The sequence below is a fragment of the Microtus pennsylvanicus genome, chromosome 9 (genome assembly GCF_037038515.1).
Source record: "Microtus pennsylvanicus isolate mMicPen1 chromosome 9, mMicPen1.hap1, whole genome shotgun sequence".
Classification (NCBI taxonomy): Eukaryota; Metazoa; Chordata; class Mammalia; order Rodentia; family Cricetidae; genus Microtus; species Microtus pennsylvanicus.
Window position 1 is genome coordinate 76785103 of NC_134587.1, and position 72089 is coordinate 76857191.

Here is a 72089-nt window from a genome sequence, read left to right on the forward strand (position 1 = left end):
AATGACTTGCATAAATGGAGAGGGTTTTAATGAATACCGACTGATATGCCAGAATATGAAATGAAAGATTAACAGCTATGTAAGCCTGTGACAGATGTTGCACCCAGTATAACACAGCCCTGGGATGCCATCCACATTCATCCCAACAGAATTAAAATAGAACTGCTCATGAATACAGAAAGCATCTCCTGCTTTTCTTCTGTTTGAAAAGAGCACCCTGTTTCTTCAAGCCCAGACCAATTGTTTTAAATATTTCTTATAACTTATACTCTGAGCCTTAATTTCTGCTGGGAAGCTTTATTGTGAATATGAACATTTCCTTTTGGATTGATTTATTTTATATGTATGAATGCTCTGTTTGCAAGGACAAATATTCTGCCTGGTACCCATGGAGACCAGAATAGGGATTCAGATCCCCTGAACTGAAGTTATGGGTGTTTGTGATGGGAACCAAAACCAGATTCTTTGTAAGAACAACATGTGTTATTAACTACTAGGCCATCTCCCCAGCCCCACAAATATTATTGTAAAAATTAATCTGCAGTAAAAAACAAAAATAGAAGACAGTACTAACATACACAAACAATTTTAACTTCTGTTCTGAGATGCAGGAAGTGATGCAGACATTGAAGTTGGGCATGAAGTTGGGCACAGGTAATGTCCACTGAAGCCTCTCTTCTAGGAATACAGGGAGTCACCTTTTTCCTGAATGGCCCACAAGTAGAAAGAGTAAGAAAAAGAAAAAGAAAGAAAAGTTAACTGTCTGGTATGTCTTCTCATCTGATCACCAGAACCCTTCTCTCTTCGCCTCATCTTAAAAGCTTTACCTCCCAATACACCAACATTAGGGATTAGGACGTGCACACGGGCTTTGAGCAAGGTGTCATGTAGGCACAGCAGCTGCCCTGTGTGTTAGGTGGCCTCCTTTGTTATCAGCACAGGCAGAACAATGTAGACACGACTAGATGATAAGCTGAAAACTATAAACTAGGAGCATGCTGCCCAGCCAAGTAGGGAGTACACTCATTCATTCTCCAATCCTCTGTGTAGACAGTCTGCTGACATTGCCTCTAAACTTTGCTTTAACTGTGACAAGATCCATACCAATCCTTGAGCGTTGTAAGTCTGCTTACAATGTTCAGTCGTATCAGGTGCTCTCACAAGGACGTACACCTGACTCCGAAACTCCTCTTTCAACACCGAAGCTATGCTGTGAACGAGCACCTTCCCCTCCCTCCTCTAATAATTTTAATAGAAAGAAACAAGTAAAGACTCAAGAACTTCAGTTGCTATTTGAATAACTGTTAAGGATCAGGTTTTTAATAATAAGCTAAATTCTAGATTCTTCTAAAGAGTAGACATGATTGTTTCACAAATAGAAGTTTGCGAAAGAATAAGAATGAAATGGGATATAGGATGGTTGATATGATAAAACTCCCCTTAAAAAAAATCACAAGGGCTCTCCGTTGCCAAACGGATGTCATTACAAAGGTTGTATTCATGCTGTATGAATATTTTGCCAGAAAAGGAAGCCAGGAAAGAAAGCATACAATAAAGCAGTGTTTCCTAGACTTCCCCCCTTACAACAATCACCCAAGACACTTGTTAAAACTATAAGTTCCTGGACCACATCCCAGGCCCACCGCATCACGACCTGCAGATTGGATCCCAGATAAGAAGCCGGCAAGCAACATTCATCTGGAGGGTAAGGCATCTGTGTCCAAGTACACGTCCACCTTTCCGAAAGGCTTCCTAGTAACAAAGATGAGTGATGGACTATAGTGGCTCCAATCTGAAAGGCGAACTGATTGTGTGCTGCCAACACGGCGGCACAATTGGCCACAAAGGAGGCTAATAGCTAGGAGAAGGGCTGCAGTGCTTCCAGCAGAGTCAACATGGCACTTCCAGGACATGGGTGGAGATGAGCTAAGAGCGAAGCCCAGGCCTCACATGGGGAACGGTGTGTTTCTTTCTACACACTATATCATAGTGCCCGTTCTATAGCATTGGCTTATAGCTTTGCTACTTCACAATTGTCACTGGCTTTATACCAAGATGGAAACAGAGAAAAAGCAAACTACCACCCACTAAGAGACTTGACCTATATGATGGGTGTGGGGGTGGGGGGTTTGGGCCTAGGCTGCAGAACCCATTGCAAGGAACTGAGATGAGAAAGAAAAGGATTCCATACAGGAAGCAGTGGGAACAGAGCACCAGGAGCAAGTAAAACAGATGCCAAGGGTAAGCCAGGCTGCGTTCTGAGTCGAGGGTCCTATAACTGCGTGTTAACAAAGCCCCCAGCCTTGTATCCCTTCCATGGTACCCACAGCTTCTGACATGATGGCTTTCTACAGCTACAAGATGGGTTTTTAGTGTCGCTATCCTTAGACATGATTCTTCTTAAGCTATTATTTATCTATCTTAGTATCCCTGACATTCGTGAAGGAGAAAAGTATAAAAGATACCTTCCTTCGCGATGGCCAACACACTCAAGTTGCTGCAAAGTGAGTTTTTCCTTTCTGCACATCTTGTATTTCGATCGTGAAACGCCCACTCCCGAATTCATGTGGCAGCTTTTTCCATTGCTCTCCTTTCTCATGGAAGGATTAATAAAGTGTTCTTAACCAGTCATTCAGGAGGCTGTGTGGTAGGGGGAGGAGAAAGTACAGATCTGTATTAAAACCGTGTGTCCTGGAGCTACGGAGATGGCTCAGTCGGCAAGGTACTTACCATGCAAGTACAGAAACCTGAGCTTGGATCCCTGGCAGTCAGACAAAAGCCCCAGGTGGTGGCCTATTTCTGAAACCCCAGCACTGGGGGAAGAGGGGCTGGCAGGTCCTTGAAGCTTGTTAACTAGACAGTCTAGCTGAATCAATGAGCTCCCGGCTAAGTGAGAGACCCCATCTCAAAAAGTGAGGTGCAGAACCATCGAGCAAGATACCCAATGTCAACCCCTGTCCTCTACAAGTAAGTGCACATGCCTACAAGCACACACACTTTCACTGTATGTAGTTATGTAACGTCCCCTACCCCCATCCCACAAACCACAAAACCTCCAGGTGTCCCACGTTTAACGAATTTCCACATGTGTCTCAAACCTAGAGTAACCCACATGACCTGGTTAAGTTTTCCTCTCGGTTCCTACCTTCCCCTTCCTTCGGCTGTGTGTTTTTATAACGCAGCCCGTCGTTCTGAACTAAAGCTGTTCAACTCACTGTCGACCAGCACAAACAGTTCTAAATCCTGCTCATGATCACAGCATCCCAAATGCCTGCAGCCGCTGGCTTCTGGCTCACTAGTGAAGTCAGACTCCTTCAAGGTCAGGTGTGGTGGGTAAGGCAGAGAGGAGGGAGAGAGGGGGAATAAAAGGGTTTATATTTTTGAGAGTTCTTACATTTTAAATACGATTCTGTCAAAACCTCCAAAGCTTGGCAATACGTTTACAATTCTCTGTAATATATGTATTCCTCTAAAAGATGCTCCAATCAGTAAGTGGATAGAAAATGTCAGAAAAGAACAAACTAGAATCTTAGGGTATTGCCACATGGCCTTTTCCCATAAGATGATTTGAAAAGGAATTTACAATGTAACTAATAAATTTTAATAGAAGACCACATTTAATAATGAATTAACCTTTCCCAAGTCATAGAGGATGTCATCACTTTGCCCTTAATGTCAAAGAGAAACATGATAGCCAAAATATTTTATTTTTTCTTTCTTTCTTCCCTTTTTTTCCTCTTTGTTTTGTTATAGACGGTGTCTCCGTCCTTGCTTCAGGCTGGTCAAGAACTCACAGTGTATTCCAAATCTGAGTCACCTCACCTGGTTTCAAACACTTTTCTTTAAACAACAGAAAGCATGTTGCTGTTTTCAAGGCTTCCCCGTCATCCTGATTGTTCACTGGATGTTTTGTCAAAATAGCAGAATATAAAGCTATGTTGCCACTACAGCCAGAACCACACATGTGCACATTTTCTCTTTCTTCCACATAGAAAATGTGGGGGTGTGATGATAAAGAAGAAAGCACTGAGGAGAAACGAACCCACTAGCACCGCCCCCCCACCCCCTGCAAACCGGAAAGAGAACTGAACCACAGGAAGTGACCACCCTCAGGTCAACCCCATGGCCATTTCCTAGAAAGTTCAGTTCATGGGGACCTTCAGCTCTCTAAACTGAGCCTTTTATCGGGGGAAGGTGTGTCCTGTCTCACAGTAGCCCTGAAACACAGAAGGTACTGGATTAAGAATGATGCAGTTGTTGGGGTTTATTAATACTCAGGGTTACTGTGTCGTGGGCCCAGAGCTAAAGGGTTCAGAATCTGTGATCTCATCTAATCCACACTGCCGGTGTATGAACAGAGCACATTCCGTTTTTCTCTCTTTTTCTTATTGCTTTTCAAGTCCTTTTTGCTTATTATGATATTCTTTATTATTTCCAATTCTCTCTCTCTTCTGTTTATGTGTGTGAGAGAGTGTGGTTGGGATGTAGACACATAGTGCCACAGTGTGAACAGGGAAGTCAGATGACAACCTCATGTGTCAGTCTCTGCCTTCACTTTGATTGAGACACAATTTCTTGTTGTGAAGGGTTTGGGGGGGGGCAGAATTCGCTTTGGTTGCTTGCTTGCTTCTGGGTTTTTGTTGTTTACTTTGTTTATTTGTTTTTTATTATTTCTGCAAATACCAGGCTAACTGGCCCCGTGCACCCAGGCTTTCATCTCTCTGTACCTCTCATCTCCCCGTGGGAACACTGGGCTCACAGATGTGTGTCCTCCCATGTCCGGTTTTACATGGGTGCTGGGGATTCGAACTCTGGTCCTCATGCTTGCTTGGTAAGCACCTTACCCACTGAGCTGTGTGTTCCCCCAGCCTCTATCTTCCCATTTTAACAATTAAGAAGATAGGTTTTATTCAAGGTGACAGAGCAAGTCACAAGCGTGACTGCTCACCCCAGAACTTGCTGGATCTTGACGAGAGTATGTCAGCTATCATTGTGATCCTTATGTTTCATTCAAACCAGAGTCTCTGCTCCTACCCTGTTGGGCAGAACCTTGCTCATTTTACCAAGCCAATACACTCTTTTCCCATCTCAAACGATGGCTTTCTCCTGGGGCGGGGCAGGGGGGCTCCTTGCTATTGCCAAGACTCTGACACTTCATCCCCCAGAACCGAACACAGTGGGTACGCGGTGACTTACAAACATCCCAGAGACACTTCTGTTGTGGAATACTTGTTTAGACTGTGTGAAGATGTGTCACTGTGATTGGTTTAATGAAGAGCAGAATGGCCAGTAGCTAGGAGAGAATAGGTGGGACTTCCGGGCAGAGAGAGGAACTGGGAATAAATCTATGCATGCAGGAGATGTCAGGGAGACACTGAAGAAATCAGACATATGGTACAGCGGAGAGGTAACCAAGCCACACAGCAGCAAAGAGATGAACAGAGAGAGGTTTCCCGAAGGGAAGCCCAATTTCCCTCTTCCTTCTTTATAAGTATGTAGATCTCCTCTACCCTACTAACCACTGTGTACACAGCACAGAGGTCCAGGGCAGAGAAAGTCAAAATATTTCTCGAATGAGTGGGCTGTGTAGGTCTTCCTTTACTGCTAGGGAAATGAGAGTGGAGGAAGGTATGAAGCTACTAATGTCACCCAGAAAGCTTAGCAGAGAACAAAAATTCTGTGTTTGAACCCCTGGGTAGGGCTTCCCCAACTTTGCTCTCATGACTCTCTTGCTTAAAATGTCCCAATCCCCCTTCTCCTTCACTCACCATCTGCATCTTTTCATTCTCTGGGTTCCATCCTGACACTGACCTCCATGGGCAAATGTCCCAATTGTCCCCTTCACTCCCCATCTTCACCTCCTCATTCTCTGTGCCCCCTCCTGACACTGACCTCCGTGGACACTTTCATGATCCTTATAAGGCATTCATCGGGCGACTAACCGATCACAGGGGCTGCAAAGCATTCACCGTTGCTTCCAGTTGCCTTTCAAATCACCTCTACTTCCCTCCCATGCTGAGGTGTCCACCTCAATGTGTGCGCTTTACTCTGGAGTCTACAGCGGGGACTCTGGTTGATGTTCGCTTGATTTTGGAGCACTGTGCAGTACAGACTATCCTTTACAGAGTATCACAATCAAACAGTAAACCATTAGTTCCCTCAGGGAAAGGCAAAATGGATTCCCTTCCTCATCCTTGCCACAGTTGTAAGAACACCAGTACATCACGTCAAGAAGTCCTAATCCTGGGGGCTCATGGTTCCTAGTATATCATTCTTGGTGTGTATTGACCTAATTAAGACACCCAACCATCTCTACTGTCCATACCAATCGCTTTCTGGGCCGATGATCTCCTTTCCAAATCGAGCTCTCTAAGCAATGCATTAGATTACCTCTAGAAACACCAAATAGTTGCCAAGGGAGGGGGAGAAGTGACAATAAGGTTTCCAACCATAGCTGACTGGTTGGAGGAAGGACCGAACAGAAAAGATTAAGGGGAGGGGCCACCAGAAAGCGATAGAAATGCCCTGAGAAATAAAGTGAGAGTGGAAGTTTCCTGTTCCTCTCACAAATCCCACGGTGGGGAGGCAGAACTACTTCTGTGTGCCTGGCAGGCCTAAGCAGAGGAACAGAGTCCCGCCATTCCCTTCAAGGGCACTTCCAACAATGACCTAAAGACCTGATGCCTGCTTCCTGAAGGTTCTACCACCTCCCAGCTGTGTCACTCTGGGAACCAAGTTGTTACCACCTAGGCTTTTGGAGGAGCGCAGAGATGACAACCCTCAGACAAGAAGAAGAGCAGAGACTGAGTACCCGGGTTATGTGACTCAGTACCCCAATGTTACTCTGATCCTAAGTCAAGAGAAATAAAAGGAAGGCACAGTTCACATGCACACACACACACACACACACACACTCATACCCCACAAGGGAAAAACACAAAAGCATACTCTTGAGGTCTTTAAAAAACTTTGTTTCAGGAAAAACAAACCTTGGTCCATTTTTACTTCTCAGCTCCATGGTAAATACATTCATTCATCACTTAGCTTTCCTTTCTCTTTGAAATTCTCTAAAATGCTGCCTACTTCATCTTGAAAAATCTATGCCTGCAGAAGAATGTGCAGTTTAAGCACAAAAGGCTTCAAAATGCCACAGGAGTGATATCAAAAATCAGCTTAGGAACTTAACAACAAAACAAAGCAGCAATAAATCTTTAGTGAGAGCAAGTGCGCATTTTAATAAGAGAATTCCTGAGCTAAGAACTACAGAACAGACTGCCAAATATAAGGTACTTTCCAGTATCCTATGCTCACAATCATAATAAAAAGCCTTATTGTAAATGCTACTGCTGGGTACAGGGGCCATCTGGGCTTAAAGGTTTTATTACAAGGGGGGAAGGGCACAGTTCCTGGGAACACTGACTATTAATTTTCCAGATTCGGTCTTAGCTGGAAGTTGGGCTGTTGATTCACCTTCTCTACACGATTTTTCTAACAGCCTTCGGTCCTTAAAAATGATGATGACAGGGGCTGGAGGGATGGCTCAGTGGTTAAGAGCACTGGCTGCTCTTCCAGAGGTTCTGAGTCCATTTCTAGTAACCACATGGTAGCTCATAACCATCCATAATGGGATCCGATTCCCTCTTCTGGCGTGCAGGCAGATAGAGCATTCATACATATAGAATAAATAAATAAATTTTTTAAAAACGATGGTGACATAGGAAGACTCAACCACCTTTTATCACTCTGACTTCTTTAAAGACACATTTACACTCACATTCGCTCGTGTTGCTTTGCACACTCTAGAAGAGCCTCAGGCACACTTTTGATATAGTGGGGAAAAAAATCATGTTTTCTTCCAAACCCTTACTTCAAAAGTGCAAGTTTTCCTTCTAGACTGAGCAAGTGACAAGGAAAGATTGTGACCTTTTGATCATGGCGGCTCCCGAGAAGACAGAACTCATGTGACTACAAAGTGAGGCGCTGGACTGGGTGGCTCCATTCATGTGCATCACCACGCCTCCACACACACACACACACACACCCGCACACACATCACAGCCCCACCTAGCCGCTACCCAGCGGATGGGACAAAGCTTGAGAGAAAGCTATTTGCATAGCAACACCAGTGCAATGGCCATTGACCGCCTTGGCATCAGACAAGCAAAATAAACAGAAGATTCTGCGCTGTTCCTGAAATCTTAGTAAAGGACCTTCAATTTAAACCAAATCTAGGTGAGTACTTAGTCTTCTTTTTTTCTGTGACTGAAAACGCACAGTGTCATAACCTGTTTTCTGTAGCTATAACACAGTATTAGAGTCTGGGTACTTTCGAAGGAATAAAGCTGTAAGGTTGATAGTGCTGGAAGATGGGAAGTCTGAGCATAGAGTTCCTGACTTGTGAGGATCTCGTGGTACACCACAACATGGCAGAGGCATCTTTCAGTGAAAAAGAACAGAAATGTTTGTTCACTTTTTCTCCCCTCCATCTCATTTCTCCCCCTTTTCTTCCTCCTCATCCCCCTTCTCTTCTTCCTGTTTTGCTTTGGTTTTAGCTTCGTGACACAGATTCTTATTCTGTAGCCCAGCCTGTAGCCCACTTCTACTTTCTGTGTGCTGGGATCACAGACATCACCACGATACCTGGTTCTTCTTCTCTCAAAGCTACTAGCGCCCTCACGGGGCTCCGCCCTCATGGCCATATCTAATATGATTCCCTCCGAAAGGCCCCATCACCAAATAGAGTCAAACCTCCAGCTTGGTGGTTAAATTTCCAACATATGAATTTATATAGCATATAAGTCCACTCACCTTCCCTTACCTCTTAAAACAATGTGCCTGCCATCTCTAAGAAGACTAGGTGTGGTGGAATATTTGTTTAACTATGCAAAGATGTGCTGCATTTGTTTATGTTGTGGAATAATTGTTTAATGTGTAAAGATGTGTTATCTTTGTTTAATTATGTAAAGACCTGCTGCTGTTTTACCTTGCCTGCCTAAGACACCTGATTTGTCTAATAAGAAACTGAATGACCAATAGCGAGGGAGGAGGTATATGTGGAGCCTCTGGGCAGGGAGAGTAGAGCAGGAGGAGGAATTTAAGATTAAGGAAGAAAGAAAGGAGACGACAGGGAGACTCCAGAGGCCAGACAGACAGACAGGGAGGAAGCAGGAAAGTAGGACATACAGAATTAAAAAAAGTTTAAAAAGTCTAGAGGTAAAGTATAGATGAATAGAAACAGGTTAAATTAAATTAAAAGAGCTCACAGGACAAGCTTAAGCTAAGGCAGAGCATTCATAATTCATAAAGTTTAATTATGCAATTACAAACATGTGCAGGTGCATGTGTGCATGCATGTGTGTGTATGTGCGTGTGCCTATGTGTGTGTATCTGGCACACAAGCTCATGTAGGCTGAAATAAACGATCGTTCAATTACCTCTGGGCCCATAAGCAAGTGTATTTACAGGAAAAGAAAGAGTGGTTTCCCTTGGCTCCTAATATTGATGAAATGAGCCCTCCAAAATACACCATTGATCAGCTTCCTGGCAGCTCCAAATCCCGAGGTCAGAGGCACAGAGGGGAGGAAACACGTTGGAGGGGGCGGGGGGGGGGGAAGCCCAGCTGAAACTGGTCTTCAATAGAGCATATCCTCTTTGGATTCCCCAAGGTGAGGAAGTGGAATCGCATTGGTCAGCTGTTTGTACATATCCCCAAGGTCCTCAAAGGAACCTGCACAGGTCCTCCTGGTCATTCTATTCCTGAGAACACTGTGCTCCAGGTAAGCCTGGGTTTCCATGGAACTAAACAGAACTCAGGCTTTCTGGATGAGTCGTGGATAAGGCACAGCACAGTGAGGACCAAGAGCCGAGAGTCAAGAAGTGACGGCCAGACTGCCCTGCCATGGCTGTGGGACAAATGCCCTGTTCTTATGTTACGATTAATGACCAACCTGCTCTTGAGTTGAAAGCCACTAGCAAGGTTATAACGCTCTCACCTTTCGGTCCTGCTAAGCCTGCACCCATAATCACAGCTGTGGAAACTGAGGCACCAAGAGTTAAAATGACAGACCAAAGGCACCTCACTCAGACGTGACTTAAACCTCACTCCATTGTTCCCTCTTCTGCTGAGCTCATGATTCCAAAACTGTGCTCAAAGCCCTGGCTCACTGGCCTCAGAGACACACCAAACTCATAGAGATTTAAAAAGACAAAACAGAGACCAACAGAATGTCCCGTGCATCTGAAAAGGTGTAGGTTCCTTCTCAGCAAGGATAGGTACACCCTCACAAAGCCGCGCTTGCCCAGCCCACCACACACTCATCCCCACTTCCCTAGAAAACAGCTTGAGAGAATGAACGCCCTGTCTTAACAGCAACTCTCACTGCGAAACCAGCGCTGATTCCTAGGGTAAGTCTTAGATTGAAATAGCTTTGTTCTGGTTTTGCTTTGGGGTGTGCATGTGTGTGTGTTATGTACATGTGTATGTGTGTGTTACATGTACGTGCATGCCATACACATAGATGTGTGCATTGCATGTGTGTATATGTGTTATATGCATGTGTATGTGCTTTATTAACATGTGTTATGTGTATATGTGCATGTGTTATGTGCATGTGTGTATTATATGCATGTGTGTGCTGTATGTATATGTGTACTAGATGCAGATATGTATGTGTGTTATATGCACACACGTGCTATATGCATACGTATGTGTTACGTGTATATGTGTGTTATATGTATATGCACATGTATGTATTATATGCATATGTGTATTGTGTTATGGGCATATGTATTTGTGCAGAATTGTCCACCTGTGTTTGCACTTGCAGGGAGTCCAGAGGAGGACACTGAGCCTCCTACTCTATCGCTCTTTGCCTTATTCCCTTAAACCAGTCTCTCATCAAACCTAGAGCTAAGCCAGTGGCCCGCAATCCCCCAGGGGATTGAGGGGCTTTGAAGCACTCTCTGAATTCCACCTGTATCACAGACGACTAATATCGGTGTTCTGCCCCTCAGTGGGGGAGGCAGACACTATCACTACCCCAGCCCACCCCGAAGTGTTTGCATTTTTTAGCCTTTCTTTAAAGTTACAGTTCATCTCAGCTTCCCTGGTAGCCCCTGGTTAAAAAGTAAAAGTCTAGCCCTGGGCAAGCAAGGAGCACCAGCACGTATATCTGCAGTCTCCCTGCACCAAGCTGGAGGTTCACGACTCTCAGCGGCAGCCCCGCGGAGGCTTCTCTGGATACAAGGGAAGCCAGTCAGTTCAACGACGGAAACTCCAAACCCGGGGCACCTGATCTCCCAGCTGTGCACAGAACAGATTTATATCATGTAAATGGTTATTCTAATGAGGCAGTCAGTACACCACCTGAAACTCAGGGGCATGCAAAATGTATCATGTACTTCACAGTCCTACGAATTTCCAGTGGCGAAGGCAGCAACAGAAATATTTCCAAAATGGATGCCATTTTAATTATCAATCTAAAAGGAATCATTGCAGGTGCCCCCAGTTTTCTCCTTTATAATCCTGCATTCCCATCCTCAAGAGAGGACGCTACGCTACAGCACTGTGATGATCTACTGTCCCAGCCGGCACTGGCTCTGACTTGAGTGTGGTATCTGCTCAATGTTACAGTCATATCTCTCAGATGTTCAAAACTCACACCGTCCTCTGGAATCACATAAGCCTATGACCCAGATTATGTGTATGCTCCTTTGGTACACGTTGAGCCGATAGTAATCACCATGGTGACAGATGATCTTTAGCTGTGTGCATGCTCAAGCACATGTTAAATATCTGTTGACCACATCACGTAGACAAAAGCAGAAAGAAGCAAAATATAGTAATATGATTCCAAACAGGCAGTACTGCTATTAAAAAGCTCAATTGGATTAACAGTGATGATATCAGTTAGAGTAATACAAACCATCTATTTTACCCAGCCAAGCTGAAAGATGTACCGACCGAAATGGAGCTCTGTGAAACAGCCTGGGGCTAGAAGCTCAGCTCTGAGGTGGTGAGCATGTTCAAGTCTCAGAACTGAAAAAATAAAATAAAATAAACCAGGAGGTCAGCAACAGTGGTGAAGAAGAAACAGCACCATCTTGGGTATCACTGAAGGAGAACCCTGAAGAGCAGAAAGAATGAACACAGGATGGCATGGCCGACCATCTTGTCCAGAAGCTGCAAGGCCATCTTGAGACTCTGTAAACGTGGGGTTGCAGTAGTGGTGAGCTGTTCAGGTCATTACCTGTCACCCTCTGGATGACACCGCTGTGCCTGTGTGTCTTAGCGGATACAATAGGCTGGCAGACATCTTACTATAACAAACACAAGCTCAGCCTACAATTCCTCCGCCTCCATCTCTCTACCTCTGCTTCTGCCTCTGCAACACTCCCAGGAGCCTCTAGCAGTGTCTTTAACCTCTTAGCTGCTTGCACAAACATGGAAGCTTATTCAGAAAAAGTAAGGCAAAAATTCGTATTTTTAGTATGATACTATAATTGCGCTTGTTGTGTGCTCCAAGAAGAAGATTCTTACAAATACTAACAGGTTCCAATTATACAAATGCTTGCAGAAGTTGTATTAGAATTGTGTGGGTTTTTATTTTTTCACCTCCAAGTAGTCTTCAGTGTGGAGATACTGGTTTGTTTGCTTGCTTGCTTGCTTGCCTGCTTGCTTTCAGTGCTGAGATCAAAGCCAGGGAGGGTCTCATACACTGTAAGCTCCTGCTCTGCCTGAGTTGCCCCCAACCCCATGTATTGCATCATAAGACAAAAGGGCCATCACACACTGGACTGGCATTTGATTAGCAGTGTCCTCTCCAGCACGGCCTGCTGGAAAGCAGCCTGAACTGAATAATCCATAAGCCAGAGTGAGACGACAGGGCTTCCCGCCAGCAGTAGTGGAACCAGACGCTGGAGGTCTGCTCCATGGCAGGCAGGTGTCCGTATAGCTTGCTATCATTCCTCTGTGCCACAACGCCTTCCCTGCCTGTCGGCATGAGTTCGGGCCAAAGATTAAAATCTGGAGACAAGCCACAAGGCAATTTAAAATGGAAATTTGCTCCTAAAAATGAATATTAATTTGCCTAAAATTAATTTTAAACTTAATTTAGTTTAACTTTAATATTCAAAAGGGAATTCATTTTGCCCCTACTACCCCCAGGGGATGAAACCACTGAGATCTATATGCAAAGTGGATTTTTTAATTCTTTCAGCATTTTTTTGGTTGCTATTATTAGGCTGCTATACAACAGGAGAAATGCATCTTTGATTTCAACCAGATGGGGCAATATCAACTTAGGACAAAGCAATAACATAAAAATTGTGATTTAATTGTGACCTCCCTGGAGTTCTTTGCCTGGGGTGGGAAGCTATGGCCTGGTAAGCCTGAGTTAAATACTGTTGTCTGTAAAAGAGCAAGCATCTGTTCTGGGGTGCATGGCGGGGTCACATGCTGACAGGCTTATTAAATCTGCCTTACTTTGCTCAGGAGACCCCATGCTGGATGGACAGGACCACAACAGGACTCAGCGAGCTCTTGGTCAGTTCATCTCTCTCTGTCTGACCCCTGCCTGCTTTCTCTCTCCTCACCTCTTCTTCCTTTGCTTTGGGGCCAAGGCGGAAGATGGCAGCAATGGGACTCTTCCAGAGACAGCTGCAAGCAATACCAGTTAAGAGCTGGGCGTGGTGTCACGCGCGCCTTTAATTCCAGCACATGGGAGGCACGGGCAGGTGGATCTCTGGGAGTTAGAGGCCAGTCTAATCTACATAGTGAAAACAAAACTAGACAATAAAAAAAAAGCCAGTTAATAGCCACACAGTTCACAATAGCTCTCTCTCTTGTAATTCCTTCGGCATGGTGGAATCTTGCCTGAAGCACAATGCACAAATTAGCCCTGCCGTAAGAGAGTGTCTTGGTTCCTAGGTAGAACCTGCAGTCCACAGGTTGCCAAGGCCACAGAGCTATTTATGGCAGCTTTGACACGGAGCTCGAAAGTGTTCCTTCTATTCTCAGTAGCCAGTAACCCGATATTAACACTGGAGAAGTCAGGAAAACCGCCGACCTTCTGTATTTGCTCAGTGTATGCTCAGGCATCGCGCAGTGACTCTAGATGGCCTTCCCCAGCCTCTGGGGAATCAATCTGCCCAAGATGGGCAGGAGTCTCTTGGTTTGTTGTGTGTTCATGAAGCATGCTGATAACCAAGATCTCGCTGCAGGTTCCCGACGAAGGATGTAGCAGATATTTTCCAAAATGCTCGTGGTATTTCCAGAGTCTGGTGCTATTGTGACACTCACCACCAAAAGGTAGGGTGTGTCATCTCTCTTTACCTGGGCTGGTTTCTGTGACAACCGGGTCTGGTGGAGTGCAGCAGAACTAACGGGACATGGCTGTGGGGTGTGGGCAGAGGGGAAATAGGCTTCCTCTCTCTCCCTCTTCCTATTCCCCCTTATTGTCTTTCTCCCCCCTCTCCCTGTCTCCTTCTGTTTCTTATTTTCTCTCTCTCTGGCTCTCTGAGCTACCATATAAGAAGCCGGATGTTTCCAGTACTCCGATGATGTGGAGACAGGGATAAAACAGACACGGAGATGCGTCTTCTACCAGACCAGTCAAGTGCTCGTTCCTAGTCGAGGTGCCAGATTTCTGAGTGGGTCAGCCTTCAGATAATTCCAGCCCTAGCCACTGACTGGGAGTTCATAAGGTGACTTGCAGGAAACCTCGTAAGGGAGTCTTGAAAGTGGGAGCGAGACCCACTCTGGCTTTGGGAGAAGGATGTGCTTCAGGGCTAAAGAAGTCTTCCCAGAAGAGCCATGGAGGGGGATAGGTCCTCAAAGGGAAACAACTGACCGCCAGATAAAAAGCCTGTCTGGGCCCAGTGTCAATATAGAAGGTGACAGGAGCGCTGTAGTTGCTTGGGCAGGAAATGAAAGACTTTATTTCACAAAGAAGGACACAGGCAAAGGAGACAGGGTCTGGCTGTCTTTTGAGAAGAAGCTCATCATAACGGTAGTAGAAACAGCGGAGTGGAGGTAGCAAGATCAGCAACAAGGTGGAAAGAATGGAGTGGAAAACCAATTCAAATTAAGGCAGCAGGAGCCGAGAGGAAAGGAAGGTGGGCCTGGGAGGGAAACGGCCTGACAATGACAATGCCTGTTATGGTGAGAGAGAGGTGTGAGGCTGTAGCAGTAGAGGAGACGATGGAGACGTGAACTCCCGAGGGACCCGGCAAGGCATATCGGGTGGGAGAAAGCAGGCTCCTATTTCCTCAGCCTATATGCTGCTCCCATAGGGTAGTAGGGCTTCAGGGGGATGTAGAGGTCTTATCAGCAGCAAAGGATTGGTTTTTTGGTCCAAGAGATGGATGAGCCTTGAAAGAGTGAAGGGAAGAGAGATAGAGGTGCTAAGCTGGGCAATGAGAGCAGAGAGAACTGAGCAAAAGGCAAGTCAGGGAGTCAAGAGCTAATCACGCTGCCACTCAGAGCTAGGGAACCGGTGCCGAAGGATGCTTGTATACGGGTGGCATCCAGACAGGTCCCCTCGACTTAATGCCTGTCCTCCCACAGTTGTCCAGAGCATGGCATCTTCGGAAATGCACAGCCCAAGTCCAAACACCGATCTCTGCTTGAGCACTGAGGAGCACTAATAACTGTTATAGTTTTCAAATATGCTGGTCGACTTCAACAATTGGGGGCAAAAGTTCAGTCCGTTCTTTAGGCATTTATCAGAGTTTTCAGTCAGAGCACACTTAAGATGCAGGAAGAGAGTGCTGCGGCCCTTGGATATGGTCCAATTGACACAGTAACTAAACCTGCAGGTATATCCAAATTCCTTTGGGGCACCCAGCACGGAGGAGAGCTCGAAGTTTTTAGAATACTAAAGAATCTCGACAGCTGCAGAATGTAATGAATATTGATGGTCCCTTCCTAGGAATTGTGGGCTTTGAAAACACAGATGTCATCAACTCTGACCTCCAAGCCTTGAGACTTCAGATGGCGTCATTAAAAGGCAGCGATGAGCGGGATTATTTCTGCAGGAGCCAGAGCAAGTAAAGAAATTTTTGATGAAGAACCAGCCTGCAGGGGCATATAAATTATTGATTCAGCCAAATAAATATGGGGATAAAGGTGGATTGGTTATAGATGAATCACAGGCTTTCTCTCAGCTAGAGTTCCTGTGGCCAGGATTCTCCTTTTTCAGTTAAGAAAACAAAGGACCATAATGGTTGGACAACTGGCTCAGGGTCAAAGTCAGAATTGGGATGCCTCCTGGGAACTCTTGAACGTTAGTGACCTTAGTGACGTAAGTGAGGTCTGTCCAACTACCTCCGGGCCATCACTAACTTTATCTCCTGTGTCTTAAGTCAACTGCCATAAATATTGAAGGCAGAGCATTTTGTTCTATGTTGACAAATGATTTTCCAACCTGTGCAGCCACTTAAATGTAGGGATTGTTTTTCTAGTGTTTACCAAATAGACTTGGCTATGCAAACACAACTTAGGCTGCAGGGCCTAGAGAGAAGACTCCATGGACAGTAAGGATCTGAAGTCAATTTCCAGACTCCACTAACAGCCAGGCATGGACAAGTATGACTATCCCCAGTGCTGGGGAAACGGGAGACAGGTTGCTCCCACAAGTTTGCTGGCTTGTCAGTTCATCTGAACGTGAGCTTCTGGCTTAGTGCAAGACACTGTCTCCAAAAATAAAGTGGAGAAGTGACCCCGGAAAGAGATCTGATGTTTGCCTCTGGCCCCCACATGCACATGCGTGGACTAGCACTCTCCCACACACATAAATATACCACATGCAAAAAAAAAATAGAAAAGGAAAAAAATCATACTAGAAATGGGTCATTCTGATGTGCCTTGGCAATCAGGTGCCTGTTATAATCCTTAGTGAGATGAGGAAAATGAACTGAAATTTTATCCACAGAGAGAATGTAACGTGAACCACTTTATTGAAATTGAAAAAAAATTAATTCTTAAGGTGCCGGTTATTGTATCACTATGTGCTATTAGGAACTCGGCAGTGCCTTCCTGAGGCCCCCAGCTGGCACAGTGCCCACTTGAGCAGGCAGCAGAGGGTCAGTATTTACTTGCAAGCCTGTGTTCTTTTTGTTGTTCTTTGATTTTTTTTTCCTTTTGAGACAGTCTCAGTATGTAGCCCAGGCTCACCTTAAACTTGAAATCTTGCTGAGTCCAGCCTCCCTTGTACTGGGATGGCAGACTTGCATCTTTGATCACTTCTTGAAACTCTCCATAATTTTCTGGTCTATATAATTAGTCTCTTAACGCAAAACCCTCTGCTCTATTGTCCCAAAGCAATGGAGACAACTGACCATGGCCTGAAACCTCCAAACTGTGAGAAAAGACACACACACCCTTTCTCTTTGTAAGCGGGTTATCTCAGGTGTTGTGTGATAGTAACAGAAAGCTGGCTGCCACAACTGTCTCAGTTGAAGTGGGTTCCCATCACTTGGACTCTGGACTGTTTTGGGGGAGCAGGAGTTTTTACAATTGTGTGGCATTCTGTCTCCTGCTACCCGACCTTCATTTCTCACAGACTCCCTAGCTCTTGCCTGATTGCCTCACAGCTGGGCTTTTTAAACTCTGCGCCATCCTGCTTGCTGATCTCTGTTAGTACCCAGTTTGTGGTGACAAGGAAGAAAATGCCATTTAGGATGAGTGTACCCATCTGGCTGGGTTTAACACTCAAAACCTTGGTGGGTGTCTCTGCGGATGATTGCCCCAATATTTTGGTAGGGTTAGCCAGAAGTTAGTGACCTAACATTGGACTGACAGGAGAGGATACAAACTGGTGAGATTCTAGGAACAAAGCTGGTAGGTAAACTTTTTCCCTCTTCCCAAACGGTCCTCGATGTCGTTCTTACGATGACTTTTTTTATTTAAGGTGTTAGCAGGTACAGTCACCGTTGGCATTGTAGGAGGATTGGTTCTTGTACTAGCATCTGCAGATACTGAAATTCTTTACACAGAATGGCATAGGACTCACACACAACTTGTGCACAGCTTCCAGTAAATGTCTGTGTATGTTGTACACATGTGTTGGAACTCAGTCCAAGAACGGAGTCCTGTGAGAATTCTGGGGGCTTGTGAGAAAACGCCAGGAAAACAAGGCAAAAATCCTGAGATCTCTCCAAAACACGGGATTGTTCCTGGAATGTGCTTTCATGCCCCTCCCAGGTATAGCAGACGGAAGGAAGCTTTGTCTCAGCTGTCGTTATTCGTGCTCCTCTGTGGAAAATCACGCTTTTTGCCACGTGTGGCTAGTCTTTGTGATCGTACACTTTACTCAGGCGACTCTTCTTGACCGTCAGAGTATAAACTGCCTGACTCTCTGAAAAAGGTTGGCTACTGCAGGAGGCCTTCGCCTGCCTCATTTTTAGGGCCTACTCTGCCATGTTCATGCTGCCAACTATAGCAGTAGACATGTGTGTGCATTCCTATACACGTGTGTGGAGGCTAGAGGTCAGCACTGGGGCACTGTCCTCCATTGCTCAGACCTTATGTTTGAAAACTGCATCCCTCACTAAACCTTAAAACAGCCTTTCTGCTAGATTGGCTGGCCGGCAACAGATTACAGGAGCTTGCCACCGTACGGGGCTTGCTACATGGTGCTGCAGATCTGAATGGAGGCCTTCGTGCTTGTGTGGCAAGCACTTTCCCCATGAAACCATCTCCCGGTTAACCACCCTGAATGCTAAACCTCTCTTATACTTCTGAGCTAGGCATAATACCTCATATAGTGAGTATATAGTTCAATGGTAAGGTCAGTCACAGACCGTATGCCGGATATCAGGAACAAGAAGGGGTGGCGTTTTCCACAAGATTCCCCATTCCCAGAAGACTCCCTGAGTAAATGCCTGCTACCAAACTTGCCTGTCTGAGATCCACATGGTAGGAAGAGCTCTCACAAGTTGTCTGCTGATAGGCTCTTTCTCACTCAAATACATAAATAAATAAATGTAATTTTTCTAAAAAAAAATTAAGGAATTTTTCAGAAAGGCAAGGCATGGTGATACACACCTGTAATCCCAACACTCAGGAAGGCATGAGGGTTGAGGGTTCAAGGCCAACCTTCACTACATTTCAAGATTCTGAGATTCTGTCTTAGCATTCTTCCCTGATCCCTTTAAAAAAAATAAATAAAAAAAACAGCTGGGCGTGGTGGCTTACACATTTAATCCCAGCACTCTGGAGACAAGAGCAGATGGATCTTTGTGAGTTCTAGCCTTTGTGATACTAGCCTAGTCTACAAAGCAAGGTTCAGGACAGCCAGGATTACACAGAGAAATCCTGTCTCCCAAAACCACACACACACAAAACAAACAAACAAACAAAACCAATTTCTTCCCAGATCCCTCTCTGCCCACACCTGTTACTCTCTGGTAAATTTGGGAGCCTTGAATATTATATTACTTGTTTCTGGAACAACCTCTTCTTCACAAAACTGCCAGATGGTTTGCTCGATTCAGATTCAAATTGGGATGAAATGAGCGCTAATGCTTGATTTGGTGGGAATCTGCGCATGGCGCGGATGCTGGAAGAAATGCGCTCTGTGCTCAAATTTGCTCCCATTCTCAAGGTGTGAAGGTCAGAGGGACACACATTCACCTGAGAGGACTCAGTGGCCAAAGGTGCTTGCTGCCAAGCCTGACAGACTGGTAGCCACACTGTGGGAGGGATTCCCATAAGCTGTCTTCTGACTGGCTGTCAGGCCATCTCTGTCACCATGCAGTGGTCACACCATGAGATAAATGCCAGCTTTGACTGGGTGTTGTGGAAAGAGGCTCTGAGGTGATAAACTGGGATGCAGTTATCCAAGGGTCTCTCCTCCCCAGCCACACCCTACACCGCCAGTGTGATACATTCTCAGCCTTCACTTTCCCACAGAGCCAGACACCAGCAACCCATGGACCTCGAGGCTATCCTGTACCCTGGACAACTGTCCCAAGGCAGCTTGGAACCAATTCCCTACGGACTGCATGTAGGGCAAGGTGTTTTGTTTTGTTTTTAAACAGTCAGGATGCCTGAGATATTTGCGAATTGTTTGGGGTAGGAAAACGTGTTTCCAAGCCCGGCTTCCTCCTAAAAATCAGTGTTGTTTGGCATCTGCCCACCTATTGTGAGGTCTTTTCCTTTGGCCTAGCCCAGACCTCCAGGCCCTGCCCCCTTACCAGCTGCATTTTTCTCCTGTCTTTAGCCCTAGGGTTTCTCCTCCACCTGCCCACACTTCCTTCCCGGTGCTTTTGCGCCAGCCACCCCCAGAGGCTGCTTGACCCCTCTTTGTGCCAAAGCCAGCAGCCCTATAACTTAATCTCCCTGCACGGCCGCCCACCTGTGAATGAGGCGGTTGTCCTGGCAGTCAAATCCAATTAAGACCTGTGTTTGCAAAACCCAGCGTTTATTCTGCTGGAGGCCTCCAAAAGGCCCTCAAATTCAATTCAGCAGCCCACAGAGGCAAGATAAAGAGTCCTCAAGATGAGGCTATCAGTCTTTCGCATCTGGTTGCCTTGAGCTTCTGACTACATCTGGTGGACAGAGCCTAGGCTTACCGGTCAGACAGATTTGATTTTAACTCAGAGCCCAGCCATTTGCTGATTGCTGTGTGATCTTAGATAAAGTTCTAATTTCTCTGAGAGTTCCTCAGCAGTACCAGTTGGACGATGATGGGACCAATTTCTAATCAGGAGAGTGTCATACAACACAAGGCTAATTCAAGCAGGAGGCCAACATCTTGGGGACTTGAGCTTAGCGTTAAGTAAATATGCACTGTCTTTTCCCACCTTTCTATGGAAGAGACCACAATACAGGAGGAGATGGACACCCTCCACCAAGGACAGTGGGCATACGGTTACCCTTCAGGCTCCCGAGTGTGAGTTCTGTGTGGTAGGTAGCAAGAACCATACCTCTTGCAGAAGTGGCCTTGGTGATGACCAAGGTCGGAGGCCAAGTAGCTATATTGTTCATTTCTTCCCTCCTTCCTGGAAACACGCGGTTGCAGAAGGCAAAAAGCAAAGTGCATGCTAACCGAAACCCCATATGGAGAATTGAACAGTGTTTGCTTATATCGGCCGTTGCCACTTCTGATGGAAGTCCAACACAGGTAAGCATGGAGCCAACTCCAGTCACTCCCATGGCCACAGCTACAACAGATAGGAATTGCCCGTGTTTGTTTCTACTCTAAGTGAAGTTGGCGTTGGCCTCCAGAAGTGAGCTGGCCACCATTGCCTTCTTAGGTCTTCGTTATTTTTGTTTGATGGAGGTAGTTAGAATGGGGCTTCTCTCTTTTCCAAACTTAAGAGTTCTTGACGCACTTGGTATCATACAGAAACACTACAGGACACCAAGTGGAGGGAAGGGGCTCATACCCTTGAATTTGAACCAGTTTCTACTGGAAATGTCAAGAATCCACAGCCAAGCTGGCTTGCTTAGAAGAGAATATTTTGTTACCTAAGATCCCAGAATGCCACACTCTAAAGAGCTCTAACTAGAACAAGTCTTACTGTATTTTTCCTATAATGCATATCCATAATAAAGTTTAATTTATAAATTAGGTACAGTAACAAATTAACAACAATAAAAAAATTATAGTGATACGCTTTGATAAAGTCCATGTAAATGTGTCCTCTGTACATATATACTTTTACACTTATATGCATTATATATAAATATATTAGCATATATTAGCATATAGATGTATATGTGTACAATACACACACATATATACCTGTGTATGTGTGAATGTACTGAATTCTCCCTTCTTCTGGTTGAGCATGAGTAACAGAAATGCTGGAAAATGAAACCAAGGATTGAGCTGGGCAGACCCTCTAAATCTATGACTACGAACAAGTGATATCTTTGTTGGCCTCAGTTTCCTTCCTGGTAAGTAGAGAATGACCCACAAAAAGACAGAATCCTTTTAAACACTAACCACTCTGATTCTCCAATATACTTTATAAACTACAGACTTGGCACATGGTTTGAAGTCAAACGCAAAGACTTGGCGTCTTGAGTTTCTCCACCTGAGCAAACACTGCTCCCACAAAGTAGACATTCCCCTTGGTAAGGTAAACAGGAGGACCACCCTAGGAGTGGGAGAGATGAGGCTAAAGGAGCCATAGGGAGGGAGGCCTCTCTTCTCAGCAGCAAACAACCTTCCCGCTGCCAGATTAGAGGATTGTTAAAAGGCAAAGTGCACAACCCAGAGAAATGAGGGGGTCCAAGATAGGCTTGGGCATGCAACTTTAGAACCTCATAGAGGGAGGAAATCACCACATGGATAAGATAGAATCACATTTTTCAATCTTGTATTTCATAACACAGGGGAGATGTGCTAAGAACACTGGGGAATGTCAGGAAAGCAAGATCATGTAAACAAGAAAATCAACTCAGCTGAATATAGTTCGGATGCTTGGGACTCTCCGACACAGGTCAGAAGTCAGTCTGCCGTTTGCTCTTCTATCAGTGACTTGTGTGGGGTGGGGGTACTTCGCAGCACTTTGTGTCTGTATGTGTGTTTGTAACACAAATGAATGTTACTAGTATGTGTCTAGATTTGGGTGTTTTTAAGCCAGGGGTCCTCAACCTACCTGATGCTGCACCTGTTCCTCATGTCGTGTTGATCCCCCCAACTATAGAATTGTTTTCATTGCTACTTCCTAACTGTAATTTTTCTACTGTTATGAGTCATAATGTAAATATCTGATATGCAGGGTATCTGCTATATAAATATCTGATATACGTGAAAGGGCTGTTGGAACCCCAAGGTTGAGAACCACTGCTTTCAGTGATTATACCTAAAAGATAGGAACCTGCCAATCACCAGTCTCTCTCTCTCTCTCTCTCTTTTTTTTTTTTTTTTTTTTTTTTTTTTTTTTTTTTTTTTTTTGGTTTTTCCGAGACAGGGTTTCTCTGTGGTTTTGGAGCCTGTCCTGGAACTAGCTCTTGTAGACCAGGCTGGTCTCGAACTCACAGAGATCCGCCTGCCTCTGCCTCCCGAGTGCTGGGATTAAAGGTGTGCGCTACCACCGCCCGGCTCCAGTCTCTCTTTTAAGCAGCTGAGACATACTTGATTCTCTAAAGTTATCATCAGTTATTTCTGTTTCTTAGCAATGCTCCAACTCCCATGTATGACTCCCACTCTCTTTATCCATTGGCGTCTCTCTGTTTTCTCAATGACCGCTCTCCCTTTCCAGTTCTCACGGCATGTTCTTTATTGTATTTCTCGAGAAATATCCTCCAGATCAGCGATGCCACATTCTACGCTGTCAGTTCTCCGTGTTTCCACCTCCAAAGTGGGTTTTGATTCTTCAATTGCATTTCTGGCCATATATTTTCCCCCATTGTTGAAGGTTGTGTTTTTCAGCTAATTTTGAGACCAGGTCTCCTCACGTGTGTAGCCCAAGCTGGTATTGCACTCCCAATCTTCCTGCCTCAGCTTCTTGAGTGCTGGGATAATAGGCATGTGCCATGGTGTCAAGACTTTTGCCATCCATAATTTTGATTTAAAGGTGTATTTATTTTTATTTTATGGGTATGGGTGTTTTCCCTGCATATAGAGCCTGTGCATTGCATGTGTGCATTGCCCATGGAAGTCAGAAGAGGGTGTCAGATCCCCTGGAACTGGAGTTCCAGAATTGCTAGAAGCCATGTGGGTGCTGGGAATCAAACTTGGGTCCTTGGAAAGAACAGCCAAGGCCCTTAACTGCTGAGACATCTCACCAGCCCCCGTCACTCATCTCATCTCATCTCATCTCATCTCATCTCATCTCATCTCATCTCATCTCATCTCATCTCTGTCATACCCTTCTAACTTTTCATCCGAGCCCTTTCTCTATATACAAAGGTAATCAAGATATTTCAAAGTTTTTCTTTTGTTTCTTCTAGCAAGCCTCCTTCAGAAGGCTGTTCCTTTCCAATCTTGAGAAAGCACCATTCTCCTTTTTAAATAAGCTACATCTTAGGTGCTTCTGTCCCCTGATCCTCAATTGAAGGAGTGTTTGGTTAACTAGTGAGGCCTGGGATAGTCATCATGAGCATGGCAGCGCAGACGTGTTGGCATAGAAACTTGTGCTTGGTTCTCATGCATTTCCATACCTCATTCTGATAGGATAGGTAGCTCTTTGTTTCCTAAAATCTTGGCTCTTTGAGGTGCTAACAACTTCTTCATGTTTGAGCAGCCTCTGAAGAATTTGCTCCCCTCTCAGCCTTTGTCTGGAGACCCTGAACCTTCCCAGGGAAGGATCCAGAACTTCACATAAATGAAAGATCAAGACTGGTGGCTTCTGTGGGTTTTCAGAGAGGCCCATCCTAAAAAGAAGTGAAGTCCGGAAAGTCTATGATGTTTGGATTAAGCTTTTCTCAGGAAAAAGATGGATAATGACAGTGCCTGAGTACAGCATTTTAGAAGGGGCTTGGACCTGAGGCCATGGAAGTTTTATATTACGCCTACTAAGTAGACATCATTAGAGCCTACTTTGAGTAGTAGCCCTGAAGATGGCAAGGACCTCACAGAGGACGAGCATAGCAGAGGCCCCAAAGCGTAAGGCCAAAGGCCCCTTCTTAGTTTTCATAAGCCTAAGCCAATTGCTATCAGTTTCTTGTTCACTTTGTCACACGAGGGTTCACTTCTAAGATTTACTGTATTTAGAATAATAAAGAAATGTGAATGCTGTTGCATTTGGGTTTTTTCAAAGTTTGAACTGGTTGTAAATAAACCAATCTTGAAAAATCCTCAGAATAATCCTTGCGAGGCCAGCACAGGAAACGAACACCAAAGATGTTAACATCACTTTCCCGAAGTCTAGAGACAGTCACGGCAGAGTCACCATTCAAGGTGTTCCGACCAAGCCCTTACCTCTACACCTTATTGTTTAGACTACAGGAGTTCTGTGAGTCTTCACCTCTTTTTAATTATGGGAATTAAAAGTTAAACCAAAAACTTCCTCATATATTTTTATGATAGGTTTCTCCTCATCAGTGTGTCTAGAGGTTGAGCCTAAGTTTTCCTGGATGATTTAATAAGGGAGAACGTGACAGAAAATTATTTACTTTCTAATTTCAGGAGAGAGTAATTTCTGTTTTGTAAACCAAAGATCAGTGCAAAGAAAAGGAGGAAGAAAAGAAAGGAAGGAAGGAGAGAGGGAGGGAGGGAGGAAGAGAGGAGAGGAGAGGAGAGGAGAGGAGAGGAGAGGAGAGGAGAGAAGAGAAGAGAAGAGAAGAGAAGAGAAGAGAAGAGAAGAGAAGAGAAGAGAAGAGAAGAGAAGAGAAGAGAAGAAAGGAAAAAGTCAAAGGCAGGCTAGAAAAGAAAAATGACTTGCATGAGAGCAGCAGAGCCTGAGAAAATCAACAGGACACAAAAGGCCATGCGTTTGAAATTGACCAAGGAGTTGTTAACAGAAGGAAAGTGGGATTGAAGCCAAGTGCCTTTGTTAAAGCTTAATATACTGTTGTAGCAATCTCCAAGGTTTAGATGGAAACGAAGTCGGTGAAGTTTGGTTTTCCGTAGTTTATAGTCCTGGCTGCTCACCAAGGAAGACTCACGCTAATCCTTACCGGGTTGTTCTTTGGTGAATCGCAATTTTATAAGAAACTTGAGTGGCTTCTATAACAAATGCACTATTGTCCTCAGTTTTATTATACAGTAGGGAAAATAAACTCATTAGATGACGGCCCCCTGAGTGTGCGTGGTGGGCAGTGGGTAGGTGGGGGGTGCAACATTGTGCAAGACTAGTTTCAACTATTTCATCTCTAGCTCTAGAATAGCCTGTGTACATTGTGGAGAAATCTTTAACATGAGATTCTGTTGTCGGGGTTTTCTGTCCTGCCTGGTTTCTGTCCACCTACCAGGTCCCACAGCCGTTTAGCCCCAAAGAAATCACACAGAGGTCTACATAAACTGATTGGCCCATTAGCTCAGGCTTCTTATTGACTCATACCTTATATTAGCCCACTATTCTTGAATATGTTAGCCACCTGGATGGGTACCTTTTTCAGCGGGGCAGGTCACATCTTCCTTCATCTGTGTCTGGACAGGACTGGGGAGGAATGGGCTTCCTCCTTTCCAGAATTCTCCTTGCCCCACCTATACTTCCTGTCTGGTTGTCCCGCTTATACTTCCTGCCTGGCTACTGGCCAATCAGCATTTATTTAAAACATAATTGACAGAATATAGTCCTGCACCAAGATCCAAGCAGGAAAAATGTAGCTTTTAAGTCAGAATTCTCTAGCGGCTGTCACCTGATCATGAAGACAGCCAGGAAGTCAACGCACCTCTGACTCTTATGCCGCAGAACAAAGGAGTAAGAAGTCACAAAGCCTTTTGGGAAATAGAGAAGACACACTTAGGAATCACTGTACATTAGTACTTATTTCTTTCCCCTCATTCCTCAAGTGAGTCTTTACTTTCCTAAACTGAGTATATCTTACTGTGTGTTGCTAAGAGCGAGGTCCAGGAAGACTCACATCAGCTGAAGCACAGTCACTTAAACACAGTAGGACGTGCTTGCCCACACCCCAGTCATTTGAATACAGATGGCATGCATGAGGAACACACACACACACCACCTGACAATAGCCAAACGGCCTGCCGCAATCCTAAAAGCATCTTAATAGACAATTCTCACAAAAACTCATGCCACGTGCCACGAAGTTCTGATTGGAAGTTCTTTATACGCTGTGTTGTATGTATACTGAGTTACATGTTCGAATATAATTTATGATCACACCAGTCATGAGCTTGATGAATGAGCAGAGAGTATGAATACATACTGGGCTCTGCCCAGCGCTTTGTAAACTTGGCAAAGTGCAAGTCCCTACTTTAGTTCCCATCCTCTCCACCTTCTCTCTAGCCAGCCACCACTTACTCCCATTTCAGCCAATAATACGGGCTGTGAAGTCTCCATTCATAGCACAAGCTGGCTGTGGACTCCGAGCATCCAGGCTGAGGCAAAGGATGAGGTGTGTGGCTATTTTCAGTCCGGCACAGAGTACAGAATTCATTCGTAAAAAAATCCCATACGACCTTTTTGCAAAATGAGTGCAATTTGCCCAAAGTCTACAAACCAAGACCTTATTACAATCATTTAACTTACTTTCTCCCCAAGGGCGGAATGAAGAAAAAAATCAATACTAACATCTCTAAAAAATAAAAAATGGCAGTATGAAGCAGGTCAGAAGAATGTCTTGTCTCTGGAAATCAGGCTGTATAAAATCGACAGGAATATGGGCAAAGACTTAAATATGAAGATTCTTGTCGAATATGAAAACACTTTATCAAATGTAATATTTACAACAGAGAAAACATAAAGAAGAAAAATAAACTTGTTTTCTCACAAGAAGGGTCTAGGAATACAGCTCAGTGAAGGAACACTTGCCTGGCATACACAAAGCCATGTTCTATCCTCAACACTACAAAAATTTAAATAGAATAAGCTGGCATAGGAAGAAAGGAGTTAAGGTGTGGTCTCTGTGTAAGAAAGAACACCATAGAGGCATTAAGAAACATTTGTCAGAGCCAGTATGGTGGCACATTCCTTTAATCCCAGCACTTGAGAGGCAGAGGAAAGTGGATCTCTGAGTTCAAGGTCAGCCTGGTCTACAAAGTGAGTTCCAAGTCCGTCAGAACTACATTGTGAGACCCTGCTTCAGAGAGAGAGACAGAAAGAGAGAGAGAGAAAGAAAGAGAGAGAGAAACATTTGTCAGAAAAATTTCAATAGTAATACAGTCAAAATGAGAGTCATGAATGAATACTATGAAAGTATATCTTTGCATGGATTATGTTTGTAGTTATTACTGAATGATGACAATTCTGCTTTTGGTTGACATTTCTCTGTACTTTCCACAGTGTTTACAATAACCTTGTGCTAGATTTATAATCACAAAAATAATAAATAATACAAACTAAAGAAATCGTCTACTTTTACAAAGCAGTAGCCCGTGGTGTGAGTCAAGTCGATTTTTATCTATGTTTATTGGTTTATTTTACCCAAGCCTTCGTGTACACAAGACAACTTGCTACCTTTAAGCTGGTTTTAGCCCATTCCTGAAGCTTTCTAAAGAGTGAATTCCCAACCAGCTTTCCCCCAGGAACTCAAAAACCCTCAGCAGTGAGGGAAATGGTCAGACTGCCTCTGGGACCTTTGATCTGTCTGTTACTCAAGGTCTGAACAAGTCATCGGCTTGTAGGTTGCTCTATTTGTCCTCATCCTTCTGTCCCTGTAAAGCACACCCTTGCAAGTCCATGTCAGTGGAATGTGAGTGAGGAAAGGGCCCCCAGATAACACAGGGCACCCAGAACACACCTGCAGCTCTGACAGGTGCAAGCCACACCACTGACGAGCTATAAATCAACTTGGGGGCTGGGAAACAGCTCTTCTTACTTTCCATTCTGACCAAACAGAATGACATTCCCTTTATTCTTATTTAGATTAATTTCTTCAATAACCTTCATTTGGAGAGGAATAATATTAGAATATTTTTAAAGGTTTCTCTTCCAGTTCTTAGATGGGATTATTTTTTTAAAAAAAAAAAGTTGTAAAGCATCCAAGTGATAAAACACTAACATTATCTCTTCAAATTTTCTGAATGAGCAGAAAGTCAATTCTAACACATGAATAAAAAGATGGTTTTACATGGAAACCAGAAAATGACTTGCTCTTAAAATTTTTGATTTTACTTCTCTGTTCTTAGAAAATGTCATACATAGACGAAACATATTTTGATCATATCTATCTCCATTCCCCAAAACTGTTTTTCAGATATTTTAGTCCCCCCTTCCAGTTTCATAACCTCCATTTTTTCTAATAACCCACTGAGTCCAATAAGCGCTGCCCACACATCAGTATAGAGCCGTCTGCTGGGGGAGCTGCCACACCCTTGAGGTGAACTACGGATGCTGTGATATTGTGAGTGCAAGAGCTCCTTCCTATCAAGAGGACACAATTTCACCCAGGTGTGGTGATGTACACCTTAAATCCTAGCACTCAGGAGACAAGGCAGTCAGATATCAGTTTGAGCTTGGCCTGGTCTACAGGGTGACTTCCAGAACAGCCAGAGTTACACAGAGAAAACCTGCCTTTAAAATCAAAGGAGGAGGAGGTGGAAGAGAACGGAGGAGGAAGAAGAGGAGAAGAGGAAACTATTTTACAGCCATCTTCCCTGACTTTCGACTCTTACATCTTTCTGTCTCCTCTTCTGGCATTGCCCTGTCCCCTGAGGGAGGTGGTGATATAGTTAGTTGTCCTGTTTGGGCTGAGAATTCCAGAGACCTTTTCTGTGCATTTTGACTAGTTGTAAGTCTCTGCACCGAACACCCTTCACTGGAATAAAAAGCATCTCCAATGAGAGGTAAGAGCTACAGGACCTAATCTTAACTGACAGAAAGGCAATTCTACAACAGATTCTAGGATTCTTTATCTTTGCCAAGTCCTGCCTTGCATTCTTCAATCATAATTTAATCTGCTAAGTGGCCAATGCTCAGGAAAAAGTCACCTTCCAATTTGCTATTCATCATCACCCTTGTTGACACACATATCCCGAGGAGACCTCTTGTCTCTCATGTTAGGGAATGGCTGTTCCCTCTGGTCATGGCACCACCATCTCCAGCTCCATCCTGCAGAGAGACTGCCCTGCCAATCCACAGAATAGCCATGGCCCTAAGTCACAGCATAAGCAGAACATACAGAGATAGCCAGGTCTTCGCTAATGATAATGGGACTGTTGATACTTCCTAGTAGAAAGAGGCTGGGAGTCGAGGAGAGTCTAACCATTACTCTCTCATGATGCCTTCCCCTCCTCCCAGCTGCATATGGTCTTGAGGGAATATTATAGCATTAAAGAAGTGGAAGGATAGCTATAGGAAGGAGGCCATTAGTTAGTTCCTGGCGGCTTAGCCCCAAAATAAACTCACAGAAACAATATTAATTAAATCACTGCTTGGCCTATTAGCTCTAGCTTCTTATTGGCTAACTCTTATATATTAATTTAACCCATCTCCATTAATCTGTGCATTGCCACAAGGCTGTGGCTTACTGGGTAAAGTTCACAGTATCTATCTCCAGCAGCTCCATGGCTCCTCTCAGACTCCACCTCCTTTCTCCCAGCATTCAGTTTAGTTTTCCCCACCTAGCTCTGTTCTTCTAGAGCTCTGCTATAGGCCCAAAGCAGTTTCTTTATTAACCAATGGTATTCACAGCATACAGAGGGGAATCTCACATCAGCTAGTCAAGGGTGGGATTTTATCTACATGCCTTCTAGAAGGTCTACCATGTTGGGTAGAGTGTAGCTGTTTTTATCATCCATGTTCCTGGGAGTAAGCAACAAACTCCTTGGTTCACTAAGCTGAACTAAGACAGCATCCTTTCTTTTGTCTGGCACTGGCACTCTCTTTGGAGTGACTCCACATTTGTTCCTATCTCTCCAGGAAAAGTAAAACAATATCACAAACACAGAGACTCACCATACATGCATTTGCTGGGCAATGCCATTTAGTAGCTTACGCACTTCTTGAGAATAAAATTGTGTTAAAAATATTTGTAATTGGCCTATATTCACTGTGCATAGTACTGTTTCTCCAGGCCACGTTCCTGTAAATATTTAGAGTACTTTGAGCACATCCTCCTCTTACCCCTTCCCCTTCTTCCTCCCCCTCCCATCTCTTGCAGTCCTATTTGTTTCCATAGACAACTTCAATTTTCACTTTCACACCAAGTATAGACACTTGATTTATGGCTCTCTATAAAGTCTAAGATCTATAAATAAGAAAAGAACAGCATTTGTCTTTCCCTCCTCAGGTTGCTTTCGCTCTCTGGGATCTGTGCTTCCAAATGAATTTTAGGATTTTGTTCATTCGTTTCAGTTTCTGTAAAGATGACATTGGCATTTTGATGGGAATTACACTGAATATATAGAAGACTTTTGGCTGGATAACTATGTCCATATTTATGCTTCCAATCCATGAGTATGAGAGGTTTTCCTCTTGTATTTTCTTCAGTTCTTTTCTTAAGCAATTTAAGGTTTTTATTGTAAAGCCTTTGCTTCCTTAAGTAGGTTTATTATGAGGCACTTTTATTTCTTTTCTTTTGACGTAACTATGAGCAGGATTATTTGTTTGATTTATTTTTTAACGTGTCGGTTGTTGGTATAGAGAAATGCTACTGGTTTTCTTAAGTTTTAACTTTGTGCCCTACTACTTTGCTGGCTGTGTTTATCTTTGTAGGAGTTTTCAGGTGGAGCCTTTATGGATTCGCTTAATGGGGATAGTTAGACTGTTTCCTTTCTTGTATGCACTGTTATTTCCTTCTCTTGTCCTACTGCTCTGACTGGGATCTTAAGTGCTGCACTGAATAGGCATGGAGTGAATAGGAAAGGGGAAAGTGGACACACCTGCCTCGTTTCTGATTTCTGTGAAAACAATTGGAATTTTTCTCCATTTGGTTGGCGACAGGCCTGCCATCCACAGCCTCTGTCATATCCCTTCTATTTCTAGTTTCTGCAAGACTTTTAGCATCAGGTATGTTTGGACTTGGTCAAAAGCTTTTTCTTTGTCTCTTGAGATGGTCGGTTGGATACTGGCCCTTGAGTCTATTCGGTAATGAATTGCATTTATTGATTTGCAAATGTCTAATCATCCCGGAATCTTTGAATGGGGTGAATTTGATCATGGCGAATGATCTTTTTGACATGTGCTTGAATTCAGTTTGCAAGCATATCATAGAGAAGGTTTGCATGGCAGCTACTCCGTGTTCTGTTGGATGAATAAGAACTGAAGCTGCCCAGGGCATTGACAAGAAGACAGTACTTCAGCTGACACCCTTGAGGAAAAGCTGCAGAGACAGTCAGTTCTATGCTTAGCCACTGCTATGTCCTTTGGTTTATTTTTCTGGGAGGGGGTGGCTTTTAATAAGTGAAACTCAGGCCAATTCAATGCCAGATTTTATAAGAAGGAACTCGGTGTGCCTTGAGTAAGGGGTTGAAATTTTTCATGTTCATTTCCTTTCTTCATTGTTATACGATGAAAGAAAGTGCACGATCCTTCCTAAGGGCCAGGCCCACTCTCAGGCTCTGGGCCGCTGTCTGCCCAAAGGTCCTCTAGGTTCTGCCTCCCAGTGAGCTCTAGTCTAGCTGTAGAAAAGGACTGCTCTTTTCCAACCCACAGACGCCACACTCTTACCTACCAAGCCTGTGGTGCCCCACAACTAAGTTTAGCCCGCGTTCCTGATTTTTAAATAGTCATCTGAACCACAGGGGAAATTATTACCCACGGTTTCCTAGATCTGTGCAGGAAAGATGCTTCCCAACCTGGGTGTTATAAAATGATATTTGCTTGTCCTGGCTCCTTCCCAGCTAGGGTCCGATCACCCTTTGCCGGCGTGCATTTTGCAATACTTCTGGGCTTTCCTCACTCCGTCAGCATGTCAGCATGCTCGCTACATTTGGAATCATAGCCAGCACTTGGCTTAACTCACCTTCGACTTCCAGCTAATGAAAAGGGATTTAGAATTGGCAATAGCAGATTCATAGGTGGTCTTGTATCACATTTGCCCATCAGAAAAGAAGGAAGTGGGCCCCGAGACTTGGGCTGGGGAGGCTCCCCATTACAGTCTTAGTCTTGTATCAGATTATTGTAATCCATGAGTGTTTTAGTCTTGGATACCTACTTATATTGAAAGATGTTCCTATTTCCCTAAGTGTAAAGCCCCCCAACCATATTAAACTATGAATTTCCACACGTCTAAATGCACCCAATGTGAGTTAATGGACATAATGACCTTGCATCCTGTTGTTCTCCTGGTTAGAACACTTTTAAAAACTCGTGGAATCTGGGAGTGGCGGCACACGCCTTTACTTCCAGAACTCAAGAGGCAGAGGCAGGCAGGTCTCTGAGTGTAAGGTCTCAAACCCAGGATAAATGCCAACCTAAGATACCTATTTAACATATCAAAACTGACCTGGTCACCAGGTTCTCCCAGCATTGTTCAGTCCCTACCTGTTAAGGGTATATAGCTGGCATACCCTGCCCCCTACCCTAAACTTCTCCAGCCCAAGGACTAGGCTCCTCTTTCCTATATAATCCAGACTTTTTGTTTACCAGCCCCTTTCGGTCTACCCTTTGCCCTCCTGGTCCGTCTCTTGGTCAGTGGCTCCTCTCCCCTTCTCTCTCCTCTTTCTCCTCACGTGGCCTGGCTCAGGTTCCCGTTCACTCTCGCCTCTCCCAGATGTCTTTGCCTATGGCTATGCTCTCCCTCCAAACCTAGGGGTGGTTGTGTCCATCCCTGTCAGCACCACACACCCACTTCTCCTTTCACTGAGCTCAAGGCCAGCCTGGTCTACAGGGTGAGTTCTAGGACAGCCACGGCTACACTAGAGAACAAAAACAAAAAGGAAAGAAAAGTTGGTAATGGTGCCACAAGCCTATAATCCCAGAAGAACCATGAGTTTATTGGCTAGAGTTAAGTTGGAGACCAGTCTGAGCTATATAGTAAAAGCTGTTTCAAAACAGAAAGGGGGGGGATGTCTTAAAAAATGGTAGGATTTGTTTGTTTAAATGTGTTGATTTAGTACTTTTTAAAGTTGGCAACCCTGTATCAATTAGCAACTTCCCAAATTATACGAGTCATTAAAGGTAGAGAACCATGAGGAGCCTCCCTCTAGCAGCAAGCAGCTCAGGTCCATAGATTTCTCAGGGGAGGTTTCTCAGGGGAGGAGTCATTGGTCCCTAAAGTCACCTCCTGAAGTGTCCTTAAAGTCACAGAGCCCCAAGGGCATCAGAAACTATACAGAGGCTATGAATCGGCAGACAGTTGCTAAAGCAAATCCAAACCAGGCATTCTTCTAAATATGTCCACCTTACTAATCCCAACCACGTCTGCAGAACTGTGAGTTTGCAAGCCAATACCACAGCTACTGGAAAGCTTAGGCTGGAGCGATGGCCGCAAAGCAAGATTCAGAGAGTGCTTAGGGACGACGCTATTGCAAAAGATGCCAATAAAATCGGATATGGGTTGTGGAGGGAATGTAGAACTCTGTCCGCCCCACGCTCTGAGAAGGTCACAGTCCTCTGTGAACCCTGGGGCTATTGTCCTTCTAGGGCGAAGGCGGGGCCAATGGAAGGACAACAGTGCCTTCTACACCTGGGACACGACCGGTTAGAACTTGGGTAGCAAGGGGGAACTTTACACGCAGCCCATGCTTCTCAGTCAGTTTCTACAGCTGGACGTTCCAGTGTAGGAAATCGCTTCCTCCCCTTGGCTTGGGTCCCCCGGCTCCTGATGAAACCGTGACCCGCCGTCCCCTTCCCAGATCCTGGAATCCAGCCCTGTCACTCACCGCACGGCTGCAGATCACGTGGCGGAGTGTCCCAAGTGTGGCTATTGGTCCGTCCTGGGAGTGCTCATTGGCTGCGTCCGGTATTCACGGTTGAGGAGGGGGGAAGGGCTAGGATGGCACCCCTCGTAGGAAAAGGTGGCTAGAAAGTTAAAGTGTGCCTCCGCCTGTGGGAGCCGGAGTCCAGAGTGCTGCAATCCAGGGAGCAGGTGAGCGGGCTGCTGTCGCACGGACCAAGCCGAGTCCCTGCCCCACTTTTGCCGTCGTGGTCGCTGTCACTGTCACCCGGGCAGATGGTGGGGTGGGCTGGAGGGTCTGCCCTCGATTCTCAAGAGCTGTACTAGGTACGTATCTCCCCAAGCCTCGAGCTCAAGGTGCAGGGCCAGGAAATCTGCGGTGAGGGGCGCTCGGGGGAGCCCTTCCTCTGCTCCCTGCCATTTGTCGTCCCACTTACAGTGACACGCAGGTGGTAGGACACCCTAACTGAGCTCGGGTAGCTTGTGGCTTCCACGTGGTGAAACATCTCGGGGACCCGAGCTGGGATGGAGTCTAGAGGGGTTCCCCGAGATCCCCGCACGGGATTAGCCCCGCGGAACGTGGCCAGGGAAATTGTCCTCAACAAAAAAATGTGGCAAGTCCCAACATGGCACATTCCCAACCTGAGATTTGATACTTCTGGAGAGTAATTCCAGGTTTTTGCGGCGGAATCTGGAGTCCAAATACAAGTCGGCGGGGCCTCAGTTTCCCGTTACGAGATAGGTATGAGAAAACTGTGTCCAAGCCCTGACTCCAAGTTGAGTGGACTTGTCCCTACTTTGGTTCAGGTCAACCTTTGCTGCACACGAACAAGGTAGTCTTGTGTCTTTTAGGGCGACAGAGTAAGGGTGAGCTCTACCCGGGAACGCGCGGGGGTGCTCGCGAGGCGTTGCTCCAGCCTGGGCCGTCCCGTCTCCAGGTCCCGCCCTGGGGTGATAACTTGGGCTCCTCCTCCTTGGTCGTCTCCGGGAACTAAGCCCAGGCCCTACCTCCGGGACACTCCGAGGCTCACGTAGTTCAGGGGCAACAGTCACCCCTGCCACTTCTCTCAGGCTCTCCCATGAGGCCAGCGAGCAGGGGCCCGGGCTGCGGCGCCGCGGGAGAGGTAGGTGCAGACCGAGGCGACGCGGGGAGATTTGGGGGCGGGGTGCAGGCACATCACAGTCGGAGAGTGACTGGTGGGAGAGTGACTCGCTGACCTGCACCCAGGTACCTGTTCGCAGACACCTTTTTAAACTCGGAGAAAAGACTGTGAACCGAACCGTAGTTTCAGAACAGTGGATGGTAGGCCCAGAGCGAAACAGAGAAGAGAAAACTTTTAAAAAAAAAAAAAAGACGACGTGAGTGGGCCCTGTCGCTGCGCAAGGGTCCAGGAGAAAAAAGGGTTTCTTCAGCCTAGGCAGGAAAGGAAATGGTTCATTCAGCAAAGACGTCCAGGAGCCAGGGAGAAAGTGGAAACAGCTGAAGACCACAGAAGTAGATGGGGGCCATTTAGGGGAAAGTTAGTGGAAAGAGAACCATCAGAGCCCTGTTAGCTACCCAGGAGGTCAGAGCTGGGAGGGATCTCAGAGGAGAAACCTCAAGGCCAGGGAGATTATTAAAGCTCGGCTGGACAGGGGCTTTCTTAGGCCCGCGCCTCACGGTGCCTTTGGACGTCTCGAATTATCTGAATCCTCCTTACTCAGTTCTATTCACAAATATCTCCAAGGATTTGCGACGTACACAGTAAGGCTGTAATAATTAGGGTCTTTGCACAAAAGGGAGGCAATGTCAACTTTTTATATGTAAAATTACCAGCTAAACGTTTGCAGAGAGAACAGAGGATTGCTGGAGTGGGGAGGAGTAGATGGTAGTGTCCACGTACAACCTGGCTGCGGATTTTTATGTAAAAATGGGTGGGTTATTGTTAGTCTGGTTTTCACGTCGGAGAGGAAGGAGTGCTGAAAGAAAGGCACAACCCAAAATGCAGTAGCTCAAATGCCTGCAACTAGGAAGGTCATGGGGTTATTTTCTGTTCAGGCTCGTCAAAGATAATAAAAAGAACTATCGCTGGACTTCTAAGACTGCCCAGTATCTTGAGAGACCCCATTATTTTCCGAGAACAGGGAAGGTATTTCTACAAGGATTCCAAACATGGCCCAGTCCCTCGTCAGAGGTCAACCTCTGAGGCATCCACGTTAAAATGTTTGACTGTCCTTGGGAAACAGCTCCTACTCCCAGGATCCTGTCCTGCAACTACTGTCCCAGATCCTATGTCACACTCTACCAGCTTAAATGAACATCCATGTTCTCTGTTTCTGCTTGTTTCCTCAGTAGAGGAAAAGACTGGAGTAGTGGGGGGGGGGGTTGAAAAGTAGAATGGGGGTGGGGGGATAGAAGGCTGAGGTACTTCCAAGCTTGTGTGGGTGTGGATGTGTTTCCTGAAGCACCTGTCCAGCTGCCTGCCTTCAGGGACTTACCTACTGCCCGACTGTCTCAGCGGCTGGGAGTACTTCTAAGTGTCCATTATCCCTGACACAGTCTGCCGTGACATCCTGGGCAGAACGTCAGGAAAGCTAAATTCAAACAAGCACTTTGGTATACCGATTCTTGGACGAGAGTCAGGTTAATAAAAGCTGGAATGTTCTGTGAGGACGACCGTCACATCATACCCTTGATAGGGGCCACAAGGGTAAATGTCCTTAAGTTGTAGTGATGGCGACACCCAGAAAAAAAATGAAGGATTTCTGAGCCAGGCCTGCTTATGCAATTTCACAGGGCAGGAGTCCCAGTGGCAACTCCTGGCCCATTAGAACCTCACGTTCGCCTTTCATGGAAGAGTCTTGCGAAGAAAGCATATTTTATACTTGAAAATACTACTCGGATAGTCTTCTTAGCCTTGGCTCTGGTTAGAAACGTCTCTCCACCCTCAGTTCTTCCTGCTCTTACAGTTTGGTACACATTTACATCCTGGGGTCCAACACTACAACCTCACCAACAGCGTCAGCTCCACTCGGGACTAGAACCCGGAGAGTCCTTCCGGGTTGCCAGGGAGGGGAGTCTTCAGCGCTCTCTGTGCTTTAGTGTCCGCCTCCACAGTAGCAGGACCATTTCGCGCCATTTTCCAACAGGGTGCTTCAAAGACTTCAGGACAGCGTGGCTGAGGCTGCTCCTAGAGTTTGCAGGAACTGAAGAGGGGGACACTTGGCCTTGTGCTGCTGACTCAGACCAGGAGGAAGTGCCTGGCAGAGAAGGAACTCCGACTCCCCCACTCCACCCACTCCCAGCTTCTCAAGGGTGGGCTGTGGGGAGGCACTGGAATGTGGAGCCCTGCTGTTATGTGCCTGGTGTTCAGTTTTCATGCATATTTAAATGGTAGGAAAAAAATACCTACGCTAAAGTTGAACCAGAAGGACTGTCTCTAACAAATTTTCGTAGTGGGCCAGGGAGAAATTATACCCAATTTGTTAAGTAGTGAGTCTTGTAAAATAAAGTTAGTCAGCTCTCTGATCATTTGTAAAGACCGTTTAGTCACAATTTCGCTTTCCAGGAACAACAGTCTTGTGCAGGGACGTGAGAACAGACCCAGCAAATTCACTCTGAAACTTTTCCCTGGAGGACTTCCCTCACAAGATGAGAAGTAGTGAGGCCTTGGTTTGTGGGTGCAAGAAGCCCTTAGCCGTGGCCACTTGGGAAAGTGCCCAGATTCAGAGGCAAAACAGGGTAACCAGGCTTCTTGTACCACAAAACCAATGTAACTATTAAAAAAAAAAAAGTACAGAGAGAAACTGATATGTCTTTGTTCTCTCTCTCCCTCTCCCTTTCTCCCTCTCCCTTTCTCCCTCCCTGCACCCCTTTCTTTCTCTCTCTGTAGCCCTGGCTGTCCTGGAACTAGCTCTGTAGACCAGGCTGGCTCCAAACTCAGCGATATGCCTGCCTCTGCCTTCCAAGTGCTGGAACCAAAAGCATAGGCCAGCACCTACTTTTTTTTTCTCACTACATTGGGTTAGCCAGCTTCAGAAGTTAATAGGAAGAGTATTTATTGAGTTAAATGCACCGGTCCTCCAGCACTTGCCAAAAGATGAGCAGCTTGTCAAAAGATGCCATTTTTTCAGGCAGCCATGGTAGCCTATGCACAAGGCCCCTCCCTGCCATAACACCTTTACCCGTCTGATCCCTTCACTTTAGCCAGAACAAGGCAGATGTTTGGAACCTGCTGTCTCAGATTTGAGGTTTCAGCCCAGGTTTCCTTACTCGCTTCTTCAGCTCAGACCATTGTTATAAACCTGCCATTATAAGAACAGTAAAAGGGTGAACGGCTCTAGTGAGGTGTCAGGGTAGCTTTGAATGTCTTAAAGCTCTCTCTCTCTCTTTTTTTTCTTCTGATTATAGACGCAGTATTGTTTGAGATGATATAAGGAAACACAAAGCAGGAAACAACTTTAAGGAAATATGTCACATACCTAGTCTGACATTTTTAACCATAAAATGGTCCCTGCTATCTACAGGCGGTGCGAAACAGGGTTCCCAGGCAGCCCTGGGGGTCTGCATTTTCTACACTCCCTGCAACCACACCCCTGCTCGACAGTCCCATGGGTCGTCTGTCTTTCCATGTTATGTGTCCAAGGACCTCATTTACATCGCCACTCTTCTACTTTGAGGTCATTATGAAGGAAAATAAAGGTTCCTTGAACAACAACATTGTAATCCTGCAACTGTCTGATACCCGAGATGGCTCTAAGTCCCTAATGGGCTGGTGGCAAATGTATCATGGATCTATCGACCAGGAGACAATTGGCTTCCTGGAAGAAGCAGGTCTCCTCCAGATGGGATGGTCTCCAATAGCTTAGAATAAATGGTGCACAATTTAAATAATTACTTATGGAATTTTTATTTTAATATTTTTGAAACACAATGGACTGCAAAGAGCTGAAACCATAAGAAACAACCAATGGGTATATACTATATCTCTGTATACATAATATTTTCTCTCTTATCTATTTGTGTACAGTTTTGTCTCCTTTTCACATTAACAATACATGATAACATTTTAGCTAGGCACAGTGGCCCATGCCTTTAATCCCAGCACTCGGGAGGTAGAGGCAGGTGGCTCTCCGAGTTCAAGGCCAACCTGGTCTACAGAGTGCATTCCAGGACAGGCTCCAAAGCTACACAAGAGAAACCCTGTCTTGACCACCCCCCCCCCGAAAAAATATAGTCTTTTCTAGTTCTTTCCTAATCCAACAGGTAAAACAAACATTTCCGATATAAAATGTCTGTATTTTTGAATTTAGCTAACTAATTATAGACTGAGAGAGAGAGAGAGAGAGAGAGAGAGAGAGAGAGAGAGAGAGAGAGAGAGATTCTTTGCATATCCCTGGCTATTCTGGAACTCTGTAGCCTAGGCTGTCCTCAAACTCAGAGATCCACCTGCCTCTGCCTCCCAAGTCTGGAACTCAAAGGCATGTGCCACCACACCACCACCTTCCAGCTGGTTCTAATTTTTATGGCAACTGTTGTCACCTGTCTGCAAAGCAAATACCTCCTTGTATGTCCAAGTATAAAGAAATAAACTACTCAGTCTTTTTCTAAAGAAAGATAACCAGACCATAAAAACCTCCCCATAAGTGCAGTGAAAATAAGTCTGTGTCCATTCTCATCATTGAATCCCAGTGTATAACAGCATAATACCTGACGCATGGCAAACACCAAGTCAATATTTGTCTTAAAAATATGATGCTTTTGTATTATTAAGCCAGGATTTGCTATTAAAGCCATAAGGAGCTCATACTTTATACCTGCTAAAATGGTTATCTTTCAAAAAGATGAAAGTTGTAGAAAGGCAAATTAATACAACTACTACAAAAATACTGTTTTCTCAAAAAAATTAAAAATTAAATGACTATGTGACCCAGTGATTCTGCTACAGGGTGGTTATTCAAAGGGCAGGAAATCAGTGCATTGAGGTGACATCCATAGTTCCATATTCATGTAACACCACACAACGCCAAGATATGAAATCTAGCTAAGTGTCTCTCAGTGGGTGAACGGACAAAGAACATGCCGTATGTATGCCCAGTGGAGTGCTGTTCATAGAGACAAAAATGGGATGGCGTCATTGTAGAACCATGGAGATTGAGCCTAGAGGGCACTGTGTTAAGTGCAATAAGCCAATCACAGAAAGGCAAATGCACATAGTCAAGTAGACTCTAAAAATTAGGCAAGACATTGAATATGTAATAGAACGGTGGCTACAATAGTCAATGAGAATGTAGATTTGAAAACTGCTTAGAGTAGATTTTAAATATACTCACCTCACCTCCCAAATACGAGGAAATGTGTGTTAAGTGTGTCAGCCGTTCCACAAGGTGTGCATACGGTTTCTGTGGCATTTATTTATTTAATGTGTGCCTGTCGCATGTGTAAAAGTCAAAGGACAATTGTGGGGATGGTTCCCTCCATCCTCTGTAGGTCCCAGGGATTGAAGTGATGCTGTGAGGCCTGGTGGCAAACACCTCTGCTTGCTGGGTCATTTCTTCAACTTTGAAACAGAAACAATTTGTGTTTGTCAAATAATAAATAGACTTCCGTGTTTACCAAACACAATCATCAGATCAGCTCCTTGTGGGGTATATACTCCACATAAGGGGGGGGGAGGGATTCTTTCAGTCAAATAAATGAGTAATTCTACAAACAATAGAAAACCATAATTCTTAATGCCCTTTTTATTTCCTTCTGTGGTATATTAGCATACAGGAGGGCCCAAGATATCCTAGCAGAAAAACTCATGAATTAGCCTTGAAACTATTGAGTTCCGCGCTCTTCTCTTTGTTGGTTTTAATCTTAGCTTCTCTTTCTAGCTGCCTGCTCCCCTCCCCACCTTCTCTGAAACCTGTGTCCTGTTGAGACCACAGGGGAGTGCGTGCTACTCCAGCAGAAAGGCGGCATTGTTTGTCAGTCTCCGCCAGAGTGACGGTTTAAACACCTCTCTGACCTCTTTACTGTTTTCTCTCATCTCCCTTTGGCCAGATTTCTAGCCCGCTCGTCTAGTCCCGTGATGGCTGTGGACATAGAATACGGCTACAGCAACATGGCCCCTTCTCTGCGCCGGGAACGCTTTACCTTCAAGATCTCCCCAAAGCTGAGCAAGCCCCTGAGACCCTGTATTCAGCTGGGCAGCAAGGACGAAGGCAGCGGCATGGTGGCCCCCACGGTGCAGGAGAAGAAGGTGAAGAAGCGGGTGTCCTTTGCTGACAATCAGGGGCTGGCCCTGACAATGGTCAAAGTGTTCTCGGAATTCGATGACCCGCTAGATATTCCGTTTAACATCACCGAGCTCCTCGACAACATCGTGAGTCTGACGACAGCGGAGAGCGAGAGCTTTGTCTTGGATTTCCCGCAGCCTTCCGCAGACTACTTAGACTTCAGAAATCGGCTTCAGACCAACCATGTCTGCCTGGAGAACTGCGTGCTGAAGGAGAAAGCCATTGCCGGCACCGTGAAGGTCCAGAACCTGGCATTCGAGAAGGTTGTGAAGATCAGAATGACATTTGACACCTGGAAAAGCTTCACAGACTTCCCTTGTCGGTATGTGAAGGACACTTACGCTGGGTCAGACAGGGACACGTTCTCCTTTGACATCAGCTTACCTGAGAAAATTCAGTCTTACGAAAGGATGGAGTTTGCCGTGTGCTATGAGTGTAATGGCCAGGCCTACTGGGACAGCAACAAAGGCAAAAACTACAGGATCATCCGGGCTGAACTCCGATCCCCTCAGGGAGTGATTGAGCCATACAATGGACCAGATTTTGGAATATCCTTTGACCAGTTCGGAAGCCCCCGGTGTTCCTATGGCCTGTTTCCAGAGTGGCCTAGCTACCTGGGCTATGAAAAGTTGGGACCCTACTACTAGTGAGTGCCCTGGACAGTCTGACTCTGATCCAGATGGGGTAGAGACCGCAAGACAAGAGTGAAGCTGAACTGCCACTGGGCAGGGTCTTTGAAAAGACGGGATCCTGTTCACCTCTTTTGTAAACCAGCAATTCCGGCACGCTTCCGTCACGGCTGGTTCCTTGCTCAGAGGAGAGCAGGTGAGCTGGTCCTCTGTGGCATCCAGGTTGGCCACAAAGGAAGGAACAGGATGGTGCCAGGGTGGTCTGGAGAGGAGCCAAGTGGGCAAGAGTGGAGGAAGCTGGCCTCTCCTCTACCGTTGGACGTGCGAAGTCAGTCTCCCAGAAGCCACCAGTCTCCAGCCTTCTCCATCCTGACCATTGACCTCAGGGGGGGGGGGCCCTGCCCACCCTTATGTTTCTTCACGTTGCCTTCATTCCACACATCCTCAGAGTGGCCTTTATCTTGGCTCTGTGACACACTAGCCTGATAGCCCGCAACTGCAGAAGAGGGACGGAGGCTGCCCCGTTCTGTGCAAGCTCCTGCTCCACAGTTCCTTTCTTCTCCTCCACAGCCCAGCCAGTGATCCAGACAGGATAATCAAAGCAAATAAGTAGCTTGTGGCTGGGATAGGCATTTTCTTTCCCCTCTTCCTGACCCCTCCTTTATATTCCAATAGGGGGCACACACCAGTTACTAGAAAGTCACTGATCTCCTTTTGGAGTCAGCTTTGTGACCAGGTGGGACAGTTGAAAGTTCTAGCTTTTCCCCTTGGCTTTTGGGGGCGCTTTCTAAGCACTCAGTTTCACCCCCCAAATTACCGGAAGGCTCAGTGACTAGCTCTTTGCCAGGCTGGTGCGTGAGCTGCTTTGGTCACGGGAGAATCGTAGCTCTCCTCTCCTGGAGCGTCCACTTCAATGCTGCATTTGAGACTTTCAAACAGCATGTTTGGGATATCCTCGAAGCCTCCAGAAAATGCTTCAGTTTGTCGCAGTATACAGTTACATTCGGAACGCTTCACAAGCCCCCAAGGACCTTGATTGGGAGCTTTTATTTATGGTGTGTATTGTAAAGGGGAGGGGAGAAAAACCTCACAGAGTTTTTCTATGCTATTTTAAACATTTGTCAACTCTGAGGTATCAGAGATGAATTTTTTTCTGAACCATATTGGACTGCAGTGTATTATCAAGGGGTATTTCGAGACTCCTGGAACTGTTACCATCGGATGGACCCCCACAACCTGTGATTTTCTCTTGGGCAAATTAAAATTACAGGGAAGTTGGAAAACTATTTTTACATGCATATTTGTAGAACTCTAGGGGCGTTGTTTTGTTTTGGAAAATTGGTAAAATGTCTGTTTAATTTTTTTTCTTGCTGAAGCGAAGTTTCCCTGAGGCTAGAGGGAAAGAGGCACCGGGTAGCATGGATTCAGGGGTGCGCGGGGAGGCGCTGAACATGACCCTGGGCCCTCTGGCTTTGGAAGTTAGCATCAGGCAGGTAGCAAATGTTTTTGATCTTAGCATGTGTGATTTTTTTATCTTTTTTTTTTCCACTTTTGAAGTTTAAAGTGTTTTAACTTTTTAAGTGCTATTTTGTCTGATTTTCTTATCCCTATGTCTGGTATTGGTCTGTACCATGTGCTTTGTGGCCCTCCCAGATGGGTAGCGCTCTGGGGTTGCATGCTGATGTCTGTGGGAAAATCACATTCGTAAGTTGGGTTGAAGTCGGGTGGGGTTGTGCGTTGCGTAAGCATGCCATATCTCTGCTAGATGGATGTACTTTAAATGTTCCGGTTATGGTGACTGGAGCTGCTAGATTTAAATTGGATGCAAGTAAAACTGAGCTCTTATGGGTCATACGGTTCATCTTGGGCTAAGTTTTCTTTTCCTGGTGCAGTAAGGCAGCCAGCTGCACAGTTACTCAAGAGTAGCAGACTAGAGATCATTTTCAGAAGAAAAGGGCCCCCACTAACTATAGCATGAAGTCTGTTCAGTGGTGTGGAATGGTGTTCAGACATTCCATGTCATAACATGAGATATGGTAATTCCACATTATTTATCCCCTCTGAAGCAGATATAAACTCCCACCCCCTTTTACCCAGATTTGTCCCAGCTTTCTTGCTAGGGGCGCTGATTGAAAGCCCCTAGCCTGCACACCTGGGATAGGCACCCCAGCGCTCAGCCCAGAGGACGTGTCTTCACCTGCTTGCCAAGACTCTTCTTCACTTCCCTCCTCATTGCTGTCACTCACTGAGACTCTGAAGACTCTCTGTACAACCCTCCTCCTTCTGACCCAGTCTGTCCCGTGACTCTGAGATAGCCCTGGGAGCTGCCTTGAGAGACTACACTTTACTCCTAGCTCACCATTGTAGACAAACCTACACGCCTCAGAGGGTGACAGGCCCCTTGCTTGAAGATCCCTTGGCAAACTTGGCCTGGAGATCTGCCTTCGTTAACCCTTGGTTACGGCGATGAATGGACCCTGACCCCAGTGTCCATCCCAGACACTATAATCCAGGAAGGGAAGGGCAACTCTATTTCTGTTTCATATTTATTTCCCCAAATCCTTTGGGATGCTTTTGCAGAATGGCTACAGTAAATAAGCTGGGCTAAGAAATTTCATCTGGTAAACAAGTTTTCCATGCTTTTTACAAGAAGCATTTGAGTGCTGTGTGAACTCTTTATAGGAAAGCTAGTAAGAAATAGTGGAAGTCTGTAGCTCTCCAGAAATGGAAGCAACTTGAATCAATGGTTCGAGTTGTTTTATCCCTGAGATGTAAGCTGCATGCTGGCTGTTTGTTCCAGGAAGGTCTTCACGTACCTGGAGATAAGTTGTTCCAGAAATCATGGAATCTTCCCTATAGCGGGATCTTCCCTATGAGACAGTCTGGCAGCGGTCCTGAAGCAGAGGACAGGAAGTCAGGAGCAGGCTGTAAGTTCCTCCTGCTGCAGGCTGTAAGGTACCCCCAGCTCAACCCACAAAGCTGTGAGTGTTTCCACAGTTTTGCTGCTCGTTCCCAGAGACCCCCCGGGCCACGAGGACTTCTAGACTATCCATGACAGGATAAGACACTTTTGCTTAAATGTGAATATTCAGCAGATGGCTTGTCCTCCTCACCCTATGCCTAAAAGTGCCTTATCCAAAACCTCCTGCATGGTTTTAAGAAATATTTTTGTACACAATGGTAGAGGGGAAATGCACTTTATAAAATCACAAGAATGGCTGTTTTTTGTGTGTGTGGTGGAAGAGAATGGATTGTTTGTATATGTCTCAAAAACAAAAATGTAATAAATACTGAAAAAAAAAAACACCTGAAACTATCCTTCTATTTTTAGCGTCTGAGGAAGGGGAGCTGCATTTTCAGTTAGTGGGGTTTTGTTTTGTTTTGTTTTCTGTACACATCTTGCTTTCTTTTTTTTTTTAAGGTTTAGGTTGTATTCAGTGGATTTGGGGAAGCAAAAAGGCTTGCAGAGGGGAAGAGGCTCATTGCTTCCGGCTGTCTGGCAGTGAAGGCAGGTGATAGCCTTCGCCACCCACAGATGGGAAAAGGAACAGGGGTGACTGTTGTCCTCTACCCATCCTAGTCCCCCAAGGTCATGGTTCTTTCTCCCCTCTCACAGTTCTTGAAGGAAGAGCGGACAAATGTGTGGTTTGGACGATCGTGGATAAACTACCTATGGCTGTCACAACTTTGAACCGCTTTGATCGCACAGCCTCGGTGTCCAGAGAAATAAGCCACCTTCTGGTGTGGCCTCCCTCTCCCATTGGCTAGCAGACCGGCACCTTAAGTGAGATTTTCAGGAAGTTCTATAGAAAGGATGGGGGAGAAAGGAGGAAGGGTGAAGTGTCTGCAGCCCTCAGCCGCCCTGGGAAAGCTCAGGGCAGCACAGCTGTGGGACGAACGGCAGGGCGGACAAAAAGTGTGCAGATGCCGCGTTGAGCCCCGCACCTAATGCGCAGATACAGCCGCGGGCTCCATCTACAGCTGCGCGGCTTGAATGTGAAATGTCTTCCAGACTGGTCCCGGGCAGGTGGTGCTATCTGGGGAAGTGGTAGGAAGTTGAAAAAGGTGGAGCTTGGTTGGAGGAAATAAATCACTCGGTGAGGGGGAAGAGTGCCTTTGGGCACACCTTCCCCCACCCTCTCCTGGCTGCCCTGAAACGAGCTACTTGGGACCCCCACCACTTCTCCACCGTGGTGTTCTGACTCACTAAAGGACCGCGGATGGCAGTCTAGTAAAGTGACCACGAACCAAAAGAGATCTTTCCTGTTTTTCCAGTTGCTCTCCAGGACATTCGTCACAGCTGTGTGAACTGACACACTAGCTCCCTTCCCAAACCATTACACACTGCGCACAGTTGCCAGTGCAGAGATGGAAAGAAAGGCGACATTGCTTTTTGCTAATGTGAAATTCAATAGAGCTTTATAGTCATAGTTGAGAATCGGTCACCTCATCTCTAAGATGACCGGAGTAAAAACAGGAAGTAAAAGAGAAACAATGTCTCCAGAATCGCAAATGCCCAACTCTGAACCCTCACCTGGCCACTGGTTGCACAGCAACCATATGTAAAGCAGGGCACTTTTTTCCAGCACTCCTCAGTGTGTGCTGTGCTCGAGAGTACGCTGGTGAATCCAGAGGACCTCATAAGCCAGAGTCTGAGTCCTATTGCTTTCTGTTTTGTTTCTAGACAGTCTCTCTATGTGGTCCCCAGGGGCCTGGGACTCGCTAGGTAGACCAGGCTGGTGTGGAATTTAGAGATCTGCCACCTCTGCCTCCCAAGCACTGTGATTAAAGGTGTGGGCCACCACACTTAGCTCGGAGTTCTATTCTAATTTCAGCAATTGGCCTGCTAGGCTTCTTAGACCTGGTCAAGGGCCCCCACTGAAGTGAATACAGATAACTGAGTGAGAATAAAGGAATTAGCAGCCAGAGTGGTGGACTGAGTATTTTAGATTAGCCGATTAGTCTTTCTCAAAGACTTCTAATATGGAGTCCTGTGAGAAGGACCGTGAATCTTGGGGTCCACAGTACTCTTGGACATTGTTGGATTTAGGAAAATCATCATTGTTTAAGCTGCAAAGAAGAGCAGAGAACACAGTCTAGAGCAGGGGTTCTCAACCTTCCTACTGCTGTGACCCTTTAATACATCCGTTCCTCATGTTGTGGTGCCCCCACCCTAGAATTATTTTCATATTTCATATTGTATTTCATATTTGCTACATCATCACACTAGTTTTGCTGCTGTTGTGAATTGTAATGTAAATATCTGATATGCAGGATATCTGATATGTGACGTCCCCCCAAAGGGAGTGCAACCCACAGGTTGAGAACCTGGTCTATACGGATAAAGATGAGGGCTGTTATAACATTCCCTCACTTCTCAGGGTCCATTAGGAAGAAGACACGTTTGTTTGTTTTTGTTCTCTCCCACCCCCTTGAGCAGGTCCATTGTGCAGAACTGAGAGGAAATTGGAGATAGGAAGCAGGTTTTCACAGAAGAACCACTCCCTTCCCAAGATGGCAATAAGCATGGTCATCTCTCCCAAGGACTTCCTCTGTTTGTGCTAGAACCACAGAGTAGTAAGCATAAGAGGGAGAAGGAAATGTCTATGCCTGTCACCATCTTCTGGGACATCAGGATGTGACTGATGGACAGAAACATCCACTGGACCTGCGGTTACCAAGGTTGGAAGTGGGAGAGAAGAGAGAGTCTTGGCTTTTCTTTTCCCCACCCTAAAATTGTTATTGTTGTTAAAATTGTATAAGTTGTCTTAGTTAAGGTTTCTACAGCTGTGAAGAGACACCATGGCCACAGCAAATCTTATAAAGGAAAGCATTTGATTGGGGCTGGTTTACGGTTCAGAGGTTTAGTCTGTTGTCATCACAGCAGGAAGCATGGAAGGGTGCAGGAGGACATGATGCTAGAGAGGGAGCTAAGAATTCTACATCTGGTTGGCAGGAAGAGGGAGTGACGCTGGGCCTGGCTTGGACTTCTGAGACCTCAAAGCCCACCCCCAGTGGCACACTTCCTCCAACAAGGCCACACCTAATCCAACAAGGCCACACCTCCTGATAGTGCCACTCCCTGGGGGGCATTTTTATTCAAACCACCACACTAATATAAGACAGGAAAGCCTTGGGCAAATTCCATTCTTCTCAGTCACCATCCTTGGAGCAGGAGAGCAAAGGAGGCTCAATATATAGCTCAGGCTATCCTAAGGGAATCATCTGGCAAGCTCCATGCTTGAGTTGAAGTCATTCTACAAATACCAATATGCCTCTCTTGGGCTGGACCTGTTGAAATAGGAGCAGCGGGCCGCTTCCCACCACCCAGCTCCCACATGGCTAGCTTTATACCCGAAATAACAACACACAAATTGTATTCTTTTAAACACTGCCTGGCCCATTAGTTTCAGCCTCTTATTGGCTAATTCTCACATCTTGCTTTAACCCATATTTAATAATCTGTGTAGCACCACAAGGTGTGGCTTACCAGGAAAGATCTTAACCTGCATCTGTGTCTGGTGGGAGAATCATGGTGACTGCCTGACTTGGCTTCTTTCTCCCAGCATTCTGTTCTGTCTACTCTGCCTACCTAATTTTCTGTCCTACTAAAGGGCAAGGCAGTTTCTTTATTAACTAATAAAATCAACACAAAACAGAAAACTCTCCCACATCATGGACCTTAGACTGGACAGACTTTCTAGGGGCCCAAGATATCAGTAATGATCTCCAATGTTGGTTGTCTACATAAAGCTCTAAGACAGAGGCTCCCAACCTGTGGGTTGCAAGCCCTTGGGGGTCGTATATAAGATACCCTGCATATCAGATATTTACATGCCTGTTCATAACAGCAGCAAAATTAGAGTTATGCTGTAGCAATGGAATAATTTTATGGCTGGGGTCACCACAGCATGAGGAACTGTATTAAAGGGTTATTATTTCTGGTGAAAGGTCCTGGGAAGACACAGGAGAGGTGACTTGCTGAAGAGATGGGTCAGGAGGTTGTTCTCTTTCTGGGCCTTTAGAGAAGGCAGCCTGCCTGTGACTGTAGTGTGCAGCAATCTGTCCTGGCAGGATACTGCTTTTCTGGACATGGGGCAGGCAAGGAATTATTCTAACAGCCGTGGTTCAGACTGTGGTTTCGGTATGTTTCTGTAGCTTGGGTTTTCTGTTTCCTAATTGTAGTACTGATAGCCAAAAGCCCTCTGGAAATTATAGTCAATTTACTCTTCATAGTAGCGTGCTTAGAAAGAAAGGGGTTATTAATGGTTTGGGCTTACTCCCTACTATGGCCTTTCCCCACCCTACCACACTCCTGTGCCCAACCTCAAGGGCATGCCAAAGCTCCCAGGGGAGTGCTGTGGACAGACTCTGGAGCCTTGCAGTATTCCAGATCCAAGACTCAGGTAGTAAGGCCAACATGCTGCTGAGAATTTTGTCAGCTATGGATGCTCAGCTTATGCCTGGACAAGTTCAAGAAGCCTTATGTACCCGAGAAACCAGGAAGGTGTGATCCCATCTCTGAAGCCTCTAGACATCGCCCCGAAGGTCTCTCTTCCTTCCTGGTGGCAACCATGCAGTGAGGGAATGGATTTCTGTCTTCTGCTTTCTAATGCCTTCTCCTGTAAGTATTGACCACTAACCAAGTCGTGAAGGTGATCTGTCGTGCTAGGAGGATCTTTATTAGTACAAGGTCTTGAGGAGTCCCTTCTAGATCCTAAAGTCAGTGCACCAGCAAAACCGGCTTGCATTTGCAGTATCTGCTCCTGGTTGAGACTTCTTTGGAACAAAAGGAATATCATCTTCATTAGGGATATTGCAGTGCATTGCTGGGGTGGGTGAGAAGCCACCCTCTCCATTCGGGCTCCTTCCCAGAGCCCCTGATTCTGTCACCTTTATCAAAAATCCTGGCCTTTTTAGACATGATACTAAGCCATTAATAAAATTAGTATATCATCTTATTAGAAATTATTTTATCACTGAGAGGTGGTGGCACACACCTTTAATCCCAGCATTTGTGAGGCAGAGGCAGGTAGACCTCTGAGTTTGAGGGCAGTCTGGTCTACAGAACAACTTCCAGGATAGCCAGGGATACACAGAGAAACTCTATCTCAATGACGCCCCTGCCAAGAAATTATTCTTTTAATTTTAAGTTGACATAAATATTAAGAGGCATGTTGTGGCATCTTTATCCGTGTGTGCTGTTAGACTTTGTTCTCATTCATTCTCCCCCCTGCTGACCTTCCTGTGCTCCCCACTTTCAGCTCTTGTAGACTAGTCTGGCCTCGAACTCACAGAGATCCACCTGCCTCTGCCTCCCGAATGCTAGGGATCAAAGGTGTGTGCCACCACTGCCCAGCAGAAGTGTCTTTTCTTGCAAAGACACCTGCACGAGTTGACTTTTCTGCCCTGGGATGGTGTGATTTCTTCAGAGGTCCTTTAGTCAGGAAGCGTTCTGTCCTCATGAGGACAACATGGAAGGTGACGCTCTGCTGTCTGTGACAGGGGTGGGAGAAAGTGACAAAGACACTCCTGCTCCTGTCTGCTGACAGAGCCCTCTCCTACCTCAACCCTTCTTCCCAGACAGAGAATGCAGAGATGCTGTCCCTCAGGGAATGCAACCCAGAGTAGCTGGTACTCCGCCAACTCTATGGAGCAATACAATCTTTTCTTAAACCAATTTTCTTTTTTATTGAAAAAGAATTGTTTTCATATAATATATTTTGATCATGGTTTCCCCTCCTCCAGCTCCTTCCAGATTCTCTCACCGCCCCCAACTCTATACCTTTTTATTCCTTTAGAAAAGTAACAGGCAAAATAAAACAAACAATAACAAAAATCCCTAGGATGAAAAAAAAAGCATAAGAAACACAAAGACACATATACACCCCAAACTAGGCAAAATAGTAAAGGAACTGCCAGACTTGGGGTGAAGGGAATGGCAGTGGCATTCAATCCACTGGCACCTAAAAGAGAAGAGTGCCAGCAGGGCACTTCAGGAGACAGGAGACAATATGCATTTCCCTCCCGTAGGCGCTTCCCAAGTTTTCTGTGCTCTAGAAACAAGTGTGAGAACCTGCACCAGTCCTGCCTCTTGGGTTCCCTAACGCAGCTGAGCAAGGGCTGGGAAAAGCAGCAAAAGCAAGCTGAACAAAACCTCTGCTGGATTTAACTCTAGATCACGCCAGCAGACTCTGGTTATGTTTTGGCTATATCAACAAGGAGAGTTAGCATCTCCTTTCCCCAAACATTTCACAGAAGCACAGCTGGATTTCATGGAGTCGTACATACGTGCCTTTCATTTACATTCATAAATTAAATTGTTTGGCAAGGCAATTTCTGTTCCATACTAAAACATTGCATGAAAATAAAGTCCTGGGTGTTTCTATGCACCCAAGTTGTGATTAGGACCACAAGTTCCGGGGAGAATAGACAGAAAAAGTCATGTTGCGTCAAGAAGCTATTTACTGACAGTTACTTTAATTTTACCCCAAATTATGCATACTTCACTCCATTTCTTCGTATGAAATTCAGCTGAAGATAGCGTGTTTCTGATTTAAAAATAAAATCAATACTTTGAGATCACTGTTGGTTCACATGCATCTGGAGGAAATGAGGTAGCAAGATTCCATTTATATATGACTTCCTTACTTTCCACACTAGCAACATATGGCAAAACCGTAATGTAAAGTCATAACCAAGCTGGTGACATTTATCCAGGTAGATACGAAATAATCTCTCATGTTGGTCTTCTACAGTCTCCTCACATTTCCCCCTTCACTCCTATCCTTTCTCATCCATTTCCAACCATGGTCTTTAATTCCTAGCTGCTACCAAGCTACTCACTGCTTCTTCATCGTTCCAAAAATGCAATATAAATGCAATTGCATAGATATGGAGAGAGTGGACAACCTTGTCTTGATCCTGATTTCAGTGGGATCACTTTGAGTTTCTCTCCATTTATTTTGATGTTGGCTGTAGGCTTGCTGTATATTGCCTTTATTATGTTTAGGTATGCTCCTTGTATCCCTGCTCTCTCCAAGACCTTTATCATGAAGGGATGTTGTATTTTGTTGAAGGCTTTTACAGCATCTGATAAGATGATCATGTGGTTTTGATTATATGGTAGATTACATTGACAGATTTTCATATGTTGAACCATCACTGCATATCTGGGATGAAGCTGACTTGATCATGTGGATGATTTTTCTGATGTGTTCTTGGATTCAGTTTGCCAGTATTTTATTGAGTATTTTTGCATCGATGTTAATGAGTGCTGAAAGACACTTATGGAAATGCTCAATCCTTAGCCTTCAGAGAAATGCAAATCAAAACAACTCTGAGATTTCATCTTACACCTGTCAGAATGGCCAAGATCAAAATCACTGATGATAACTTATGCAGGAGAGGATGTGGGGCAAAGGGAACACTCCTCCATTGCTGGTGAGTCAAACTGGTACAGCCACTTTGGATATCAATAAGGCAATTTCTCAAAAAAATTAGGAAACAATTTTCCTCAAGACCCAGCAATACTACTTTGGGCATATACCCAAAAAATGCTCAGTCATGTGCTCAACTATGTTCACAGCAGCATTGTTTGTCATAGCCAGAACCTGGAAGCAACCTAAATGCCCCTCGAATGAAGAATGGATAAGGAAAATGTGGTACAATTACATAATGGAGAACTACACAGCAGTAAAAAACATAATGACATTTTGAAATTTGTGGGCAAATGGATGGATCTAGAAAACATCATACTGAGTGAGGTAACCCAGACCCAGAAAGACAAATATAATACATACTCACTCATAAGTGGCCTTTGGACATAAAGCAAATAAAAATCAGCCTACGATTCACAATCCCAGAAAACCTAGACCACAAAGAGGACCCTAAGAGAGACATACATGGATCTAATGTACATGGGAAGTAGAAAAAGACAAGATCTCCTGAGTAAATTGGGTGCATCAGAACCTTTAGAGAGGGTAGAGGGATAGGGGAGAGGAAGGGAGTGGAGTGGAGAAAAATATAAAGCTCAAATATATACATATATATAGCAATTACACAGAGTATAACTCATGGGATTTGTACTCTGTGTGTGGCCCTGTAGATTTCTCCACACTTGCCATGTGTTAGTCCTTGGTTTCTCTCCTTGTTGAGGACCATCCCACTGCCTGTGCCATATTCATTTTACCCTTTAATATGTGGGAGAGTATTAGATTTGCTTCTAGTTTGATGCTATTATAAACAGAGGTTATAGAAATTTCATATGTAGATCTATAAACATGCCCTTTCTTATTTCTGTGGGCAAGCGCTCAAAAGTAAACTTTCTGGGTCATATGGTAGCCTGTATTTAGTTTTATAAGAAACTGCCAAGCTTTTCTGGGGCGGATATATCTTTTTATAAGTAATGTACTCTGTCTCTGCATCCTTGTCGGTATCTGGTACTGGGACCAGTTTCTACGGCAGGAATTCTGACACGTGTGTCGTGACTGGAAAACTATGCTGAGCATCTTGCCATGGGCTTCTTTGCCATCTGTACATCTTTGGGGAAAAGCTTTTTCATATTTCACCCATTTTTGATTGGATATTTTATTTTGTTTTCCTTTCATTGTTGACAATGGGAGTTCTTTATGCATTGCAGATACTAGTCCTTTGACAGATACAATATTTTAGCATATTTCCCCCCAGTCCGTACCTTTTCTTCATCCTCCTTCCATGGACCCTCTCAGAGTTGAAGGTTTACAGTACCAGTTTCCTCATTTGTGGATCCATGCTTTTGGTGCTAGCGTAAGGACTCTTTGTCTAGACCTAGAGTCTAAAGATTTTCTTCCATGTTTTCTTATAAAAGTTTTCTAGGAGTTAGAGAGATGGCACAACAGTTAAAAGCACCGGCTGTTCTTCCAGTGGACTGTGGGTCCAATGCTCAGCACCCACATGGCAGCTCACATGTAACCCCATGCCAAAGATCCAAGATCACCCCTGGCCTCTTTGGGCACCAGACATTCATGCAGGCAGTACACTCATACTCATGAATATTTTTTTATAGAAAAAAGGTTTGCATTTTTATATTTTAAATTTAAAAATATGATCCAAGGTTGTGGCCTCGAGTAGATCAACCATACACCAGTGGGTGACCTCCCACACGTGACTATATGCACAGCACAAATTGGACTCAGCGAGTTGTTTCAAAAGAAAAAAGAACTTAAAGTTGGGAGGGAGTGGGGAACGGAAGGTGAGACGTGAGAGGAGTCAGGGGAACATGGTGCTTAGGATCAAAATACCATGTATGGATGCAGGAAATTTTCACAAAGTTCATAAAATACGTTTAAAACAAATAAGTGTCAATCTACAATTTATTTTTAGTGGGGAAATTTTGTGAGGTATAGTTGAGTCTCTTTAACTGTGGATGTCCACGTGCCTCAGAACCGTTTATTGAGAAGACTGTCTTTCCTCCGTAGAACTGCGTCTGCCTCTATAGCCCCAAAGACACTGTAGGATAGTATTTACGGGTAGTCTGTTATGACCTATTGCGCCTTTTAATATAAACCCTATAATAATTTTATCTTTACAAAAGCATGCTGAGATTCTGATAAAAGTTGCGCTACATCTACCAATCAGTTTGGGAAGAGTGACTTATCTACTACGGCGATTTTTCTGGTCCGTAAACACAAAGTGCTCCTTGTTGGTCTGGGGTTCCTGAATTTCTGTAGTCAGCATTTTGCTGTTTTCTTTTCAGAATACAAATTTTGTATTTCATCTCTTGTGTTTATTTTTAGTGACTTTAAATTAAATTGCATTTTAATTATAATTTTCAGATGTTTACAGTTAGTTATACAAACATGTACATAAAACATAACATATAGAAAATATAGTACTCAGAATGTAATTGGTGTGTGTGTGCGTGTGTGTGTGTGTGTGTATGTGTGTGCTGATCTTATATACACTACAGGACTTTATTTCTCTATCTACTTATTTATGAATTTATTCATTTGGATAGCTTGGATTGTCTGTGTAGCTAGCAATATCATCTGATAATACATTGTCTGTGTAGCTAGCAATATCATCTGAAAATACAGAAGTTCAATCTCTACCTTTTCAAACCGTGTGACGTTTATTTCTTCGCTGTGATTGCTGACAATTGCTAAAGCGCCTGGTACCCTATTGAATGAAAATGATGACACTCTTCCTTTTTTTTTTTTTTTTTTTTTTTTTGGTTTTTCGAGACAGGGTTTCTCTGTGGTTTTGGAGCCTGTCCTGGAACTAGCTCTTGTAGACCAGGCTGGTCTCGAACTCACAGAGATCCGCCTGCCTCTGCCTCCCAAGTGCTGGGATTAAAGGCGTGCGCCACCACCGCCCGGCGACACTCTTCCTTTTGCCTTGTTCTTGGTCTTAGAGGGGAAGTAATCTTGCCTGTTGCTGAAACATGTTGATCACAAGCTCTTCATAGCTGCTCTTAATGTCGAGCTGAAGAAGGTTTCCTTTAGCACTAGTTTGAGAAAGTTATTTTGTTTTTGTTTTTTTTAATTATAAAAGTATTGGATTTTCTCAAATATTTATCCTATACAAATTGACATTATGAGACTGATTTTTGAATATTGATCTTATTTGGTCATGGCATATAATTATTTTCACATTTTTAATTTTTTTTTCTTTTGTAGTCGTAGGAATCAAAGCCAAGGATCTCACACATGCTAACTAGGCATAAGTGTTCTGTCAGTGAGCCACATCCCTGCTATTTTTATATAATGATAGATCTGAATTGCCAATTGTCTTAGTTAATATTGCTAAGATAAAACAATGTGACTGAGCCGGACAGTGGTGGCACACACCATTAATCTCAGCACTCGGGAGGCAGAGGCAGGCGGATCTATGTGAGTGCGAGACCAGCCTGGTCTACAGAGTGAGTTTCAGGACAGGCTCCAAAGCTACAGAGAAACCCTGTCTCAAAAAACAAAACAACAACAACAAAAACAAAACCCCACTCTGACCAAGACAACTTGAGGAGGAAAGGAACTGTTTAAGTGCACACGTCCTGATCACAGTCAGTGCAAAGGGAAGCCAAGCCAGAAGCTCAAGGGTGGAAGCAGAACCCACGGTGAAGTGCTACTTGTTGGCTTGCTGTCTATAATGCGCTCAGTCTGATCTCTTATACAAGCCAGGACCAACTGTCCAGGGGCAGCGCTATTCACCCTGTGCTGGGTCCTCTCATCCCAATCACTAAGTAAGAGGATGCCCCACAGGGCATTTTCTCAACTGGAGCTCCCTCTTCTCACTTAGCTGTCTTGTGTCAAGTTGACTATAAAACATCAACCAGAATACTAATGTTTTGTTGAGGATTTTGTGTATAAAATTAAATGTCCTATTGCTCTGATTTGGGTATCAGGTATATAATAGTAAAATGAAATTAGAAGTCTTTCTGTCTTTACTTTTTTTTGGGGGGGTGGGAAATCATGCAAAAAATGCTATTCTCTTTTAAATGTTTCCTGGAGTACACCATTAATATCTTCTGGACCCAGACATTTTCTTTCTTAGGTCTTTAAAGTTACAAATTGAATACCTTTAATAGTCACAGCACCTAATAATCATTATTTCCATGAATTATTTTTGCACAGACGGTTGCACATTTAGATGGTCAATAAATATTGAATAGGTTTTTTTCAGTCAATTTTCATTTTCCATAGACTATTTCTAAATTAAACAGGAAATCAAAATAATCAATCATAAATAATGATGCTTACATAGATGAATATGCTTGTCTGCTATGCACTGTTTGCATACTTCCATTACTTTCATAAAATACCGGTTGTCACATTAACAGTCATTTCAAGTTCCACTGAAGTATTCCAACAGCAATTGGGAAAACATTGATTTCCGTGTTCCCTATTGTCTTTTCTACCTTTGACAGCGTGTAATTTTGTGGCTCTATTATTATTGCTTTTCTTCTTAAATACAGCACAAGGCTTATTAGGCATGCATGCCGGGTATTTTGAAATGAATTTCCAAACTATATTTTAGATCATTTACATTTATATCCAATGCAGCCATTTTCACAGAGAGAGGAAGAAAAACAAAGAATAGGAAAAATTACTTTGCCCATATTTCAGGAATGGAGATGATTTTGGAAAGAAAGGCAAGTGCGGAAAGAGAGTCTGGCTATTGATCCTTTGGTACAAACGCTGTGACATTTTTGTTTAAAAAAAAAATCCAAACTCTAAAATATGAAAAGGTCACTGAGAACACTGGGCTTGCCGGCCACTGCAGTCCTCCATCACTGGGGACTGGATGTCTTGGGTGATTGTGGTCTTCTATGGTCTCAAAGGGAAGCAGAAGGTAGTGGATGCCAGGCTTCTCCTAGCTGTTCCCCGAGCTGGGGATGCAGCAGCCCTTGGTGCCTTCTGCTGTTCTCTCGGTCTCGGGAACTGCAACAGCAGAAAACAATAAAACGGGAAAAGAAGGGTGAACTCCAGTATGAAGATGATGGCCTGTATTATAGGCCATGGTGCCAGTTTTCCTTGTCAATCTTTGCTCTGTCTATCAGGATACGACGATCTCACGATTATGCACAAACATCTGTGGATGCTGAGAGATCAGGAAGACCAACCTTCCATCTCACAAGTGCAAAGCGTAAGTCCCAGAGAGGCTAGGAGAGCTGCTGAAAGTTCAGCCAAATATTCACGGCGGAAGCCGGTACAGAACGAATGCCCGGACTGTATCCTGAGCTGGAATGTCTGGCTTCTAGGTGCCGAGATGAAAGTAATCCAGTTCCAAGAACAGCGAGATGGTTTCCACATGTAGATGAGGATCATTCTTGCATCAGCATCAATCAACCTATGAGCTAGGCAAGGAGGCAAAGCAGTGTGGAAGGACAAAAGGTGATGAGCAGAAGGGCTGTGGTAGCTCTCAGTGTGAGTCTTATGCATAGTGAGTAAAAGTGACTGAAGCACTGTAGAGAAATAGGTGCAAACCCTTCCTCGCTGTCACAGGTCACAGTCTAGCGGGGAAAGCCTGGAGTCATCCTATGAGTCAGCTCCTACCTGTAACTAGCTATGTGCGGCTCCAAAGATCCACCATTCTGTCCTTAACCCTCAAAGAGCTTACACTTGATCCAGAAGGGTTTGGTAGGAAAAGGGAGCTCCTTTGAGTAACAATGAAGCCTAAAAATAGGGAAGTACTTAATTGTCTAGCATTGATATCAAAACCAGATCTCTTAATGTCTTATTTTCTTCTACATTGTGCATCCTGCCAGCATTTGGATCTGGGTTGTGGGTTTCAGTAGGGTATATATACCTTAGATGGGTGTATATGCCATAGATGTGTGTGTATATATCAGCAGATGGGTGTATATACAGCAGAGGAGTGTATATACAGTAGATGGATATATTTACCCTAAATAGGTCTATATACCATGGATAGGTGTATATACCCTAGATGGGTGTATATTCAGTAGATGGATGTATATACCGTAGATGGGTATATATACAGTAGATGGGTGTATATACCTTATATGGGTATATATAGAGTAGATGGGTGTATATACCTTATATGGGTATATATACAGTAGATGGGTGTATATACCTTATATGGGTATATATACAGTAGATGGGTGTATATACCCTATATGGGTGTATGTACCCTAGATGGGTGTATATACAGTAGATGGGTGTATATACAGTAGATGGGTGTATGTACCCTAGATGGGAGTATATACAGTAGATGGGTGCCTGGAAGTAGAATGTATATACTCTAGATGAGTGCCTGGAAGATGAAGAAGCAGCCACATAACCACCATTTTTCCTAATGGTTATTTTGTTCTGATCTATTGGTGCTCACAGAACATGGTCCCCCATAAACATGATGAACAGGCTGACGCTAATGCCTCACAAGCCGGACCCCTATGTATGAGTACCCTTTATATTTCTTAGTGTGCGTGTGGTAGAGGGCTTCATTGGCATTTGAGTGGGACGAACTGCTGTCACGCAAGACTGTCCTCTAAGGGTGAGTGCAATCTCTCGGTGCAGCCGAAAAATCAATTGTTTCTTGTTCTCATTTCATTAGGCCCTGTGCGTGTCTAGACCAGTTGACAGGCATTCTGCTGACTTAGCATTGTTAAAACCAGCGCTGACAACCCCATTCGTGCTATTAGAGCCAGGGCCAAAATACACTGCAGAATGCATAAACACCACCTCCTCTCACCCTCCTGGCCATCATCACAGTTCTGAGGTAGACTTGGTGCACATAAGACCATTTTGTTTCAACCTTAGCATCTTCTAGGTAGCCAGGCTGTCTGCCTTCCAGTTTCACTGCTAAAGTGCAGCCTTGAACCAAAGGGGAGCCTTGCCAGCGACCCTGGTTTAGCCATCGCCTACTTTTCCTTCAGATTAAGAAACAGCACCTTAGCTTCCTTCCTCTCTGTCTCAATTCAGCCCCCCAGGCACTGGGAAGACCAAGCGCATGTGTGAGAGTGGCCAGAGCAGAGAGAGAGCAGGAGCCAGGGCAGCAGGCATCAGCCGGCCATGAGTCCTGCTAAGGACAGTATCAGATGGGGGCAAGAGGCAGCACCGTGCAGTTGAGAGAAGAGGTTTTTACAGGGCAGTGAGCAAATAAGTAAAGTATGACAGGGCCCAGATAAATGGGGACAAACGTGTAGCTAAAAAGGCATGTGTATATACATATGGGTATGTGTTTGTGTGTGTGTGCATGCGTGTGTGCGTGCATGTGTGTGTGTGTGTGTGTGTGAGAGAGAGAGAGAGAGAGAGAGAGAGAGAGAGAGAATGAAAGCACCTATAGCTTCTAGCTCTGTCCACCGAGAGAGCCTAGAAGCAGGAACACTCTAGTAGCAAGAAGATCCCAACACTCAGATCATGGCTTCTAAACCATCTATCACCAAGAACAGAAATCAGAGCCCTGAGAAGACCGGCTGCCCCAGAATTAGGGCAGGGAAGGTGTCAAGTGTCTTAAAACAACTGTGGAGAAGTCGCTGAAAGGGCTGAGAATGCAGTTCAGTAGAATGATACTTGACTGGTTTATATAAAGGCCCTGGGCTCAATTCCTAACACCACCCCATGCATGTGCGTGTGTGCACACACGCACACAGTCACATGTCAAAAGACTACACACACGTACAGAGTCACGTATCAAAGGAGCACCACAGTCACATGCTTGGGACTCTGTCAAAATCTAGGTCAACTTGACTACCAAAATAATGAATGACAATAAAGGACTATAATCCATTGAATAATGAATGACTTATAAACGAGTTTTAAGATGGGAGATGAAACAGTTCATCCTTCCATGGCAATGCTGACTGCTAAATATGCAGGGAGTGTTGTGATACAATTAGAAAATTACCGCTCGGTAAACATCTCAGCAAAAAATCCATCAAGAAGCTCACGCTGCTGTTAAACAAACACAAGGACTGGAGGACACGACTCTGTTAACAAAGTGCTTGCCGTGCAAACACGAGGGCCTGAGTCTGAGCCCCAGCACCGGCATCAAAGGCTAAGTGGGGCAGTGGATACCTCTGATCCCACAGCTGGGGGTATAGACGAGAGGACCCCAGGGGCTTACTGACAGACCAGTCTAGCTGCATTGGCAAGTTCCAGCTTCAGTGAGAGACCCTGTCTCAAGAAATAAAGGGAACGGTAACTGAGAAAGACTCTTAACATGGAATTCCAGCTTTCACACATACGTGCACACACATGCATGTGTGTGCATACAGCCACACACATGTGCACACATGCACACACACACATACACACACACTAGGTGAGTGTAGACTGGGTAATGGAATATTTTCATAATACCAATTACATTTTTTTAAAGAAACTTTTTAAAACGGGGACAAACGCTGTCTCAATCAAGTCACTACCACCAGCACTGGGACAAATTTACATCAAGGGTCACTTGGTAAACAGGCAGTAAGGAGATCACAGCATCACTACTGAGACATTTTTTACCAAAAAAAAAAAAAAAGCATGATTCAGGTCAAATTATGAGGCAGCACAGGGAAAATCCTGAGATGATCTGTAATGAGGTCCTCCTTGTGAGGGTTGGGGACACAGTGCTCCGAGAAAGGAGCAGAGGGGGAATCCAGGTCATACGGTCATGAATCAACCCGTTCGTAGCAAGTACACCATAGGCAGAACTCGAAAGGGACCAAGACGGAAGACACACAGAGTTCTTTGTACCGTTGTATCTTTTCACAGACCCAAATTGTTTCAAACAAACTGTTGTTTCTGAATGCTAAGACAGACTGATAACGGAGGTTGTTTCTGAACTGTGAAGATGGAATAGTTGGCGGTCGTGGGTACATCAGTGCTTCTCAAAGGGCGTTCTGCAGAGGGACGACGGATTGCAATGGCTACCAAACTGTCAGCTAGGGGAGTTTCACACCACAGTGTGTGTCAGCCTCTCTGTCAAGAACATTGTCACCGGTGGTGGTGGCGCGCGCCTTTAATCCCAGCACTCAGGAGGCATAGGCAAGCGGATCTCTGAGTTTGAGGCCAGTCTGCTGTACAGAGCCAATTCCAGAGAAATCCTGTCTTTAAAAACAAAACAAAACAAAACAAAAAAGAACATTGTTTTTTTTTTTTTGGATGATAGATTTCTCAGAGCCCGACTTTCTCTATGAAGAGAATAGATTCTTGATTTATATTCTGGACCAAGCCTCAGAGGCATCAGAGGCAAATTGTGGTGATATTTTGTTTATGATCTAACAAATAAAGCTTGTCTGAGGATCAGAATGCAGAGCTAGCCACACTAGTTAGCCAAAGAGGCCAGGCAGTGGTGGTGCACACCTTTAATCCCAGCACTCAGGAGACAGAGGCAGGTGGATCTCTGCTAGTTCAAGGCCACCCTGAGCTACACAAAATTGATCCAGTCTAAAAGAGAAACAGAGCTCACCCAAAGGTGATCCCAGCACTAGGGATCACACACTTTTAATCCCAGGACTAGGGAGGTGGAGACAGGAGTGATATGGCTGGGCGGAGAGAGGAATATAAGGTGGGAGGAGACAGGAGCTCAGTGCAGTCAGTCTGAAGGAGTTTGGGGAAGCAGTCAGTCTGAGTAGCAGTCTGAGGACTAGCTCGCCCCTTTGGTCTGAGCATTGGTAAAGGTAAGAACTCCCTAGTGGCTGGTCATTCTGCTTCTCTGATCTTCAGCATCAACCCCCATATCTGACTCTGGGTTTATATTATTAAGACTAATTAGAATTCGGGCTACAGCAACTTGAGTGGTGCTGGGGTAAACGGCAATGAAACATGAATGGACACATCATAACAAAGGCTTTTAAGTAGGAGGGTTCTCTTAAAAGAGAGTCACCATTAAAAGAGCATCACCAAGCACTCGCTAAAGCATATTGGATAGACAAGATGGACCGAGCATCCCCATGGTCCAGGGTGGACCAAATGGCCCACTAACCTCATGGCCATCACTTTAGTCAAACTGACTTCCATCTGTTGGCATCTCCAGAGTCCCCAGGGGAGAAGAAGGGCTTGCCACACTCCCTCAGAGCACCACTGACTTGTCAGCAAATCTGCACTGCTGACTGTTGGAAGAAAGGGGAAAGTCACTACTCAGGAACTGTGCTTTAGCGAGTTATTGAAGGGGAAGCGTTTTGCACAACACTAATGAAAATCTCCCTCGGGCCTAAAAAGAGACATTTCTTATAGCTATCATGTTTAGCCCTCATGTCTAGCAAAGTGGAAAACAAACATCTGCACTTCATTTTAAAAGTTCTTAGTTGTCTCTTTTTTTTTTTCCCCATAACTCTCTTCTTTGAAAAGAATCTCTGTTAGCATCCCCTCCTCGTGTGATTGCAGAGTTTTTGCAGTTCGCCTTTTGGGGTGATTTAATTTGCTCATTCCAACCTGTTCTGCTGCTGCAGCCAAGAGTGCAAGCTACCATGGTAAATGGGATCACATGCTTTATGGTCTGTCCTTCAGAGCTGCAGAGAGTTCAAGATTCACAGCTCTAGGCTAAAACTCCACACCGGGTTCCATGACCTTTGACCCCATCCAGGTCAACCACAGGAGCGGGCAGCATCTTCTGTCAGCCAAGCACTGTCAGCAATTGCTGCAAAAATCCCCGTAAATCGATTGTTCTGGCTGCACTACTTCTGGAACATCTGGAGGTGGCCACAAACATGAGGACGCGTGCCCAAGGCTGGCAGTGCCAGCCAGCACTCTTTGTCCTGGATCCCCAGAAACAGTGTCACCAGATCTGCTCCATCCCATGATGTGCTCAACACAAGGACAGGGCCCTAACGGGAGCAGAGAGTTCTCAGAGATCATCAAGACCTGAAAGCCAGGTCATCTTTTGGCAAATGTAACTGTCAGTACAAGTAGAGGCCTTGGGATGGGGTGACATCTGACGTACCATTTCAGTTTCAAAGGAAGCCCATGATGGATGCTGATATAGGGTCTCCATCATCTAGCCTTTGCCAACATCCATGGCCCTTGCCTCCAACGGATGCAGTGTACCCTTCCACCTATGCCAAATTGCCCCACACCCCATGCCATTCCATGCTTCTCTTGTCGCTGAGAAAAGGCCCAGCATCCAGCATGGAGTGGCTCCTCCGGCCAGGCTGTCAAGTAGACCCCTTCCTTTACGTGAACCACACAGTTCTCTGCCGTTCACTTTTGGCCAGTTCTTTTGAGCTGAACTTGACCTGTTTCCCATAGATGAAGACCTGACATGTCTCAGCAATACTCTCAGTCTATCCCAGAGACCAGAATCTGGACGCTAAGAGCCTTTGCATTAGATTAACCGACAAGACTGGTGCAGCCTGTACAAATCTCACCAGCAATAGAAAGAATTGCCTCATTCAAACCGAAATACACTGAGGGTGTGATGTTGTCCGTGCTAACAAAGCGCCCATCATCGTGGTTCTTAGTTGCTATGGTTATAGTCTCTGTTGAATTCATTTCTATAGATGAGCCATCGTTAAGGCAACTTTATAACCCATCATCCAAAATAGGACATTTTGGAAAGCCTGGGGATTGATACTAATAATTAGATTGACATAACAGATACAAGCAGAATGAGTTGCTAGAAACTTGGTGTGTGGATGGTCACGTTTTCCACTAGGCTCCCAGCCATCTCTCACAAATACACTTCAACAAGTGCTTGCTTGCTGATGTCCATTAGTTTTGTTTCTCTCTGGTTTCAACTTGAGGCCCTCAGTGCCCGATACATTTTTCTTCTAGATTACCCGTGATATGGGGATATGCAATGACTGTTTAGAAATATCTGTTGATTAGCCTGTGAGGAGATTGTTCCCAAGTGGAAAATCAGACCTAGCTGAAAAGAGAAGAACAGAATTTTGCTGAGAAATTAAAAGTAAAACATACAAGGGAATCTTTAGCACAGAGGAGGTAATACTAGCTGAGAATAAAATTCCTTCCCAGAGACTATCTACAGCTAATGAAAAACTCGTGTTCTGATGATATCCCAACTACATCCACGGAGGAGCACGAAAGCCTGGGTCTGATTGGCACAGGACAAAGTCAGGGGACTTTACTAAGCCTGGTGCCCTGGAAAGGTGATGGGGAGTGGGGCCCAGAGGTTATTTTATTTGGAAAATAGCAATAAAAGAAACAACACTAGGCAACACTGGGTCATAACTTGGTGCAGTGATAAGACAGATGCTTAGATTGTTGAAAGGGGAAGTCTTCCTGGACCACCCGTGATACCTACTGCCTCATTTTACCGGTGAGAAAAACCAAGACTCAGGTCACGAAGCTAAATGGCTTCCTCTGAACTGTTCCTCCTCAGGAAAACTCTGAGACTATGACAACATGTTATTGTCTGTTAGTTGGATTCTTTTGTGATTCTGGGAAAACTTGAGCCCTCATTTCAGAGCATGGACACTTTCCCCTTTTAGACGAGATATTTGGAAATCTCCCAATATTTTGCCAAGCGAAAGGCGTCCTCTTCTTGTTTGGTGACTCCTATAAGGTTCATGTAAGCAACTGTGGTTCTGTTCTTATGCGCAATGGACCACTGGGAGGGAGAAGGAAATTTGAGTTTTAAGTGAAGGAGTACCACCCAGTAGTCTCTGCCTGGTCCCCACCTACCACCGCTGACAAATGGGCTGTCAGATGCCAATGTCTGATTTAGAACTCTCCAGAACAAACTGAGGAGTACAATCTCACAGGAAATTGAGGGTATAAATTTACAAGGGACCCAGGAGTTTCATTTCAAATACCTTTATAGTTTTAGCAGTTGCTGGAAGTCTCTCCTCTGTAAGGTCATTTTATTTTTCCAAACTCCCTTAATAGTTCAACAGTTCTCATTGTCACAGAATTATGGGGGGCAACCCCTGGGCATCTATCATCATTCATACTTGGATCGCTGAAAGGTTAAATTCATTTCCCAGAGATACACTGGGCATCAAGAAGGGAGTATGGTTGATGCCCATAACCTCATATTGAAGCCATTTCTGGGAAGATGGGGAGGCTGAAATCTTCACCTGGCTGAGACCCAAGCTGTCATTCTCCACAAGATTGCTGTAAGACGTCAGCACCATGCTTCCTCTGTCCCACTTTCTCTTTGACTCATGCAGGATGACTTTTTCAGTACAAAGAGTTTTTTTTAAAAATTTTTTTTTTAAAATAAATAAAAGAAAGACAGAAAAAGAGACAAACAGTAAACTTTGGAATTTCCATAAATGACAAGATTCTAGAATGAGGGAAGACATTAGTCAGAATTTTAATTATTTAATTTACCTAATGAAAACTTGTAGATGGGTGAATTCCTCCGAGCAAAGGCCTTGTGTCCAGTCGGCCATGCTTTTGGCCGACAGCTGAGCACAGAAAGTGCTCTAGGTTCTGTAGGAAGCCAAAAGGAACAACTATGTGACTGACCCTGGTGGCAGAGAAGGGAGGAAATTTCTTTCTGTCAGCTACCAACCTGAGGTCACTGGTCACCAGGATGAATGGCAACGACACTCTTGAATTTTCTGAAAATCAATGTGTTACAAGAAAAAGAAAGCAAGCCAGCAAGGAACGAGAGGCGCTTGAGGCATGACCAATGTCCCCGTAGCACTCAGCAAAACATGGTGGATTCAAGGCAAGAAGTGGGGGACCTGAGGTGGAGTCAGGGATCTAACAACAGTGCATGAAGGACTTCCAAAATTCTCCTGACTTGATGTCCCAATTGCTTAGGAGCACAAGCATGTGCCAACATCCCAGTCAAAAACATATCCTCTTTATCTATATGAATTCACTCAATATAAAAATGACTTGAAGACCGGAAGTGTTATTAAAAAGAAAAAGGGTCATTTCATAATCAGAGAAACAATGTCTCATTGGAAAAACATAGCTAGCACACACGGTGTACACCAAATCACAGAGCTTCCAAAGGCACAAAGGTGAAGTCGTCTTGTCATTTTATTATGCTGTAGGAGCGAGTGTTGGTGTTGAGGACAGGGGCACTTTGTCTGCGGAAATGAGAGACACGTTGCTTCCCCACACAGGGAAGAGCTTGGTGCTTGGTTCATTGTATATAAGCTTTATGAGCAAGAGATCCTAATGTTTTTAGGTTTGGGGGTATATTTGTTCTTGTTTGGCTTTTTGTTTATTTGATTGATTATTTCATTTTGTTTTGCTTTTGTTTTTGAGACAGGGTTTCTCTATGTAGCCCTGGTTGTCCAGGAACTCACTCGCTCTGTAGACCAGGCTGGCCTTGAACTCACAGATTCACCTTCCGAGTGCTGGGATTCAAAGTGTGTGCCATCACTGCCCGGCTGTCTTAGATACTCTTTGATATAATTTCTATAACATCCTAAACATCATACAGACTACTTCACGGCAACAGGTGAAAAAATACATATGCATACATATATATTGTAAATGATAGGTAGATGATAGATATTACATGAATAATATGAATTCAGCTTCAACAGACTTTTCTGAGACCCATGAATGCTGGCTGTGTGCTTGTCTGTGTGCTGAGGCTCATAAGCGCTATGTCATCAAAGTTTCAAATATATTCGGGAAGCTAAGTCAGAAAGACATAAGAAGCAATTTTGACCAAAACAGGACACACCTGAGCTTCAAAAGTTACTGCAGAAAGTAGGCATTTAAGGACAGGTAGGATGGGGCTGGGAAGTTGGCTCTGCAGTTAGGAGCACTTGCTGAGAACCAGGCACCCACACAGCAGCTCAGTACCATCTGGAACTGCAGTTGCAGGGGTTCTAATACCCTCTTCCGACCTCATCAGGTACCCTGCAATTATTGCGCACACACATGCATATATGCAGGCCAAACGTCATACCTATAAAATAACAAAAAAAAAACAAATAATAATAGTAATCGTGATTTTAAAAGAAAAGGCGCAGGGGAGAAAAGAAACATTTGAAAGGGATTTGGGTAAGAGAAAGATTCCAGGAGTGGGTGTGTTGAGAGCAAAGGTTGGCTTCCCAGGAAACAAAACCCAGAACATGCTGGCTGGAGAGGTTGAGGGGTTTCAGATACTAACCCTGCCCTCCAGCTGAGTGGAGCAGAGTAGTCTCCTGAATTTTTGTTGGCCTGTCCTTCACCATCCAAAATATAAAGAACGAGCTGAGTGCAAGTTTTGCAAACAGTGAGGCCGGACTGTGGGCCAGAGTACCCTACAGGAGGTGGAGGGAAGCACAAGCCCTGTCTGAACTTCACGCAGGGAACACAGGTTTTCTAGACCCAGCAGAGCATCATGGTATAAAACACTGAAATCTCTGGGGCTGCGGGATTGATTTCCTTGGCAAGGGAGAGCAGAGGAGCTTTGCTTCTCTCTGGAATGAAGACGCTGTTTTTCTTCAGCGCCAAGGCAGGCGGGGCACAGAGACTGGTATTCTCAGAAGCCAAAAGGATGGTGCCACCCCTCTCTGAAGACACCTTGCTCTGTGCCCGGTGCTCCCTTGACATTCTCATGGCGTCTCTGCCTCTCCATCCTACGCTGACTTTCCAGGACCTTGGGCGTTTTCTTCTTACTCGGGTTGATATGGTGCCTTGTTACTACAAGATCAGAAGCTCCCTAAAGTCGAGTGCTGCTTCTCCCCTTTCAGGTGCCCCTCGAGGTCAGGATACTTCAATGTACCGAGGGGGCGGGTGTGCGTGTTAGTGCCTGCTGATGGAATCTGGAGGGAGCCAAACCCACAGCAGCTCTTCCAACCCCCGCCCCCATGTGTAGCAGCATGACGTGGGTGGAGATAACCAACTTCTTGACAGGAACTCCACAAGAGGCGGCCCTGATAAACTGAGCCGTGCTGTGTTGCGTGATCTCTGTAATTCTGAGCATAGAGCTGATTTCCCCTATCTCATGACAGGGTGCAAGAGAGGAAGCCCAGCCTTGAGCCAGTCCTGGTGTCTTCCACGAAATGCACGTAGCATTAGCAGAGCGTGCTGTGGGGTAACAATCACAGGGCATCATAGAAGGGGATGAGCTGAGCAAAAATGGCTCTGTTTAAGCCTGCACCTTTCAAAGGAACATTTCTACTCCATCCTTTAATCGCGAGAGCTGGAAGTAGTTAATGAGCGTCCACATATGCAGAGCATGGAACTGGGGCTGGCAGAGCACACGGTTAAATGCTTAAAGCTCAGCTTGAAAAATGAACAGGACCGGTCTTCCAAGCCTGGCAATACGCCCAACAAAGAAAGTCTCAACAAACACCAATCTGTTTTTTAACGCATAGATTAGTTGCCAAGAATGAAAATTGCATTCTTAAATCCCCCTAAAACACACAGAGAAAACAAAACACCCAAACAAGACAAAAACATCTAGAAAAAAAAATCAATTCCTCGGCGTTGGGGGATGGCGGTGGGAACTGGAAGAATAAGCATATATACGCTCCTGAAACTTCAGTGGGTTCACATCTGTGGATTCTGTAGGCCTGGAGAGAGATGGGAAAAGAGAACCTATCTCCACAATCCCAAGACTCAGCAGCTGATTCTGGGACCAGTCTCTGGGCTTCCTGTAGGATCCTGGTATCCAGACATTGCAGGTGGATTTGAACAAGGCTTTGAGCCTGACTGAGAGGCAAACTGGAGGCAGGATCCCTGACTCAGCCGTGACCCTCAATTAGCTGTCTCTACAGTTCAGTAAATGAGCTACAAGTGTCTGCCCAACCAGACCGTGCTAAACCAAGAGAGTTCCCAGTTTGGGTTAGACTCGAGGTGAAGGAATAAAGTCTAATGTTGTGCCTTTGTCTTGCACAGACAGTGGTTTAGTTTTACCTCTGTGGTCTAGGAACCCTTAATTTGACAATTAGTATTTTAAAAATTGGCCTTTTCAGCTAATATACTCATGGAGTCTTTGGTAGAATCAGTGGCAACATTGGAATAATACTTTGGACAATCTACACTGTAGGCGGCTTTTCTCACAGGCTGTGCATATGCACACACACAATACACAACATACATATGCATACATACACACATATACTCACTTACACAACACACACATATACATACATGCTAACACACATACACTTGTGCATCCATAACACATACATATGCACACATACAAACACAATACACACAGAAGCACATATATGCACACATACACATACTTAGACATACATATATGCACATGCTTACACACATACACTTGTGCATACATAACACATATATATGCATACATATACACACTCACAATCTCAGTTAGAGAACAATTAACACTTACGCACATCTAAGGAACAATTCACTATTGCCAAGAATGAGCGGACAGAATCTTCAGGGCTAGACTTGAAAGGACAAGATGGCAATCTGAAGGAACAAAAGAACAAATATATTTGAAAATACTAAACCCATGGTTAAATACATAAATAGTTAAGGCCACCCTCCAAAAGAGAAGCATGGCAAGAATCATGAGACAAGATCAAGTCATTATGTGGCTGGGAGAAAAGATTTGAATTTAATTCCCCAAAGCAAAGGTATCATTGATATTAGAATGTGGCGCACACTTTGACTACAGATCAGTGAAACCCAGAGCGGCTGTGAGAACTGCACAATGAGCTGCTATGGTCTGTATCTGTAACATGTATGCACAGATTACCCATTATCCAGCCAGAGAGATAAAGAGATAGAAAAAAATTAAACAGTATTAAGAGAAATGGAAGCTAGCAAAGTCAGTGTTCAATTGGAATTTGAGATTAGGGAGTGTGAATAAGAATCCATATTTAAAGACTTGAAGAGAGTGGTTGCAGAAGGAGAGAGTAGAAACCTAAATGGTGCTAAGATACCCCCATTGAGCTACAACACACACACACATACAACACGCAAACACAACACACACACCGAGTATTGTAAAAAAAAAATTAAGCAGTCAAAGGAGAAAAAGAAAGAAAAAGCAGAAGACAGGGCAGCAGAAAGGAAGCAGAGAGGGGAACAAAAGATAAATCACACGTAAAACAATTACAAAAAGCTGCTCTAGCTCAGCAAAAATACTGCAAGACAATGGGATATTTCCAAGCACTGAGCGGGAAATGATTTTCATCTAGATTCTATCCAGGGCTGAACCACTAAACAAAGGTAGGGATAACTTTGCAGGAGCACGAAGGGGTAAAATCTCACTGCTGCACTTTGTAAAAGTCAGGGCAAACACCGGGGGAAGAAGGGATAGGTTACTGAACTAACAAACAGCACAGCGGATTTCTCTAAGGTTTTATGTGACATGAGAAACCTCAGAAATGTAGACCCAAAGCTGCTGGGAAAACAGGCAGCCCTGTAGAAATGCGTTTGACAAAAAGGTGTGAGCTAACAGTTGGGGACAGAAGGGACATAGCAAGACTGTGGGTCCAGCTTCTCTCTCCATGCAGGTCTCTCTACAGGGCATTGGCTCTCCCCCAGCTATGGGAGGAACATTTGTGGAATGATTATTTTATGATCCAGTCTTAGACAAGGCAGGGTAATGATTGTTTTTTTTATTGTGGTGGGGTTTTTTTTTTGTTTGTTTGTTCGCTTTGTTTCTAGCTAGTCACTACGCAGAAAGTCAGGAGAAGGTTAGAGCAATGCTTCTTGGTTTCCTAGCTGCTTTTGAGTTCTAGTGTCTCCTGTCCACCTTGGGAAAAGGGGGAAATGAGCTGCTGTTGCTGTCTTAGGAGAGAAGGGAAACAGAAGAAAGCCAGAAAGAGGCTCTTGCAGGGTCCTTCAGTTCAGAGTACTGCAAGTCCTCAGGATGCAAGCAGCATCCTTTGGGAACATCCTTTTCTGCAGCACAATAAAATAAAAATAGACCCAGACCGAGACCGAGAGGGTATGTCACTTTTCACAAACCTGCAACCAAAGGGCTGCACTGTTTGGAGCAATTTCAGCCCAAATCAGAATCAGATGCAGGATGAGTTGAGGTCTGAATCAATAACAATATGCAGATAAACAGAAAAGCAGCTGTGTGGAGTCAGGGGTGGGAAGGTGTGGGGTGGATGTGGGGGTGGTGAATGGTCTGGCAGTTAAAAGCAGTGACTCCACTTACAGAGGACTCTAGTTCAGTTCCCAGCACCCACATCACATAGCTCACAGCCATGTATAACTGCAATTCTAGAGAATCCAACGCCCTCTTGAGGCTTCTACGGGCACCCACGTGTGTGTAGCATACATACATATATTCCAGCATACACATATATACACATAAGATAAATAAATCTTTAAAAGAATAAGCAGGGGAAAGAAGCAAAGGTGGGTAGAATTGATGGCATTTCCGCTACAGGAAGGATTTGAGATACCCACACTCCATGCTCTGAGAGACTCTATGCTGGCTGCAGGAGGGTGGCAGCCAGGTTACAGCAGAGGGCTCCTTGGTGTCCCTGCTCTGCGGTGTACTTCCCAGGGACCTTCTACGCGCCGACCTTGTGCATTGGG

General features: G+C 44.9%; 1 protein-coding gene across 6 annotated transcripts; it reads left to right on the top strand.

Annotated features, from left to right (window-relative positions):
- The first annotated feature begins 14093 nt into the window (after positions 1-14093).
- Positions 14094-45553, top strand: Ppp1r3b (protein phosphatase 1 regulatory subunit 3B). Of its 6 annotated transcripts, XM_075986522.1 has the most exons (3): positions 15980-16047; positions 22346-22452; positions 41391-45553. In XM_075986522.1, the coding sequence occupies exons 2-3, from the start codon at positions 22430-22432 to the stop codon at positions 42271-42273; spliced, it is 906 nt and encodes a 301-aa protein (XP_075842637.1). In that variant the 5' UTR covers positions 15980-16047; positions 22346-22429; the 3' UTR covers positions 42274-45553. The 6 variants fall into 6 exon arrangements, 5 of the variants coding, with proteins under 5 accessions (XP_075842636.1, XP_075842637.1, XP_075842640.1 ...); XM_075986521.1 differs by lacking the exons at positions 15980-16047; positions 22346-22452 and adding an exon at positions 14094-14308; XM_075986525.1 differs by lacking the exons at positions 15980-16047; positions 22346-22452 and adding an exon at positions 34417-34555.
- The last annotated feature ends 26536 nt before the right edge of the window (positions 45554-72089 follow it).

Excerpts from the sequence above, each read along its gene's own strand:
- Ppp1r3b (XM_075986521.1), top strand. The coding sequence starts at position 14,256 with ATGCTCGTGGTATTTCCAGAGTCTGGTGCTATTGTGACACTCACCACC. Across the intron at positions 14,309-41,390 it reads GTGACACTCACCACCAAAAG|ATTTCTAGCCCGCTCGTCTA; the intron begins GTAGGGTGTGTC and ends CCCTTTGGCCAG.